The 58,276-nt window shown below is 40.8% G+C and overlaps 6 protein-coding genes across 6 annotated transcripts; 3 read left to right on the forward strand and 3 right to left on the reverse strand.

Moving 5' to 3' along the window:
* Positions 1-249: 249 nt before the first annotated feature.
* mospd1 (motile sperm domain containing 1) lies at positions 250-4,670 on the reverse strand. Its single transcript, XM_050043227.1, has 6 exons — positions 4,511-4,670; positions 3,074-3,373; positions 2,879-2,954; positions 2,413-2,645; positions 1,082-1,243; positions 250-969 (listed from the first exon to the last, which is right to left on the reverse strand). The coding sequence occupies exons 2-6, from the start codon at positions 3,225-3,227 to the stop codon at positions 938-940; spliced, it is 657 nt and encodes a 218-aa protein (XP_049899184.1). The 5' UTR covers positions 3,228-3,373; positions 4,511-4,670; the 3' UTR covers positions 250-937.
* A 2,088-nt stretch (positions 4,671-6,758) lies between these two features.
* Positions 6,759-22,508, forward strand: ints6l (integrator complex subunit 6 like). The gene is made up of 18 exons (XM_050042800.1): positions 6,759-7,043; positions 7,166-7,243; positions 10,425-10,574; positions 12,097-12,186; positions 12,334-12,517; positions 13,097-13,225; positions 13,852-14,015; positions 14,314-14,466; positions 14,739-14,871; positions 15,266-15,360; positions 15,463-15,573; positions 16,528-16,743; positions 16,862-16,988; positions 18,446-18,588; positions 18,722-18,953; positions 19,078-19,458; positions 19,580-19,673; positions 20,736-22,508. The coding sequence occupies exons 1-18, from the start codon at positions 6,933-6,935 to the stop codon at positions 20,836-20,838; spliced, it is 2,694 nt and encodes an 897-aa protein (XP_049898757.1). The 5' UTR covers positions 6,759-6,932; the 3' UTR covers positions 20,839-22,508.
* Positions 22,509-23,676: 1,168 nt separating this feature from the next.
* Positions 23,677-26,841, reverse strand: mmgt1 (membrane magnesium transporter 1). Its single transcript, XM_050043040.1, has 4 exons — positions 26,688-26,841; positions 26,299-26,351; positions 26,080-26,183; positions 23,677-24,555 (listed from the first exon to the last, which is right to left on the reverse strand). The coding sequence occupies exons 1-4, from the start codon at positions 26,764-26,766 to the stop codon at positions 24,399-24,401; spliced, it is 393 nt and encodes a 130-aa protein (XP_049898997.1). The 5' UTR covers positions 26,767-26,841; the 3' UTR covers positions 23,677-24,398.
* Positions 26,842-27,894: 1,053 nt separating this feature from the next.
* Positions 27,895-30,932, forward strand: pfdn6 (prefoldin subunit 6). The gene is made up of 4 exons (XM_050042110.1): positions 27,895-28,099; positions 28,306-28,376; positions 28,505-28,629; positions 30,632-30,932. The coding sequence occupies exons 1-4, from the start codon at positions 28,036-28,038 to the stop codon at positions 30,750-30,752; spliced, it is 381 nt and encodes a 126-aa protein (XP_049898067.1). The 5' UTR covers positions 27,895-28,035; the 3' UTR covers positions 30,753-30,932.
* Positions 30,933-36,809: 5,877 nt separating this feature from the next.
* her5 (hairy-related 5) lies at positions 36,810-38,120 on the reverse strand. Its single transcript, XM_050042404.1, has 3 exons — positions 37,992-38,120; positions 37,790-37,885; positions 36,810-37,704 (listed from the first exon to the last, which is right to left on the reverse strand). Exons 1-3 carry the CDS (start codon positions 38,040-38,042, stop codon positions 37,225-37,227), a joined length of 627 nt encoding a protein of 208 aa, XP_049898361.1. The 5' UTR covers positions 38,043-38,120; the 3' UTR covers positions 36,810-37,224.
* Positions 38,121-41,094: 2,974 nt separating this feature from the next.
* On the forward strand, positions 41,095-43,516 carry her11 (hairy-related 11). The gene is made up of 4 exons (XM_050042396.1): positions 41,095-41,203; positions 42,253-42,348; positions 42,458-42,551; positions 42,685-43,516. The coding sequence occupies exons 1-4, from the start codon at positions 41,150-41,152 to the stop codon at positions 43,347-43,349; spliced, it is 909 nt and encodes a 302-aa protein (XP_049898353.1). The 5' UTR covers positions 41,095-41,149; the 3' UTR covers positions 43,350-43,516.
* The last annotated feature ends 14,760 nt before the right edge of the window (positions 43,517-58,276 follow it).

Below are 58,276 nucleotides of genomic sequence, written 5' to 3' on the forward strand. Positions count from 1 at the left end.
CTGGTTGATAACCAGCTTTGTAGTACAGGTTATCCAGACGGCCAGTGTCAAGGTTAGTCAAACCAGATAACAGAAAGATAGCCTGGGTAAGATGAACTTGCTTCATGGTACAGGCCTCTGTTAATGAACAGTTATCGTCATCAATACAAAGCTAACAGAGGCCTTATGACCAAGTAATGTGCGCTAAACCTCACTGACCCAGCGTGTTACGTACATTAAATAACCTAATCTATAAACATCATACCAGACATCTGTATTGAGTCTTTTATTAAACGTTTGATGGAGCATTGATATAGTACTGCGAACAAACCATTGTCTTCAAAAGAAGATCTTTCCTTTGGTGACATGTAAAAGTACCTTACTGCTGGAAAAAACAAATACTCCTCCAGATAAGGTATCCACACATGCAAAAAACTGCATTTAGTCCTCAGAGCCTACACTAAAAATGCTTTGAAACATCAATATAATGATGGTTACAGGTGAATACCATAACAAAACTTTAATGGCTTTATATACATGTGTAATGTTTGCATGTCGATTCCTTCACACTCAAGTTAACCATATTCTGTTACATAATGGCAATAAAAATACAGACACAGGAAATATGAGGTCAAACACTTTATAAATGGCCTCATGTTTCTTCACAGGCCCTGCTCAGGGACAGCTCTTCTCACACTACCATTCCTTTGACCTATGCGCCCGAGGTCTCCGCTGTTTGCATCAGTTCAGTATTGTGTCAGTTTACGTATTAACACAAACGTGTGGATTTGAAAACAAGTATCCTAAAATGTATTTTTCAGGGGACGAGGTGAACTGAGTAAGTACCACGTTCCTCTGCTGTCAGCTGTACTCATTTAAGTGTCGCAGTGCCTCTGGTGTGAGGATGTTCTCGTCGTCCTTTAGGTCATTTCCCCTCCTCCTCTCAGCTCACGGCACTTCATGTGCGCAGTATGACCATCGTAAGAAGACCTAAAATACAACAAGACACAGAACAGGATATTGAACAACAGCGGTGTAGTTCACATTTAGTTTTTCAACATACATTCTGTCTTTGCCTATTAGACAGGTTTGTGTTACTTACCGAGAACATAAGCAGCTACAAGTTTCTTGTTAACACTTAAGTGGAGGTAGACAGGCACAGTAGATTCTTGCTCCCCCAGGGTCGGGAGCATCAGGGCGGCCATACACACCAGCCCAAGCAGCACCGTCAGCAGACTGGGGCCTCCAGCAACAGGACGGCTCTCTGTCAGGTGCACACAGATGCACACACTGCCATCAGATGCATCACTCAGAATGGTTGACAAGTAATATATTTTAAAGGATGTGAACAAAGCCCATGAAAAAAGCAAAACCAACAATGCATTAGATTGTCTTTCAATACTCGCCAGTGTGTCTCTGGCTTATTAATAAATACATTAATCTGTAATAATGGGTGAACAGCCTGATTTACCAGTTACTAAGTTGTTATTTATGCATTACTAAAATCAAAGCAGTTGCACCATGGAGACAAGTGGCTCCTGTCAGCCAGAGAGCTAATGTGCATGGTAACCATGACGAGGGAACTTATGCCCCAGGTAGTCATGGTGCAACCAGCTTTAGTAGCTGATTTGGTTACAAACAAACTAATACTTATTGAGTCTTTTTTTAAAAACAGCAGGGCACTGTAGTTTTTAGCAAGCATTACTCAACCTGGAATAAACAGTGTATCTGTTGGAGACTATTTTATAGCGCAGATTTGGTGCTCTACTTAGTATTTACAGCAGCAGGATGGTGTATGTGGGAATGACTCAAAATAAACTTTAGTGTGTGTTCATGGTAATGCAGGAAGATGTTACCCAGTGCGAAGGTGTGGTTCACTGATGAGGAGGCTGAGGGGAATAATATCTATCAGGCTTTGGATACACAGACAGTACTTGTTGGTAGGATCAATTCATTGTAGGTGTATGTAGGTTTTTATCCTTTAACACATTTTCTGCAGGTGCTGGTACAAGTGACCACTCTGCCACCTCAGCATTTGTGTGTTTGTTAAAGCAGTTACACATAACACATAGACAGAACACATTAAGGCTTTGATTTGTACTACTGGTTTGAATGCAGAAAAATTAAGCTATGATTGTGTGAAAGGATGTAACTATGTGTGCGATAGTCTGAACAGGAAGCAGGTTAACATGGTATCAGCAATACAGGACAGACACCTACCTTGCTGCAAGATCAAATGCCAAAATTACAACCTGTATGTTATTCTTGTCATACTATGTCTGTGAGACCAATATCTTTTTTAAACTAGATAAGACAGATAGGCAGATAGCTACTAAACATATCCCCAGTAAATGGTACTAAGGTCCTGAATTTGAGTTTATGAGCATTTGGCTCCATCTAGTGGTGAGACCACAGAGCAGTCCTTCATCCTACCTGTCTGAAATGCAGTCTGTTCAAAAAACTCGCTGTCTGCAAACTGCTCTTTGATTCTGCGTTCCTCATCTTGGGGCCGGGGGCTGGGCGGCTCCTGTGAGGCAGAGGGACGGAGCGTGGCCGTCACCTCTTTGCGACCCAGAGCTTTCCGCTGACTCTGCTCCGACACCTGCAGTCGGAACTTGTCGTACACCCCATAATGGCATGCACGCACATCCCGGTGTCTGATTACTCTGTGTGGGCACAGAAATTAAGACAGGCTACTTACTTCACCAGATGGGCAGGTCAGCTGTATAAACAACCATCTGGCTCAAAACATACAGTCAACACTGCCCAACAAACATAAAAGTTAATGTTTAGTAAACAATGATAATACAGATGGAAAACCACAGGGAACAACAAGCTTGTAGATAAGAAATGTAGTCCCTTTATTGTTTTATCACTACATGAAAAAAGACAGACTCACATGTCAACACAACACTGTGGCTTAACAGCTCCGGTGGCATCCACCACAGTGTACTTGTTTGGCGCTGTGCACAGCACTGATAACAAGAAAAAAGAAAAGTTTATCTAAATAACCTGAAGTGTGTGACACAAATAATACATCATACACAGAATCCCAAATGGATTGTTTTGGTTTGGACCGACTCTGCCAACTGACCTTTAAACTTGAGGGCGAACTCATAGGGGTTGTAGAGGGTGAGCACCTGCTTGTGAGACGTCTGCTCATCTGCGTAGAAGACGAGCTCAGTGGGGAACACGAACACGGGAAGGCTTCCTTCCACCAGCTCAGGCTGTCGATGCTGCTGCTGCATTGGCTCCAGCTGAGCTCTTCCCCTTCCCCGTCCACGGTCTGCCTGGGCCCCCCACCCTTCTCTCCACAAACTCTCGAGCTGTGTAGAATCCCTTCAGGTGGAAACGGCACTTCCCACTCTCATCGCCTCAGGGCCATGACTTGGGACTGTGAAGAGACACAATAAGAGGCAGTGGTATAATACTTAAATACATTTTAAGACACTCATTTTTTATTACGCTACATGTCATGAGAAAATGTTGCATTTATGAGTCCAAAAGCTGTTGTTTTTCATTACTTTGTACTTAAACATTGTGCATGTGACAAATACAATAAAGCTCATATGGTGCACTACCAAAAATTCAACCACAGCACAACTGATACTGGACTTTTGAGGCCAAGGCCAACGTCAATAATTGAGAGTTAATAAAAATCAAATAACAGTATATTGATTATGCTAATGACCATAAACAAAATACGTCATCATTTCACTCATGCAATTTCTTGAGACTTACAGGCATATATACTGCATATATACATATATACTTTGATCTGAGAGGGACCACTTACAAAGCTGTACGCTAAAAACTAACTTTAAATGCAGGATTTCATGGGGAGATAAAGGGATGAAGGCAGAGCAGGGCAATAACAGAGGGTCGGGGCAATTTAGTTCAAGTTTAAATAACTTAAGTTCAACAAAGCAAACAGTGTTAGGTACACGCCATGTGGCTGGTCACGTGCCCTTGAGTGTTTACATGGTTACAAGGAGCCACTCGTTGTGTCGCAACACTTTGCTCTCCATGTACCCATAAACATCACGATTGGTTTAATATAACGGCAGCAGCGAAGCTTTTTAGTTGAGTTTTTATTACTGAAATATATATTTTATGATTAAATATCGTGCCATCTTTGTGTGTCGGTGTCGTGTAAGCTTAAAATGTAAGCTACCTTTAAAGTGCAATGTAATGGTCGGTGACAACGTAAACAGACACAAGAAATTAGATATTTGTGCCAATATGCTGATTGTATATTAAGCAACAGTGACATTTAAAGAAAATTCAACCCTATTTTTGGCTACTCTCTAACTGAACCCCACAGTATGACCGCATTAACACGCTGTGACACTGTAATAACACATCGTTATGGTGTAATGCTAACGCTGTACAATAGTGTTAGCGTTAGCCGGGTAGGAAACCCCCAGATGTTAGCTGATAGCCACTTATCGCTGTCTACGCGCAGTGTCATTACAGGAAATAAAACACAGAGCCGTTTTATTTGAAGACAACACACAGAGTGAGACTTTACCTTGTTGTCAGCACACGGGTTCGTGTAACGTCGGTGCTATCACCTCGGTTTGTGCCTCTGATCCCACCCCGTTGTTGTTTCTCTTCAGCCCTTTTTTCTTTGTCAATAATATACTGCAGACCTCGCGGTGCATGCCGGGACGGCGGAGGGCGACAGAGTGCGTGCAAGACGTCAACAAAGCCGACGTAAAAAGCTCCAAGCAAGGAGTGAGATGTGTGGTAATAACTTCAAAACGTTGCTTGTGTAAAGCATGTAGGCGTGTTATAAAGGCCCTAAAGCACAACAAATCACTTATATCTGCGGAATACTGTGAGATATTAACTGAACTAGAATAATAAGCCTGTTAAAGTATAAAGAAGCTAAACATTGTGACAGACAGCTACTTCCACTATGGACTGAAGCGAATTGATTTTCGAAGTGTTTCACCACGAGTATCCTTAAAGAACATAATTGTCTACCAAGCTAGGCATAAAATAAAAGCCTCAACTCTACATTCAGAGTCAGGTTGATGTTGAATCCGAAAAAAATAGATTTCCCCTCCATGCAACCTACTTTTCATTCGCAGCAAACACAGAAAAACAAATGCAAGTGTTACACAAAACATGCAGCATACTGTGGACAAACCTGTCCAGGACAGATAAGGCCTTCATCTGCAGGTAGGCATTGTGTCTGTGGTTGGCCACTGTGACCTTCCACTAACCTTTAAATCCAAGAGATAATTTATTCTAATCTCTTTTGATATAAAGTCTGAGTCTATAATAAACACAAGCTTGTGGCCATTTGTAATTTAATGATAGGGCGTTTGATTAAGTGTTAAAAAGACGGATCAAGAATGCCCTTATTGTAAGTGATGCTGCCCTCAAGTGCTGTCGGATTTATTGCTATCATTTTATGGTGTAAGAGGCTTGATTGTGAAAGCTGACCTTTTCGCTGTTATATTTCCATCATAACATGTTTTTGGGGTCTGTTTGAATATTTCCATTTGCGTTCGTTCTGTCTCTGCACAGTTTTAAACCTTAATGTGAATTATTCCTCAATTTTGCTGTTACAGTACCCTATTAATATATATCGTAAGTATGGCACTAAACAGTCCAAATAAGAGACTGTTCGTTAGTTGTGAGGGGGGAGGGGTGGTGCAAAAAAAAGGGAGGCATGTCAATTTTTTATTTATTTTTTTTAGCATTGGGGAGGGACTTATCTTTTTATATTTTGGCTTAGGGGAGGGGCTTACAAAGGTAAATGGTTGCATTTGGTATTTATATTACCACAGATTTTTTTTTTAAGGGATGGTCCCTGGACACATCACGTGTCATGAATGCTTCTGTCAAACAAACAAAAAAATCAGCTTAAAATAGTGATAATCAAAATTCCTTTATTCTACATCTCATTTAATATTTGGCCCAAAATAACCCATTTGCAACTAATCAGCATGCCTGATGAGTTTAATTCCAGGATTTCATCATCGATAACATTTTAACTTTCAAACATCAAACGATACTTAAAAACCTAATAACTAATTTATGGTGGAGGGAGGGTCAGACATTTTCCGCCAGTTACTCAGGGAGACTCAAGGAAAAATATTTGCAGCTTTAGGGAAGATAAAAAAAACAAACAAAAAAAAAAAACAGGAAGTCACCCTCAACTTCCCACCCCCTTTCCTCTGACAAGTACAGAACAGAAAGAACAGTCCCAAAATATTTTGTTGTCTTGGTTAGGCCATGGAACTGCACGTGGTCTTGTTATGTTGTGTTGGAGAGGCGGAAGGACGAACCTTATGAGGTGCCTTGAACGCAGCATGAGAGTGACAGGAGGGAGAAAGAGAGAGAGAGATTGGATCTGAGAAAGAGAGAGGCTGTGTGTGTGTGTGTGTGTGTGTGTGTGTGTGTGTGTGTGTGTGTGAGGGGGGCGGGATGCGAGGGAATTGGCAAGACAATTCATGTCTATTAATATGATCTATACAGCTAGCGTATTATCAGTTGTCTGATGCAGTCCGGACACATATGCTGCTCTGTGGTGAGGATCACAGCGCCATGGACAACACTTTTGAATACCCACCCCTTTAGCATACATACAACAGAAACGGCAGGCGGATGTACTGTATACACACACGCCATCGCGACCTCGTTATATATTTATATATTATTGGGGGCGTGGTCAGTGGAATCGGGCTCGGCCAATGGCGTCGCAGTGGAGGGAGCGGGGCGTTCCATTCGGTTAGGAGCAGAAGTTGAACAGCGCGAGCCGAGACAGAGCTCTAGAAAGGCAGATAGAGAGAGAGCAGAGGCAACGGCCCTCTTCTGGAGGGGGGGCTTATTATAACAAATATATATACACACATGTGTGAACTGTTTGGCCGCACGATAGGTCACATGTGTATAACAGTAATTTTAGAAAAGCATACAGCCGCGGCTTTACATTTAAAATGCCTATTTTACTTTTCCTGTTAGACACGTCCGCCTCTATGAATCAGCGCACTTATTTGGGTACGACGTATCTGGACGTTGCTAAAGGCGCGGTTGAGGTCTTTATGAAGGTAACGAATGATTTTACCCCGACTTTTTTCCAGCAAGTATGCACCTTTGTTGAGCTTAGGGTTCCTTGGGCAAGGTCGGTCGAAATTAATATATGTTGTTTTTGGTTTTCTTTTTTTGACAGCTGCGTGCCCGAGACCCGGCTAGTAGAGGCGACAGGTACATGCTAGTTACATTCGATGATCCACCATACGGAGTGAAGGTAATTAGCAACTGATACACTGTTTACATTTGACAAGTCCAACGTATTTTTCTGTCAGTCAGACTTTATTGTCCTTCTGGTTTGTAGTCAGTGTTGGGCGGCTTCCCGGTGGCGAAAAAACGGCCTTTTTTTGCTCCAAATAACCGCAGACCCGGAGCTGCACTGCCTCCGACCATCCAGCGGACATTTTGCTTTTGTGTTGAGAAAAGTCTCGGGCGTTGAGATGGAGGCGGAGAGATTTATTATCGCCTACGACGTCGCTCTTTTTTTAAAAGTACAGTGTCCTGATTGGTCAAAGAGCCCGCCAATCATCATATACTCCTCCCCCTGCACCATCCACGCATTACCATTGGCCAGTCTAGGCTGAAAGTTGATAAGCCCTCTTCATCATGAGATTTTTTTTATGTGAGTTCGCTGGAAGAAAATAATCATTATTCATATGATAATTATTTGACATAGCGATACTATGAGCATAATGGCCCCGCATACAAACACTCTCTAGTTTTCATATATGCACACACAGGCAAGAAAACACCAAACACACAACCTGTGAATCACTGCAATAATTTCAGGGGTTTCATGTCAGCAAAGCTATCCTCCCAGTAATCAATTGATTTGTTTTATGACCTGGGACACATCTCCCTCTCTGAGCTTTTTATGCCCAATAAAATACAATCCTAGGTACCCACATGAACCCCTGAGGTCCCTGATCCGCTTTAGTGGCTGGTCTGTATTAGGGATCTCCTGGCTTGTCTAACTCTGTCCATAAACAACACTGTTACTACTCCCTGCACAATATGCATTGCAGTACTCACTCTATCCCATATCATTAATGCTTCACAACACGTAGAATAGTTTTCTTTCCTTGTAAAGTCTTATTCTGTGTTTGCATGCCTCATGACCAAATTACAAAATGCCAGAGCTGGAAGGTAACTGATTACTTCATCTTTAATAGCAGTAGCTGGTATGAGGTTTAAAAGACAGATGGAGTACAGTGCAAGTGATAAGATACCTGTAATGACCAGCTAATTCAACAATTCCTGTTTTTTGATAATACTCCTGAAAATTTCAGTGTATTTAGCATTCCAACAGCTTTTTAAATAGCACAAGACCAGAGGCCACAATATTACACTCTGTCTCATGATAATTAGATACAAACTATATAATCATATAGTATGATATTTTACACTCTTCATTTATATGCGCGGGCATTATGGATGCACTTGTAATTATGATGCTAGCAAGAAAGAGAATGGGAAATGTTTGAATAATTAAACATGTGCCAGTGGTGAGAATATAGGAGAAATGAGTGGAAAAATGAAGCTTCAGGGCGTAAAATGAATTCTTTTTTTTCATAAGCTGATCAGAGATATAAAAAAACATTTTGTCTCGTATAATCAATTAAATATTTAGCTCACTATCATTTATTTATTCAGTCTTACTTTTGACTAGTCTTCTAGGGCTTGTTACATTTTTATTTTGACTATATTTTTCTTAACCCACGCTGGATAAAAAATGAAATTCATTATTATTTTTTTTACATAATGATTTTAGTATATATCCAAACTTTTGACAGATGAGCAGTGCTATTTTTAAGAGTAGCCACTTCCCTTTTCTCAAGTAACATTTTTAAACACAACATTAATAGTAGTACTTCTGTTGCAAAATATTTGGTGTACTTTCAACACAGCTTTTGAGGTTGTTTTTTTTTAATTAACTAATGTGCAGCCTTGCTTAGTGTAAATATTTAAAGCAGTGCAAGACGCAAAGTAACTGTGGGTTTATGTGTGGCTCTTTTATTGACCTCCAAAAGAACCAATTTGAGCTCAGTGCCCCAGTACTTAAAACATTATTGCATACTTTTTAAAGCTGGGTCATGATGAAATGCTTTGAGTGGATGTTGTCATTGGTGCCTACTTCTTTCAGCTATTGACCTTGCAGTATTTGCCCAGTCCAGATCATTGCTTCTCTCGTCCCACTGAAATAAGTCTTGTGTTTAGCCAAATAATCCAAGAAGTGCTATTCCCCCGTTGTAAAGTGTGTTCTCAACTCCTCTCCCTCCTGCTCTTCCTCTCTTTGTCTTCATTGCCTTCTCCTTTGTTGTCTCTGCCTGCTTTGTGCACCGAGGATTATGATGAAAGGACAAGGTTATACTGAATGGGGCTACTCTGATTGCACAGTTACAGAGGCAATAAATTGTTGATGTAGAGGGAGAGAGAGGAGGTTGGGTGAGAGGAAAATAGAAATATTCTGTAGTCTGAATTATTGAGTGCAAGCTAAGCCTTACATTTCTATGGGCCTACGCAAGGGTTTATGTCTGGGTCTATTACCAGCCCTGTGAATGTGTTTCCCCCTTCAGTTCTGCCTCAGCTGCTCAGTGATGTTGCTCGTATGACTCTACAATATTTATCTAACGTCATGTAACCCTCTGAGCTTTCCTAGAAATTCCACCCAAATCATGGCTTTGGAATGATATCCCATGATAATCCAAAAATCTAGATCCACTGGCCTGATTCAGAGAGCAGACATTGGCGCTTCAAGTTTTTTCATCTCTCTCTCTGTGCGTCTTCAGCCTCTTCCCCCCTCCCTCTCCCGATAAAGGAAGTGGTAAGCTTGCAGGTCATCCTTAGATTAAGCATGAAGCTGCAGCAGTAAGGTACTTGACCCTGCTGGAGAAAAGTCCAAGAGCAGCTACACACCCACACCCTCTCCTGTGGGAGTGTATCTCTGTCACAGAGGACAGGCGGCAGTAGGAAGTGTATTTCTGGATGCTTGTCATGTATGAAATTAGACTCTTTCTTAAACAGCATTTCCCAGCTCAAATGTGGGCCTGAATTTCAACAATATTATCTTCCGTTCCCAGAGCTTGACACAAGCTGATCTCATTTTATGGTTGCTGTTATGTCATGTTGCACAGAATCAATGTGTTGCTAAGATATCAACTCCTTTTACCAAAGGTGGCAGTCACATGCTCGACATGAATCAGTTTGTGGTTGCCAGTGAACAAAACTCGTTCTGTTTTTCTTTGTAATTACATAGTATGGGTATCTGTGGGTGTGGATCTATTTTGGTTTGTGGCTGTTCACCATGCACTATGACCTCAGGCCTCCTCTGCTGCTCAGTTGTACAGCTGTTTGCCGTGCAGTTCATTCAACACGCTGTCAACGTGTGTGTATTTCAGGCAGGCTGGAAGGAGAACCATGCCACCTTCATGTGCGAGCTGAAGAACCTGCAGGCATCTGGGCTGACTACATTAGGCAACGCTCTCCGCACGGCCTTCGACCTGCTTAACCTCAACCGCCTCGTCTCGGGCATCGACAACTACGGACAGGTATTTTGGCACCAACGTCCTATCATGCATTTATTGGCAGCAGTTTCATCTGTTTCATTTTAACTAGAGCAAAACTGCGTTTGTTTTTTTGTTGCTTTTTCGAGCAAAGATACCAAATGTTTCGCATTTTTCACAGTTCCCTGGCATTTTATAGACCAAGAATTAATAGACTAATTAATTTAATGTTTATTTTTGCAGGGACAGCACACAATTAAAAGTAATTGCCCTAGAGTTAGATAGCTGCACAGTTGCATCTGTTGTCCCTGGGCAGGTGGACAATTAAGAAAATACTTGGCAGATTTATCAATAATGAAAAAATGTTAGTTGCAGCCCTAATTGAAATTATTATGAGAAAGTGGCATGCCATATTTAGTTGTGGATTGGTAATCTATATTATAATATCGGTAATTACAGCGCAGTAATCATCAAGAGTTTTTATTGTGATATGTATTGGCATTTCTTTTGCCTTGTGTGATTTTTCAGACTGGGGCTTATAAGCATAAACAAGCCAATGAGAGTCAGGTGAACTGCAGACTTAGACCCTGTGACAGCCTTTTTATCTGAGGAAAACGTGGGTGAAGATATGTTGAAAATTCAGACTAACATTTCAAATAATCAGCATAACATAGCAGTAAAAATTAGAGAACAGATAATGGGATGTAGAAACAGAGAGATGCTGATTTTAGTCCAAGAAAGAAAAGCTGAAAATAATATAAGTGGAGGAAGATAACTGTCCGTGAGCGAAACATCTTAAAACTGATTTCACAAGATAAAATTAATTCTGACATGCAAGCTAGTAACCGAGTGTAACAAGCGTTTCTGATAGAGCCAGCCCCTACAATATATGTGTGTGTTTTCCCTGGATAAATGAAGGTTTGATAATGATTGTCGCAAAGCTTTCAGCTGGCACTTCTTCCCTACTTTACCCAGGAACAAAGAGTTGAATATTGACTTTCAATTGCAGCTTAATCCACTCAGTCTTCCTCAGTTAGCATCAGTTCCTCACACACATTGTTTCTGCAAACCTCAGCTGGACGGCACAGAGAGAGATTACCACGCTCAAGTAGTGACACAAGTTCTGTGCATTGGCATGTGTGTGTGAATCTACTTAGGCATTCTGTGTGTGTGTTTGAATTAGACAAGGCTGACCCCTACAGCACAGTGGTGGAGGCCTCTGTCCTTAATGAGTAACACAAGGACACTGTGCAGCTTACAGATGCATTCTGACACAAGGCAAAGATTACAAGCTGCAACACACAGTTCATATTAGTATTCAGGAGGTTAATAACAGAGGTCTGAAGCTAATACCTTATTAAATACTGTGTTTAAGTGGACCTCTGTTTTAATAGTGTTCCTGCATTTTGCCATTACCGTAAGCATGGGAAACCAGCTCCATTTGATGTTTATAGAGATGGGAATCTTTTTGATACATAGAGCTGTGAACAGTGTAGCAGAGAATAAATGGGGTCAGTGTTTGCTTGAACTTGGATTTAATTGCTGAATGTTACACTTTCCATCTCAGGGCCGTAACCCCTTCTTCTTGGAGCCATCTGTGATCATCACTATCACTGATGGGAACAAGCTTACACACAGCTCTGGGGTGCCAGATGAGGTGAGAGCACAAACAAACGCAGTAGTGCTGCTATGTACTGATTTGTTTGGATTGTATAACACGAATGCTAATGTTTGTAAAACTGTGCAAATGGTGGCCTGCGGCAGTTTTCACGTTATCCTTTTCTTTCTTTGTCTTGTTGTGTAGCTCCACCTGCCTTTGAACTCTCCATTGGCAGGCAGCGAGCTGACCAAGGAGCCCTTCCGCTGGGACCAGCGTCTATTCGCGCTGGTGCTGAGGCTGCCAGGAGCAGCCACACCAGACACCGAGCAACTTGGTAGCGTCCCCACAGATGAGTCTGCCATCACCCAGATGTGTGAAGTCACTGGAGGTTTGGCATTTTCCTTGCTTGATATCAGACAGAATTGTCAACTTGTCACACTCTGTTTCCATCTTTACTCTGACATTGAGTCCACTCTGAATGATTTCCCATGTGATTTTTTTCTAACTAATCACTGGAAACCAACGTAACTGCCTGAATCTAACGTCATATAAAGTCCACAGTGATGCGAAGTCACTCCAACAAAGAATGGAGCATAGTGAAGTAAAACAAAATACAATGTTGGACGATATTGAGAAGACACGCCAATGTAGAACACCCTTGATAGCAGCTTCTACCTTGTCTGTAACACTCGCCATAAATGTTATAACCCCTCACTGGTTCAGGTGCACCACTTGACAACATCTCGATAACAGTGTTAGTCCTGCCTGTAGTACTGATTTGCTAATCAAGTCCCCCTGTGGCACTCAGTGGTCATTTTTTATTTTAATGAAGAAAACATTGTTTCATGTCACAATGCCAGATAAATCAGTCAACTTGAACTTGGTGGAGTGGACACATTCAAAGGTCTAATGTTGTATCAATATTTTCTTCCATCCCTAATAACTGTGCTTCCTGTTTTTCTCTCAGGGCGATCGTACTGTGTGCGGACACAGAGGATGTTGAACCAGTGTCTGGAGTCTCTGGTCCAAAAGGTTCAAAGCGGTGTCGTCATTAATTTCGAGAAGACGGGGCCAGATCCGCCTCTCATCGGGGAAGGTGAGCGGCACACTGAGTGGACACAAGGCTACAACTTAACCTTCCTTCTGCCTTCAAACTTTTGTAATGGATCATGTATGAACATCAGTAATAACACTGGAGTCATTACATTTTGGTATGCACAAAATGTTTAACTACTCAAGAGCCCCGTACGGTCCAGTTCATAAAACATGAATCAAATGGCCGACGCCCTCTGAAAGAAGTATATTTTATTGAGTTTCTGAGCACATAATCTCATCACATTTCATAAAGCAAGTTAGAGCAAAGATACTGTGGGCAGTGAAAGAGGTGAAATCAGAAGAGAATCTTCTTATCTTGGATCACCACAGTGCACTAAAAGGAGAAGTGAGTGCATTGACTAGATCAGCCAAACATAGAGGAATATAAAAATTGTTGCTGTGAAAAGATAATTTGACTCACACTTTATTTTACTGATAAAAAGAGATTCAAAGTTATATGTATGTGTTTAGAAACATCAAAGGTTTTAAACAGACAATTTCAGGCACTTGAGAGAGTGTAACACTATTTCAGAAGATGATGAAAGCTTAGTCATATCCATGACTCAGGCTTTGACAGTGGTCGAGAAATGTGTTCTCCCTTACATCTTATCTTTGTTTGTTTTGCAGACAACTCAGTGGAGTCAGTTCGTCCTGTGTCATCCTTCGGCCCACAGCCGTGGCACAGTTGCCACAAACTCATCTACGTGCGACCGAACCCAAAGACGGGGGTCCCAGTTGGGCATTGGCCCATACCAGAGTCCTTCTGGCCGGACCAGAATTCTCCCACCCTGGTGAGCAGAGAGGCTTGAAATATCACAGCAGCACCTTTAGTGTGTCATTCTGCAGGTTGTGGAGCTATGTTTTACACAAACTTTCTCTTATGTTTCTCTCTTTTATTGGCAGTCCTCTTTTTCTCGGTCTAACATGAGTCTAACTTTGACTTACAGCCAATATAAACAAGTGTCCAACTCTGCAAACTCATCCTGTGATCTCCATTATCAGTTTCATTTGCAAACACACCGCATGGGTCTGTACCACAGATAAAATTGTCTAACGGCTTCCTCAATTATCTCCCTGTCCTGCACCCAGCCACCTCGCTCTGCACACCCCATGGTGCGTTTCTCTTGCGTGGACTGTGAGCCCATGGTGATTGACAAGCTTCCCTTTGACAAGTACGAACTGGAGCCATCTCCACTCACCCAGTTCGTTTTGGAAAGGAAGTCTCCACACATGTGCTGGCAGGTATGGTCGATATTCACACACCCATCAGCTCTGTTGGCTTGTTTCCACCGTGTCTGGTGTTGCCTCTGGGACTTTTCTGAAAACCAGAAATAATGAGGTTGCTAGCTGAAGTCAAAAAATCTTTTCACCTTTTCATAGTTGAGAATTAGCAATGAGCCTCGCTTGAGAAGCTTGGTTGCTAGGCACAGATCTGCAGATGTTTTCAGTTATGTTTTTTTTAACTTAATAACCAGAATGATATTTAACTCTATAATTTTCCTTGTTGTCCTCAGGCGTTTGTTAACAGCAGCGGGAAACAAAGTGACCTGGGACAGCCGTTTGGCTACCTTAAAGCCAGCACCACTCTCACCTGTGTCAACCTGTTTGTCATGCCTTACAACTACCCTGTCCTTCTCCCACTCCTCGGTAAGACATATGGCACCAAATATTTCCTTTGAAGTGGCCTCAAAACTTCTGGGTCAGTAGGTCTCAGCTGATATTAAATTTAAAAAGCTGTCCTTTTCTGGGTCACTTCATCATCTGCAATCTTTTTACCCACAAACATCTTCAGCTATAATCATAATCACAAATAACATGCTCATGACAGAGCAACTTCTTAACAGTTAATATATAATAACACTATTCAAAAAAAATATTTTGGGTTGTGTGGGGTATTTAAAAGGATAATTAGTATGTAGTCCTGAGTACTGGTGTGTATAACAGTCGGCCCTCAGCAGCAGGAGGTGAAGGTTGATGGCTGAGTGGTCACTGATCCAGAATGCTAAAATGTTATTCTCCTCCTTTCTTTGTCTCCTTACAGATGATTTGTTTAAAGTGCACAAACTAAAACCAAACCTCAAGTGGCGACAGGCTTTCGAGATGTACCTGAAGACAATGCCTCCATACTACCTCTTGGTAAACTAACGCTGTGTCACTTATGCTGCCTGTCGTAAAAGTTTAAGACATGGCTGTGTATTTGTTCTGCATGTAACTAACATCCACAATTTCTTCTGGCAGCCCTTAAAAAAGGCATTGAGGATGATGGGTGCACCTAATCTTATTGCGGACACAATGGACTGTGGCCTCAGTTACAGTGTTATCTCTTACCTGAAGAAGCTCAGCCAGCAGGTAAAGACTCACTGCACACAGGTTCCCTTAACATCATTTCCAAGCGATGTGATAGGTGTAGTAGGCATGATGGCCTGGTGCTGAGACACTGCATCGGTAGTTGAAGGTCCAGTGTGTAAGGAGGATATATTGGCAGAAATTGAATATAATATAAGAAGAAGGTGAGGTTTCCTTAGTTTAGAATCATCTGAAAATAAGATCTGTTGTGTAATTATTGCCTTATAATGATCTGAATTTGTCTATATACGGTGCGGGTCCTCTTCCACGGAGTTCACCATGTTGCACTGCCATGTTTCTACAGTAGCCCAGAGCAGACAAACCAAACACTGGCTCTAGATCAGGCCATTCATGTATTTATGTTGGCTGCCGTATTTCCCCTACACGCTTAGCACACGGGAGAAGTTTCAGTTGGTTGCAATCTAAAACCTTGGCTGCTAGATGCCACTTAATCTTGTTAATACACTATACCTTTAAAGTGTCTTTGAGCATGAGACAGAGTGCCAGTTAGTTTCAGAGCAAAAAAATAGATGTGTGTCTTCTTCCAGCAATCAAAACATGAGATGGAAACTCCGAATTGATTAAGGTGATAACTAAATGAAAATTATTGAATATTTCTAATGCTGTCAAAGGTACGCCTGACACTGGTAATTTGGAATATAGTTGTTAAACTACTGTATTTGTGTATTATATTGTATTCTCATCTTAAACTCAACAGGTCAAATTATAAGTTGAACCTTAAATTTAGACTGAAACAAAAATCATGTCTGCTCTGTGTTTGCTCAATAGATAATCAGCACTGGTACTGTGAGGAATGTTCATGAAATGAAAGTAGGCAATTTATCTTAGATATTGTTACTCAAACATGAGGAAACCAAAATCTAATTTCCGACTGAACGTCTGACCATGAAGTTGTTAAATAAAGTGTTCCTTGTTTCCTGTTCTGTTGGTATAAAGGCAAAGATGGAATCAGATCGTCTAATCGTGTCGGTGGGGAAGAAGGCTCCCCAAGAAACTGGCATAAAGGTGAAGAACCACTCCAGCTCCCTCTCCCTGGCCCACCGGCGGGACTTCAAGCAGTTGCTACAGGGAATCACCGGGGAGGGGCCCCTTCGCCTGGGGGAAGTCAACTTCAAAGAGTTTGCTGGCTTCCAGATCGCCCTGCTCAACAAGGTAGATTTCTGAGAAGCATAAAAAACTTTGTGTGGGCGAGAAGTTACAGGGAAAAAAACAGGACAAGTGCAACGTTTGGTGGGTTTTTCTCTGACTGGAGATGCTGATGTGTTTGCAGGATGTGAAACCTCAAGCTTATCGAAACGCATACGACATCCCAAGACGCAACCTCCTGGATCAGCTCACCCGGATGCGCTCCAATTTGCTGCGGACGTCACAAAAACACATTCGAGGGCAAGATGAAGGTATAAAATCCCACTGTTAGAGGGAAATCTAAAAAAAATGAAATGTTGAAATTAGTTTTAATTGAATCATTTTTTAAAAAATTGTTAAATCTTTATTTAACCAGGTGAAGACACGCTGAGATTCAACATAATATAATACTGCATTTGTACTGTATAAACACGTTAATAGAACCATAGTCAGTGTATTACCCACAGTAGATGGCGGTTGGCACATTTCCTGTTTGGAGAGGCAGACAGGAGTATTTGGGCATAGATGCTAAGCAGTGTGCTGCTGTGGAGGCCACCTTAGTGTGGATCTGAGAGTCACACAATAACACAAATTAACCAATGGAGGCCGCAGTAGACCGGCAACTCCCTTGTTCAGCGAGGTAATATTACTGTTTCTGTCAAAGGAGTCTGGTGACTGTCGACAGGGGCGGCAGCAAAAGGAGTCCAGCCACCTGCAAAAAAGACTCACCTAAAAAAATCCTCAATCAAAATCAGCATCAGTGTACACGAGATTTAGAATATGTTTGCTGCTCTATCTTACCATCAGAGAGCCCTTACCAATGGGGAACTAAATCAGTTATCTATACTCTCTTCAAAGCCACCAAACTCCATTGACAGAAACATTAACCTTATCTTGCAGCACACAGGAGTTGCTGGTCTACTGCTGCCTCGATTGGTTGGTTTGTTTGTGTTATTCTGTGGCTTCCGGAGCCAACTCGTGTGGCATCCACAGAAGTACATGGCTTTATATGTAGCAACAACATGATGCAGAAACTTATGTCAGGTCACGTGGGAAAACGTTTTTGGAAGGGCTTGGGAAAATGGCATTTTGATGCAAGACATACATACGCTGACCAAAATTTAAACGTTTGGATTTGAGGACATAAGGAACACTGATGGGAAGCTACAGAATGATAGAAAAAAAAACAAAAATAAAAATAATGGAGCTGCCTTTAATGTTTTTTTCCAAAGGTTGCACTGCCCATTGAAAGGTCCAGTGTGTAGGATTTAGGTTGATATATTGGCAGAAATGGAATACAATACTCATAACTGTGTTTTCGTTCGCGTACAATCACCTGAAACTAAGAATTGTTGTGTTTTTATTAGCTTAGAATGAGGAGTGGGTCCTCGTCCATGGAGCCCACCATGTTTCTACAGGAGCCCAGAACGGACAAAAAAACCCCACTGGCTCTAGATAAGGCCCTTTGTGTTTTTACGTTACCCAAAGGCCATCATAGATTCTCTACACACTTGGAAAGAGAGTGGTGAGCAAAGGGGTATTCTCATCTGCAACCACACTAACAGATACTTAATCCTACACATTGGCAAGGACCAGTGTGCAGGAACTTCAATGATATGAACCTAAATCACCAAATATCCCCCCAAAACCAGTATGAAACATCTATGGAATTCCTTTGTTATTATTAAAGTATTTATTTAATACTAATAATCTTTCCTGTGGTTGTTAGACTATCTGCACAGCATCCCGGTGGCCCAGATGGGAAACTATCAGGAGTACCTCAAAATGATGCCGTCTCCTTTGAGAGAAATTGACCCTGACCAACCCAAACGCCTGCACACGTTTGGAAATCCTTTCAAGCAGGATAAGAAGGTAAATATACATTAACACATAATACTGGTCAATGCACTTTATCTATTCACAATGTGGCTTTTAAGAGATGTCTTCATTCAATATTTAGTCCCTCCATTCTTTAATGATTTGTTTTGCTGTATGTTCATCTCAGGGGATGATGATCGATGAGGCAGATGAGTTTGTAGCAGGGCCTCAAAATAAGAAACGAGGAAACTCTGGCGATTCCAATTCGAGTACTACTATGAAGAGAAGGCGGAGCATGTCCCCGTTACTGCGGCGGCCACAGACTCCACCAGCGAGCACCAACCATGTGGTGGCGGGAAAGAGTCTTGGAGGGGTTCAGGGGCAGCAGAACCTCCTCAAACCCATCCCACAGCACAAAGGTAAGATTAAGATGCCTATAGAACATGAAACATATATTGTGTGTATCTATGAGGAATTGATTGTAAAACGTTGCACAATTGGCACTGTTTAGTAGTTTTAAATTGTTATTTGTTGCACCCACAGGAGTGGATGGCAACAACGCGGTGGTCACTGAGAGTAACGGAGACGGGGTTCTTGAGCCTGAGTCAGGGGAGATCTGGACAGCTGAGATGGACACTGTAGCAGAGAACCCGTCTACACTGAGCCTAGAGGAGAAGGCCGGACTGGGAGCAACAGATCGGGGAGAGGACATCGACGTGACGGAGGAGAGACTTGTGGAAGATCATCTAGATGAGCAGCAGCTGGAGGACAAACACAACTGTGACCGACTGAGTCCACAGAGCCAGCTAGAGGACACTGAGTCTGACCCTGCAGTGCTTGAGACCATATTCATAGCCCCACTAGATGGCAGCCAAGCAGAGTTGAGGAGTCAGGTCATCAAGGAGGTCCGCAAGCCTGGGCGAAGTGAGTATGAGCCAGTGCAGCATATCACATTACGCTCATTGTTATTCTAATCAGATAAAGGTGGTGTCATATTGTAAACATTTGAATGTCTCTTCACTGCTGTGTGTGTGTTCTTTGTCAGACTATGAGGCAATACTTGGTCTACTGCAGCAGGTGAAGGGATCAGTTAATGTGCAAAGGTACTTCATCCAACATGCCATCAGAGAGGCCGTCAGGTAAGAAACAGTGACTCATTTTAATGTTTTTACATACAGTGTTGAAGGAGTACTTCACCCTCAAAATGTTTTTCTCGCATGCCTCCACAGTAGGGCTGGGTAACATTTAAAAAATTATGATACCAGCACCAATAACGGCACCCATATAGTGATACCAATACTAAAAAAGTACTTTATTCAATACCCATAACATGAATGAAGTGGTGTAGTGTAGCCATACTTTCAAACATTTTGGTGACATCTTGTTATACCGAACTGCCAACTCTATTTATACACCACACTCAACCTCACCACACCACACAGACTGTATGGGCTGTAGTTGTTGCTGCTACAGGAGTGTGAGCTCCGCATCAAATATCATCATATAAGCTGCTGCTGTGTTAGCTCATGCTCACCGGGCAGACGAAAAGGGAAAAAGTTCTTGATGAATCGGAGTAAAATGTGGCTGTGTTGTGTTAACAACAGCAAAACTATATCAGAACATTAGTGTAGAAACTCTCACACAACTCTTGCAGTATAATCCAGGTCTCACTGATCCGGTTGTATGTTCAGTTCTTCCCAAACAAATGCGAGAACCTTTCTATTTAAAACACTTCAGCATTAACAGTCTCACACATGGACGAGTAGTGTTTAAACTTTGCACTTGCCAAGGCGTGCTGCTCGTATGCGTGTTAATGTGTTTGTTTGATATAGTTTTGCTGACGTTAAACACAGCCTCCTCTTACTTGAATTCATCATGAATTTTCTCTGGATTCTTCGCTCACCGTGAAGGCATGCGAGATAAACAAGATTTTCTTCATGAATTAAATGTAACAGGGTGAGTAACTGATACACAAGTGATCATATTGTGGGTGACATATTCCTTTAAGTGAAGGGATTAAAGCCTCACAATAACCCTGTCTCTGACACAGAACATGCCTGTTCAGTCTTAAGACCTGTGTCACTGCACTGACATTATATTAAAGCAGGTTTACCTACATGAATCCCCTCTGCTTGTTTTCTGTAAGCTTGCTTCCTTTATGTCCCCTCATCCTTCTAACTTTCCTTTACCTCTCCTGGCAGGTTCAAGAAGCGGGTACTGATCCAGCAGCTGGAGGCGTCCCTCGCTGAGTTGGAGGCGAGGGAAGCGACAACCTCACAGCTCTCCAATGATCACGGCAGTTAGTGATGAAGCCACATCTGTTACTAGAAAAGGGAATAAAGCTCCTGTTTTGTCAACAGTTTCACCACTATCAAAGAGACGTGCTTGTTGGTTAGCCTCAAAGAGACAAATTGACGAACTGTTGGGGGGGGTGGGGGTGAAGGAGAAATGCACTGATAGCTGATGCTCCCATTGTTGTTCCTGTGCTGTTACATCACATCCTGTTAGAGGCAGAGGGTAAGGGGTTTAACTGAAGGACAGATCCACTGAGGATGAGGAACGAGGTTTAAAGTATAATCCTCTTCATAGTGACAGATGCCTTAAACATCCATATGGCTTTTGTCTGTGTTCGCACATTGTTCAGCAGACACACATACGCACTCCGTCAGACAGACACACTCAAAACGCCATCAGAGCCTCAGTGGCAAAGCAAGGGATGGACAGGTACATTCCTGTTGTTGTTATTCTTTGACAGACCTTTCTTCAGCTGGTCTGAAAAGTGTTTGTAAGACTGAACCATGTTTTTTCTACGAGTAATAATATGTTGTGCATCCACGTAGATTTATGTCTAACACCCAGGCCCACCTCATGTTCTGCAGAAAGGATGCACTGATGTTTTTATTTGTTTTATAACCAAACTGATTCTGTTGTTTTCTAATATTTTACTCACCATATCAGCTAATACTGATATGCATTTGCATTAGGTGTGGGCGATATGGACAAAATCTATGAGCACAGATGTAGTTTAATGTTGCAGCTGCACCGCACTGTATATTCTGACATATCATCACTTTTCTGGAGGTTTAATTGAGAAAAATAAAAAACCCAGATGGATTTTTTTGCAAATATAGTCACTAAAATACCTGATGCTATATTTTGTCATATCGTCCAACCCTAATTGGCATTTTTCAGCCAAAAGCAGTCCAAATAAGGTTAGCCTGCACACGTCTTAACCTAATTGACTTTTAAAATTGGGTCCATTTTGTTACTATTTTGACAGTTTGAATTAATGTGCTCTTGAAAACAAATCACACACCAGTGCTTTTTAAAGCTGAAGGAAAAGGACAGTATATAGACGTATCAGTGTTTTGAGATGGATGTGGACTCATCATGTCCATGATAAACGAGACAGTTGTGTTCTCTGGTTTGTCAATCGAGCGTTATTATCCTCCTACCTGCCACGACAGCAATACAACATAAGTTCAGTGAATGCAGCTGCTGGGATCCATTTAGAGTTTACTCCTCTGATGCTGCAACACACACACACACACACACACACACACATTGCAAACACACACAGTCCAATAAATCTCCCCCCACAAACGCTCCATTGATTCCCAGAATCACAACTTTATTGGGAGGACTTTCTGCATCTGTCTGGGCTCGGTCGACAGTCACCTGTTGTGGATTTTAACAGCTGGTTATCTGCCCTCTGCTGCTTTTTTCCATAAACCCATGTTAGCGCTCCTCCTTTTGTTTCCCTTGTTTCTATGATGATGTACACTACTTTTTAATGTTCATAAGGAATATAGATTATTTTTGTGAATTTGTTTATTTCAGAGTATAAGAAATATTTTGAACAAAATGTTTAAAGCCAATTTTGTAAAACAGGTTAAATACATATATAAAACGGAAAGTTTTATGAACCTACTCCTTTTTTATACAAAACAAAAAATAAACCACAGTTAGAATGGTATCTCCTGCTGTGTGTCAGTGTGTGTCTTTCTACCTTTCAGTGATGTTTATTATCCCGCAGTGCCAAAACAATTTTATATTTTTGCATTATGAAAAGTGTCTGTTTCAGAGATGCAAATGTCTGGTGCAGCTTGTACCATATTGCATTTCTTAATTTGGGTGGTGTTCCCCTTTAACTCCAGCTGTCTCCAACCTTTTCTGAGCAAAGCAGTGTCTCCATGGGACCCGTCCTCACTGGTGGTGACCAGTCCAACTAAAGAATGGCTGTTGTCCTTTTATCTGAATATTTTCTGAATAGATCATTCAGTAACTGAGAGGGGGAAAAAGGTAAAGATTTAAGTGTAATAAACGTTTTGTGTAGTAGAAATGTTTTTTTTTTAAATCATCTTGAGACCCTGAGAGGGGAGCTGACGCCCTGGTTGGGGCATATTTTAAGCAACAAAGAGAAAAAAAGAGGTTTTCCACAGGGATGGAAATGAAATTTTTGTCCAACTGTCACTGTGGCTGGTGGTTTCCAAAATCTACCAGCCACTCAATACATTACCATTGTTTTTGGTTTTTTTTTGGCAGGTGAGCAAAGCAAAACTAGCAGCCACTTGCATAGTTCACCAGTATTTGGCTGGTGAGTGGTGCTAATTTCCAACCCTGGTTTTCTGCATCAAACACAGAACACACTAAAAAAATTCCCTTAAATGAAAGCAAAACTTCAGCTGTGATCTTGCATGTATTACATCAGATGAGTCAATAAATCCCAACAGAAACAGCCTAAATAATTTTATTTGGAGCTAATCTCATCTCAAACATGAGAAGTAGACATAAGACACTTGGTGCTGCAACAGTAGTAATTTCTTGATTTGGTGCAGCCTCCTTGACAACTTAAGACTAAAAGCTCTTCTACTGCCACCCAGAGGCGACATGAACAACTGATTAGGTGGAAATTTTCTGTGATGCAGCAGCCAACAAGGTCACAGGCACATTTCTGCATTGTCATTATTACTTTAAGAACTTCCCCTCCTATCGACAGAGGAGGTTAATCTGTGACACCATCAGCACTTGTTACCAATTTTTTCGTCTTTTAACAGCCCCTACAGATTGAAGTAGAGAGATTTGAGCCTTCTTGTCTAGCCTGAATATGGGATAAAAGACAAAAGAATGGATTCTGACACCTTGTAAAATCAGTATGCCTTTTATTAAATTAAAAACATCTGTTGAATCTTAACAAAATGTAAAATGAAGGAAAAACAAACTCCACCCAAATGAATGTACCATTGCTTTCTAGTTCGCCTTAGTGTTCACAGTATCAGTGGAACGGCTGCCTAATGTTTTCTGCTTTCACATCTCACCTCGACTTGATTTCCTGTGGCATAAAGCAAACCTCTTTAATACATACAGGAAGTACAGATGAGGCTTTATGCTTCCAGGAAATCATCAAGTAAATAAAAGGTCCTCAGTTCATACAAACAAAACTCATCTCAGTTCACAAAATTCTGCCCAGACAATTTCTGAAGACTGATGTGTGGTCAAAATGGAACAGAAATGAAACAGGCGTTTAAATGCCCCTCGTATGAAGGATATACAAAGGACAGCATTATCCCAGTTCAGTTCAGAAGGGACACAAAGGGCAGATGTCTCTGTATCTTAAGACTCCAAAGCAATCACATACTGTATATACAAACAAGTCTGCTTGAAAAATCGAAGGGTTGGCACAGTCAGTGTTGAATATGGTGGTGACCACTGTTATGGACAGAGATGCAAGTTTGAACAGCATATTAGTTTATGTACAAATACAAATTAAAGTAGAGGAAGGTGTATGCTCACTCTGCCTCCTCTGTCTAACAAAAACAAATCTTATCTCATGTTGATAATGTTACAGGCAGGAAAGGCCAGTCTCAGTGCAAATGCTCCAGCTTGCGTAGCCGTATGGGGTTGGGAAGAGCTTGCTGGTTGCGTACGGAGGAGGGCTCCTCCTCTGGCGTGCGGAATAGCACCCGACCCCGGTGATTGAAAAGGTAAAAGGATGGGTGGTTCCTCAGTGTATCAAATGTTCTGGGGAAAAAAAGGATAACATTATGAAAAGACTGGTACCGTATAAATATTGTTCTGCTTTCAAAGAGACAAACAGGAAGTTATGCACATATTGGACTCCTACTGCAGCAGCTGCCTGCACTGTGGTGCATATGTCATGTGGGACACCTCTTACAATGGCAGATCACATCTCTGCACACTGTAATACATTTTATCTCCTCTCTATAAAAGTCTAATTCAGAGCAGTTTTTTCATTGTCGATTCATCTGTGGATCTCAGTTAACTGGTTGTTTGCAGTGTAGTGGAGTGTATTAACAGATATACAGGGTATACCCACCTCTTTTTCTGGCCATTTACAGTATACCCACCTATCAGCCAAGAAGCCACTGGAATATATAGGAGTGTACACCCACTTCCCCCTCGATAACCTACCCATCTACCTTGTAGTACACCCACTTCATTGACTACCACTTCACCACTGGTTGTTTAGACCCATAAAACAGAAAATGGTGAAAAATGACAATGAGTGATTACTAAAGGCCAAGATAACGTCCTCATATGTCTTGTTTTGTCAACAACCCAAAGATATTCAGTTACCGTCAGAGATGAGTACAGACACGAGAAAACATTCACATTTAAGAAGCTGGAATCAGAGAATTTTTGACTTTTCTTAATGATTCACTCAAACTGATTAACTGATTAATTGTTGCAGCTCCGCTGTGCTGTGCAGTGCTGAAATGCTTAGCTAATTTATCGGATAACAATTTTAACAATGAAAAAAATATGTCTGCTTTCCTTTCTTTGTTACTTTGCTACCTAAAACTCTGGAAAACTGTGTTTGACATTTATCGCTATTTCCTGATATTTTGCAGGATAAACACTTCTTGAAAAGAAAGACAGAAATTTTCTTTTATTTCCATTCAATTTTTTTTTTTTTTTTTTTTACACCTGGACTCATGATAGGCAGACCGAAGTGCCTAAACTACCATCACGTAATGTATTGATGCAGTTATTACACAGATAAATAGTTAGCTCAGCAATCCTTTCCCTTACATCTACCGTAGGCCTTCCTCTGAACAATTTGGCACGGGACACATTTAAAAAACAAACTGGAAATGTGCATGATTTTGACAGACAGAAAAGGGTGATGAAATCTGAAAATCTGTTGTTGGTCTTTACCTAGAGAAAAGATTATGCACATACTTTCTAAATATCTAAATGTTTTACTGTCATGTGTTGGACTGTTTTTTCAGTGTCCCCATTATATTATATTATTACATATTAGTGTCTGCTATTGAGATTGTGGTTGAAGATCTTCACAAACAATCTTAATGGTGTTCAATATAAAGATACCTCTGGCCTTTACAACATATAGGCCACAAACAACAACACATGAACTCAGGGAGGTTCAGTGTGTGTCTGTGGGAAATGTGCAGTTAGTGCAGTTACTATAAATGCAGGTGAGGTGGTGAGCATGTCTCCCCTGTGGCAGAGGAGACTAACAACCACATTACCAAGGGACAAAGGTGCTGCAACTCAACGTACTTGTTTTTGAGCTCTGAGGAGGCGTCCATGTCTTTGAACTCCCCGGCGATGTGGACAATACCATAACAGGTCATCACGAACGATAACAAGGTCTGTAATACAATCTGCGGACATAAAAATAAACATACTGATAAAGATGGCTTTGACACATAGTTGGGGGTTAGATGTGAAAGGCAGGCGGAGTTTAAAATGGACTGCAGTAGGATGAAAGGCACTCACATCAATTGGTAGTGTCTCGTTTTCCTTCTCTGTGAGTCTCAGGTATGATCGATCTGTGGGGAGAAATATATGTTAGGCTGCAATTCACACGAACACCACGACACTGTGGCGACAAGCAGCTAAGACCGACTGATAAACAAGAGCTTATATTTAATATACAAGTCACGATAAAATATATGATTACAAATTAACTACAGATGCAGATTTCAGTCTTTCACCCCTGTCAGTGACTGTGAGCGGAGCTGAGCTGCGCTAGCTTCTAGTTAGCCCGCTGCTGGACCGAAAGGCCCAACCCGCTGTTTTACCTCTCTGCCCGGTGACACCGGAGCCCTCCGGTAATATATAAATATACCGAGACACATGTTTTATTCCTCTGTACTGAAACTTACGCTGTGCTGCTGAGAAAGCTGCATGAGCTAAGGCAAACAGTCCGACGCCAACAACACCTTTCCAAAACGACGAAGCCATCTTAATCCAGAGCGATGAGGAACTGTGAGCAGTATCGTAAAGCAGTGTCGTAAAACGGTGTCGTAAACAGCCGCAACCATGGCGGGGTCAAAATAAATCCCCAACCAAGCTGTATGATTTCTACTGTTTCAACAAAAGGGTATGACCAAACCTGCAAAGCAAATCCCATACTGTCTCTGCTTACACATTGCTTGCCCTCTCTAAAAGTTAGTGATGATAACTCGATGGATAAAAACGTGATAAAGAATTATTGGTATGTTGTTGTTTTTTTTAAACAAAACGATTTAACTAGTGCTCTGTACAGGATAATAAAGAGGTCCCTTGAAGGAAACAATCGTTTAATTTTTTTTTCCCAGCATGTCCAGTTGCTCCTAAAGCAAAAGAAAACCACTTTAAAATACTGTTAGCAATATACCCTTTAAAAAATGCAATTTGAAGTAGACCCTTGCACCTTTTGTTCCTCAGAAGATGAAACAATTGACCATCTATTTTTTAAAAGTGCATATACAGATTTGTTTTGGTCTGATATTCCCAATTGGCTGTCATTAAAAATGGATTATATCCATCATAACCATCATTTAGTTCCACTGATATCATTTATTTTATAGACAAACCACAAACATTTCAGATACTGATCATCTTGTGATTATTCTGGATAAATATTACATTCATAATTGTGGGTGGAAAAGATGTACTCCATCTTTCATTGTGTTTATATATAGCCTTGCCAACTAATTTAAGACTAAAATAAATGGAAAACATATAGGTCCTTGCTCTGTCAATGTCTCCTACTTTGCTTATTTGTGCTCCTTTCATTTGTTTGTTTTCATTATAATGTCACACGTATTGTTTTTCTGTTTTTTGTTTTTTTTTGTATTTATGTTGTAGCATCATTTCCACCATTTCTGCTAAATTCCATCTTTTGTTGTTTTTTTTTACATCTATTCCTCGACTTTTTCTGTATATTTCATTGTGTTAAAAAATACATTAAAAAGCTATATGAAACATATAGAAATTGTATTACATATGAATATACACACTACGGGGTGGTTTTAATGTTTATTTATGAGTGATGTATATGTGCTAATTCATTTATCATGATTTCAACTCTGACGTGCTCTTACTTTGAAGGGGTCATCTAACATCCGCTCGAGCCGCAGCCCTTTCCTGTTAGCTAACACAGAGCTCTCATCTCACACCACGTTCAGCTACCTAACGTTATCTCTTTGATATATTTTCTCGGTCTACAGCACTTTGTCGACTGCTAACATGGCAGAGGCCATTCAAAAGAAATTGAAAGCGGAATTAGAAAAATATTCACAGATGCAGAAAGGTGAGTGTCAGCTAGCATAGCATGCTTTCTCATATGGTGCCATGTTGTGGCGAGCTAACTGACCATATTAGGACAGCTAGCTGTGTGTTAAATTAACTCGTTAGATATTTCCTGTATGTTTAGACTGTGGTTGCAACAATACTGCTGTCAAATTATTTAATACACAGATTAATGCCTCCACTCACTAATACCTGTCTTGTGTTTAGATGTTAGCAAGAGCATGTCAGCCAGACAGAAGCTGGAGACGCAGCTGACAGAGAACAACATTGTCAAGGAGGTAACGTGAACTAACATCACATTCTCCTTTATAAAACCTATTTTCTCTGCTAGTGTTAACACTTTAATTTTCTATATAGGAGTTTGCAGTATTAAATATATGATTTCTCTCTCTCCCTGTCTCTCCAGGAGCTTGATCTGCTGGACAGCACAAACACAGTTTATAAGCTTATTGGTCCAGTATTAGTGAAGCAAGACCTTGATGAGGCCAAAGCCACAGTCACAAAAAGGCTGGAGTACATCAACGGAGAGATGTGAGTCACTAACGCTGAGGAATACCTTATAGTGGCAATGCCAGTAGTGCTACCTCCTACATAGGTTTGACTAGACCAGTGTAATTAATCCATAAGTCAGTGTGGTTTCAGTCGATGCGGGTCACTTATGATCAGACACCCTCAGTTTGCGTGTTGACAGAGTGCACATGCTTTGATAATGATGGAGGAGAAGAGGAAAGATTTTTCTCTGTAATTCAGTGTAGTCAGGGCTCATCACAGCTGATAGTAGTCACTGATTGAATGTTGATGTGTGAGAAGAAGCAAAAAAGACCAAATTACAGTGCACAAGTTAAAGGAGCTGATGGGATCACATTTCACTGGAGTTGTACTTTGTATAATTCCATGTGACAAGTAAATGGTTAAATTAAATTGCATTGAGCTGTAGTAGCAGCATATTAATCCCTGACTGTGACATTTAATCTGGCACTGCAGCAGTTGTCCTAACTGACCCATGACAATTGGACTATTAAATAAGTTACTTTTTCATTCCCGAACGAGATGCTTTGGCTAGTGTTGTAGCATAATGTGCTCCCCTGTCAAATACTGTTTCCCCGCCTGTTAATGCATAGCACCCCCCCTCAGTGGTTAGGGTTAGGTTTAGGTGTAGGTAGGGGAAAACTCATTAGACAGGGAAACAGCCTTCAACACAACCTATCATGCAAATATTCAGCTGCTATGAGTCATCATTAGGCTTCTTCCCATGCCACCAGGTAAACAGAAAAGAGTCTCCCAGTCGTGAAAAATGCCCACATGCAGTATGCACTTATCCTCCGATTAATGCAAACCTGCTTCATACAGCTTCAGGTATTATGTCCTAAATCCAGGGCTCTGTCTTCCAGAGTTCACGTTTCTGTATTATAGCTCAGTCAGGCCTGTCCCATTTCAGACGCTCCTCCAGATGTGGCTGACGAATGCAGCTAACTTTTGCCTAAATGTTGAGGACAGTCACCCAGTTTCCCTGTTACTGGGCATTTAATGGAAATTTAATTTATGTTTATGTTTACCAATAACGTGATAGACTTTTTGCAAGTCATCCATCATGTTTTTAAGCAAAAACTCACAAATTGGACACCAAACTTGACTATCATGGTGTGATGCACCCAGTGGTATTCACACTTTATTGGCTGTGACTTTAAAACTGTGAGAGTAATTATTATCATGGTTAAATATCACTGCTGTTACTGAAAAACATCTGTCTATATGTATCATTTTGTCATGGATCAGTGCACATTTATGACGTTGATCTGTTATGTACTCATGACATCTATTGCACATCTGTCCGTCCTGGAAGAGTGATCCCTCCTTTGGGCTTTATAAATAAAACTCAGTTGAATTTATTGCATAATATCAATGATTTTAAGAATGATGTTACTTCCCCAAAAAGTGTTACCACACAGACACTTTCAATGTTATGTCTTTTTCTCTTTAATTTATATGCACTAACCCCTTCTGTTAAATAACATGACGTGTTTTTTTTAATTATATCACACCCTCTTATTCTCCACATACTTGCAGCCTCATAGGCACCTGGGCAGTGTTGGCACTTTTTTTAAAATTCATCACACAAGTCGGCACCTAACTATTCACAGCTAGCTCAGTGTGGATATTGGTGCATACCTTAGCTGTCTCATCATGCTCACTCACATGTAGAGGGCAGTAAGGAGTTTGGTGGATAAACAGTAATCCACAACATCCTTGTCGCAGTCTTCACACAATTTTGTGAGGTGGAGACAATGGTGGTAAATCAGAACGCAACCTCAAAGTGATGTTTAATAAAGTTTATGATCACCCTGTAGGCTGTAGTTCTTCATTTAAATGTATAATTTATAAAAGTGTTTTTGTAATATTATTGCCTAGTCCTCAATGATTGTATGTAAAAATGTGTACACACAATTTGGTTATTTGTATTAATTATGGTATTTCTTTAATTTTGTAAAATTAATCTCCATTTTTCCCTTCGTTTGTTTTGTCCTGTTCACAGTCAAAGGTATGAGACACTCCTGAAAGACATGGAAAAGAAATCTGAACAGCATCGAGAAGTCTTGTCCAGTCTACAGCAGGAGTTTCAGAGAGCTCAGGGCCTGGCTGTTGGGAAAGTCTGACCAAGTGACCCAGCTGCATGCTGACACACACAGACACACATAGACATAAGTAGAATGGGTTAGTCATGATATAATGTAAACCGTCAACATAGGCTGAGTAAATTCTGCTTGTATCTTGTCATTAATTTGTTATTACACTGACGTTTCCCTTGTTAATAATAAACATGTTTTTCCATGAAAGGCCTCATCTTGTCTTTGAGTTTTAATTGTGTGAGCAGAGCCTCAATGTGACTGATAGATCCCACCGAGCAGGCTCACTGTGTGCTTGTGTCTGTTGAACACTTGCTGTAATTACTGGGGCAGGCTGGTGGCCACCGGAGCAGATGTTGTGCAGTCACTGACCCGCCCACAGCTGCACCGGTGGAGAAAGCACAGCGGTGCAGCATTGTTCACATTAATGAATGTGCTTTGTCCCTCCCACCACCACCAGCAGAGGATTTAAGCAACATGAATAATAAAATACAAAGTCGTCTTTGGTCTCAGGAGACTAAACTTTAAAGTAAAAGTAAATTCCAGCTGAGATACCTAGTCTGGCTTTACATTTATGGTCGGAGGTAGCCTGTTTTTTAATAAACCTTTGCTGACTGACAAAGCCATTACGGGTTTTAATACACCAGTAGGTAAATATATTAATATATTTAAAAAAGAAAATGACAGTGTGACATTTGGGCGACATTTTGGCCTAATTATGGAGATTAGCCTACACAGCAGCGTGCAAGCCTACAAGACAACACTGGATCAGAACAACAGCTTCATTTAGCCTGCTTAAAACTAATATATGGCTATTCAAAATTTAAAACTATTTTTTGTATAACGGTAATATATCTCTAGGCATCTTTGCTTACCTTTACATCATACAAGATTATATCATATTTTATAGCCTGGGTTGAATTTGGGCTTTAAATTCCGGACACATGGGCAGTAATAACACTGCGTCACAAATGGTTGTTTTCGTGCACGAGCCTGTAACATTTGGCACGTGGGTGGCAGCAGACCCATTAACACCTTTAGGTGTGGCGCTTTTATAATACCCAGACCTCGGCTGTAACACCTGGTAGATGTAGGGGGGAACACAGGGGACACGTCCCCTTCAGAATATAGCGCACATGCATTGTCCCCTCCCAATAAAAACACGAGGGTAGCAGAGGACTTTATTTTGAAAAATAATACGTTTGATATAATGGATGCAGAGATTGGTGCATTGTAATTCACCAAAATGTTTTGGAGGGGACCCCCAAGCTACCATGTCATATGTGTCCCTCCCTTATGTTGACACAATAAAACGAAACCTATGTCATTAACTTGAACTTTAACTGCGCATTTTCAAAAATATAGGCTATTACAATCTATAAAGTCAAAGTCAAATTGTTTGGTTTATCATTAACTCACCTTTAAATGACTCCAGAGGGTTTATGAGTGTAGCCTACAACAATAATTTCAAATAGAATCTGTTAGGTGCTCATGGTGTTATTTCAGGTCATAAGGTCAGTAGGGGAAAAAGTGAAATTATCCCACTAACACGTTTTGACCAAGCATCAACAAACATTTAAGTGGCTTACAAATGGTATAAAATATCTTGGAGTATCTGTTGACAATGACGTTAAAAAATTGTACAAACTTGATTATCTCCCATTGCTTCCCAGAACTGAAGAAGATCTACATAGGTGGGTGAGTTTTCCCATCACTGTAATTGGCAGAATTAACTGCAAAAACAATAATTTACTATCAAGGTGACAATACCTTCCTTACCCATTCCATTACCTCGAAGGTTTTTCAGAACTCTCAGCAAACATGTTAGACAATTCATATGGAATTTTAAAAGGGTTTCTATGGAAAAATTAACAGGGGATTATAGCTTAGGGGGTCTTCAATTTCCTAGTTTTAAAAACTATTATTTAGGAAGCTCAAACTCGATTTGTTTCATCCTTTTTTGGGGGGGGGTGATAGCGCCCCCTCCTGGACACAAATTGGATTGCACTCCCTGACAGAAAAAGTATTAAGTGATTTTATTTATAATGCAACTCCAAAATTATTTGCAGCATTTGATTAAAATATGGTGTGACACTCATAGAAGTCTGACTGAAAATGAGACTACTAAAAACACCTCTGAGACAAAATGAACTCATACATGACCCTAAATGATAAGATCTGGCATCATACATGGATCCAGCACTTGGGAGACTGTTGTGACGAAGTACTTGCCCTGCCTTTTGAGCAATTGAAGAGGAAATATGTGTTGCCCAGCAGGACCTTCTTCTGCTATCTTCAGTTAAGATCTTCTCTTAGAACCAGCCTGGATATATTTACTGATGTGGAAAATACTGTTTCTTGAGGGAAATGCATACAAATGTATTTCTTCAATGTACTCTTTGCTGCTACTTGAGGGCCCAAAGCCAAGTTTGCACAAATCTAGAGTGAGATGGGGATCAGATCTGAACATAAGAACTGATGAACAGCTCTGGTCAGATACAAAACAGTTTGTTAGCTACTATTAATGCCTGGTACACACTGGTTCACAATAATCTCCTTCATCAGCTGAACCTCACCCCACAGAAATTCCATTAATTTAAACTTAATCTGTCAGAACTGTGCTTCAGGTGTGGTATAGAGGCACTGCGCCTGGCTTTGAATAAAGCTGAGGCCCTTTTGGAACAACTTTTGTGAGAAGTTGCCTTCCCATGAGCACTGCTTTCTGGGGACCTTCACAGGTGTCAGCAGATCTTTAACCAAGACCCAAATTAAATTTATGGAAATAGCTTTATGTGTGGTCAGGAAATGCAAAGCAGTGACATGGAAATCTGATTCACCTCTCCTCCTCTTTGGAAATGAACAATTGTACTCCCACTGGAAAAGATCACATGTAGTCTAACACCTTTCTCAGACTTTGGCAGCCTTATCTAAAATACATAGCTGCATCACTGACACTGCCATAGGGATGTCATCATTCAGCAAGAGACCTCTTTGAAGGATATCACACTGTGTTGGTGTCGTGTACTCTCTCTCTCTGTGTTTAACTCTTTGTTTCCTTTTCCTTTTTCAGTTGGGTTTATATTGTAGTGGTGGGGGCTCTGCCTTTTGTGTTTTATGTTCTGTCATTTGTTAAAAAATGTGGAAATAAAGTTTTAAAAAAATGTCAGAGTGAACTTAACTGAGGTGTCGTTACGTTAACCGCAGTCATCATTGGTATGTTGTCGAGGCCAAAAGGTGATTCATCACTTTGCCTTTATTGTGTTTGTGCTGATGTGGTAAAAACCAACAGTTACAGAGCAGCTGCTGATTGAAATGTTCAGCAGTGTGGTGGTTTCTGAGGCCACACTTCCTCACTTCCTTGCCAGTGAAAGTCATACATTAAGTAAACAAGGTGGTGACCTTTACGTATAGGGTGGATTAGGGCAAGTCCTACTCATGTACTGTATTTCCACATGAAGCCAATACATTAGATCATCACCTTATATCATTATGAAATCCCTAAGGTATTTTCTTAGATTATAAAGGACATGTTTGGGATATTGTACTCAGAGGGAAAATGACATATACAAGAACCAGAAGGGCGTAAGTAACATTTGACGAACTTTACAGGACAAATAGAAAATAAATAAATAAATGAAGGCCATACCTTTACTTAACTTTGAGCTTTGTTTATTGCATGCTATATTTAAAACTACATTTTTTCCCAGTGTTTTTACCGATTTCAATCACCTGGTCTGTTTATACAGTAAAAACCACCTAACCTGGAAAAGTGAAAAGTTAAGTTTCACCTGGTTGAAATCTACCATCCTAAACTGGTAGACACCACTAAATCCTGCACACTGCTCCTTTAATTTCCTGAATGCGTATTTTCTCAAATTAAATTATGTATTTTTATGACTGTCCCACATTCGTCAAAACCTGCTGTCCCACTTAAAACCTTTCCTAAAGTGGGGCGACTAATGATTGCTTGAAATAATAATAACAAATACAATTTCAGAACATCAATGCAAAATTTGATACACAAAACATCACAAACATTATTTGATCACATTTAGGAACGTTGTTTTACTTATGACAGATGTATATCCTTAACACTGATGTTGCCCAAATTCTGTCATTGACCTTTGAGTGGACTTGACGCCCCCATTTGTGACATTACATCCGCAAAATCATGTGATTTAATGACATGACACCCTTGCTTGGATGCAACAGCAATCATGTTCACTTTAATGTTGCAGAGGGAGACATATATGCAGTGGAGCTTATAGGTGTCCCACATTAATCAGTGTGCCATGACACTAATCCAGCGCAGATACATCCGCACTGGACTAATCCTTATCTGTTTGACTCTCACAATAAATTCTGCCACCGGGCCCATTTAATCTTCATTTAGACAGATGCTTGCAGATGAAACTAATCTTATTCCAACTTTAATTGATTTACTTAGTCCCGTGGTCTTTTCTCTTCAGGGGGCTTTAAGCTTAAAGGCGCACAAAAGAGCATCCTGTCCAGAGATCAGCCCTGCGGGACTAACACCTGCTTTGATAGGCTAAAGGATGTTTTCTCGCAGGCTCTGAGTGAATGTGTGTATCCACCACTAAAGAGTTAAAGGATGATAAGCTAATGGGATAAAAATTAATTTAATTAATTAAATAAATAAATATAGTCCCACATAGTCAAGAAAATATTCCAATGAAATATTTACAGATGTGCAATAATTAAAGGTACTTTGTTTCCAAATTTCAGACCCATATCCTTCGCAATAATGTTAAATCATCCGCAATGATACACACCATGTGTGTAATATTATCCTGTGCAATTAGCTATCTGTAAATGTATTTCTATTTATCACTCAGTCCCATTTTTCCTTTGCTCTGGGCTCTTGAGCTGCTGCAACACATGAATATTCCACATATTTTCTTATCTCATCTCATCTGTTTATATGCACTGTGGAGCAAAAAAATGTGTGGGTGTAAGTGCACTATAATTCCTAAGACTATAGACCTTATCAACAATCCATAACCGCCAATAATAATAAACTTAAAATAAGTAGGCATGTAACATGAACTGCCTGCTTGCACTCTGGTCCGTGGGATCTATGGCACACAGGCTACTTAACAGACGATGGTGAACAATTATGAGTCCTCCAAGTGTCCATTCATGTGTTTATGTGCGGGAGCCTGTAGCTTTTACTGTGGTCTTTCATATGTAGAAAAACACACGACAGTGGCTATTAACACTGTCCACACTCTGCAGCCGTCAGACACTTTGATCCAATCCACAAAATCACTTCAGAGCCTCGAATTATGTTGTTATCAGACCCGACCCAGCTCAGTGAAATAACCTGTTTAAACCTCCCACTGAAATCTAGATTCGGGTCTTTTCACATATTTATTTATCAGACTAATCAGATCAGTTACAACATATTCTCTCGAGGATCGGTGTGTGTGTTTTGTTATGATCCTGTGTTTATCACGCATTGGTCCAGCCTCCTCCATCACCAGAGAAACTGCTGCATGTAGTCTTTGCACTTTTAGCGGCTCTTCCAGCAATGTGATCTGGATATGGAGATTATGTGTACGTGGCGAAAAACAAGTTAACACCGGTCAGTCTAAAGGGAACCTAAAATATACAACTATGCGTTCTGAATATGCCGACTGTGTATTACATTTAAATCCTTTATAAATAACCAAACACTTAAGCCTAACGGTCAAAATTGTTTCGATTGCAAACCTTATTGATTAATTAATTCATATTAATTTAATAGTAATATAAACTCTGGACTGAGTTGGGTCTGGACACATTTCCAGCAGGGTTTGACCGTGTGTAAATTGCATGCTCCCACACTTGAAGCAGTCTGCTGCTGGACAGTGTGTGAATGGCCACTCTACTGTACTTCTCTACATTTAAAAAACTGTACTTAAGATCATAGCAGCAACATGCTCTCCACCATCAACATGTCAATAGACCGCTGGTTCATAACTGTTGTCCAACCCGGATAAAGTATGTGCTAACTGTCCTGTGGATGTCCCTCTTCTCTAGCCAAGTACAAGCTATTCACACAGTGAATGGGCCACTCCAATGATCTGGAATGATCAGGAAGTTGTGCTTTATTGGAAATGGAAACAAGAGAATTCATCAAGCACAATCAGGAAAACAATTCATCATATCTCTATTATGTACAATATGTACTCAGAGCAAAGCAAAAATGAAAATCACATCTGCTCATCTGCTCATCAGCACATCAGCCAAAACAGATGACGCGCATTTTACGCACGCGTAAAATGCATTTTATTTTCTTAAGTTACAGCTAAAAAAAAAATCTTTCATAAGTATAACTAAGATCAAAAAATAAAAAAGCGTGCAAAACAGCAAATCTTAAAGGAAAAACGCCTCATGGGGCATGAAAATATCTTCACTGTACACACGAATCCAAGCTGTACAACAAAATACATATTTACACAGCTAAAATCTAAAATAAACATCTGTGTCCAAGAGTCAGTCACTGCGGCCAGGGCCTCCACACTGGATCAGTGATGTGCGTGCAGGCTGCCGTAGAGGAGAGCAGCTCCCTGGTGTCACAGTGAAGGCCAGCCCTCTGGGTGAGGTATGGGTGAGAGATCCCGTGCTGGCGGAGACGGTGGGACGGATGCTGGGGAGACAGAGCAACCTGTGCCTTGTGGATGTGTCCGGGAGATGAAGGGTGTGTCTGGGGCCCAGGAAGCGCAAGAGAAGCCTGAACTGTGTCCCCACCGGCCTCCTCTGACCCCTGGCTCTTGCTGGCTATGAAGTGGCTGACCCTCAGCAGACAGGACCTCATGCCGTCATGGTAGTTGTGCTGGCGGGCGGAGGCTGGTCTCTGCTCCCTGGACAGGACTCTCCTCACGGCCCGGTGACCCTTCTCCACCTCCTTCTCTGTCTTAAGGAAATGGACCACACTCTCCAGGATCTCTGCCTTCTCCACTTTTGGATTCTTCAGATTCTAAATAGAGAAATGGAGAGTCACTCACTAAACCAGTCTGATGTATTACGACAGTCAAACTCAAAAGCATGGCGCATGATCATACCTCATAGTGAGTGTTATCCAACATCAGGAGTCGTATTGTCTCCAGACTGTGGTTGATCCGCTCCCGTCTGCGTTTCTCCATCACAGGCTTGGAGACCTTGGGGTTGAAAAGTACAATATTCTCACAGTTAATACCATGAACCGCATTTAAGACAACTTTTACTTTAGAGATTGGTTACAGGAGTCATAAAACAGCAGCTTACTCTTCTCATGGTCCTCTGTCTGGGAGACTCGGGGGAAGAAAAAGACTTCATGCTGAAAGTGTCAGTCTGTCCTTGCCGTGAATCCAAAACTGAAAATGGCACGCTCGTGGCCTCCTTCCAACTTTGTTGATATCCCTGCAGATAGCCACGCCCCTGCTGCGTCACACGCCTCTCATTCACCGAGCAGCACGCGGCCTTGACAATGGAGAACATTTGGACGTATTTAAACTGATCCTCCTCTTTTCACTTCTTTTCACATTCACACAAAATTAAAGTGTAGTATAAAATAAAGGGGGTGTGCCATGTGGTCTGTCAGCGGATATAATCTGGTTTCTAAGTCTGTTAAAGGGCAAATTCACCCAAATCATAAAGCACAGCCTGCCTGACTTAAAGTTAGTGGTTTGAAGAAGCATAGCTTCAGTCTGACAGTTGAAGATCTCAGTCTCACTGGAACTACTTTATACTGCATAACACTGAAACTGCATATACAGCTTTATTACTTATTTGAGCTCTGAAAAAATGTATGAAGAGACTGTTCTTTGCTTTTCAGACAAGGGGGTTGCTTGAGTGTGACTTCTTCTTCTTTGTATTTTGAACCCTGAATAACTAGCAGGAAATGCACAACCCTCCCTACAGCATAAATTATTTATTAGATTTTAAGAACATACCATGATGTTTAAAAGTTGAAAAAAAAAAGCCTCAGTATTTCACTCTTTTCATACATGCTGATTAGTTAGTGCAAAAGTATTTTTGCCCAAAATTTAGATGAGACATATAAAGTGAATCTGATGAAATAGGCCTATTTCTATTTTAAGCTCTGATTTTTCTTTTCCTGACTGAGGCATTCTTCACAGAAAATTGAAAATACAACCATAATTTCTGGCTATTTCTAAAGAAAACAGGCCTTCCAAATACAAAATGCAACCATTTAAATATGTATGCCCTCCACAGCCAAAATAAAAAACAGAAGTCCCTCCCCAGTGTTATTTGACATGCTTCCCCCATTTTTGCACCACCCCTCCCCCCCCATGAATAGTGAACACTCCCTTATGGTTTTATCACGGCAGTATGTAGAGTGAAATTCCACTGCACATTTTTTTTTATATATATATAATGAAATATAGATGCAACTGGGACGGAAGTCATTTCTGTTTATTCAGATTCAGATCCACTTTATTATCCCACACAATATTTGTTTGGTCCAGGCATGAAGGTACCATAAAATCCACAGTAGAATATTACATACACAGTAAGATCACTACATAAGACACACTGGATCACATCAAGGGGAAATGAACAATGAAGTCACATTTAAGCCAAATCAGAAGGTGAAAGTGACCAGGTAAAAGATCTTCTCATTAAGCTGCATGTTACAGCTACAGGCTGATGGTGGCTTGAGGAGTAAAACAGTTCTTGAGCATTGATTTGAAACCATCCTTACCCTCCACATATCTCAAAGTAGGACCTGGCCTTGTGTTGTAGAGCCAAACTGCCTGAATCACACCTAAACAAACGCGTGTGCTGTTTGAAGGAGTGTGTTTGTCTTTACTGGGTGTGGCTATACACACTTCGCTTTAAGGAGCCTGGACAAAATCTGTGCAGGAACAGCTGCATGTTTAAAGTGTAGCCTATGATTTCACAGTAAAGTCTGAGTTGGGCTCTGAGTTTAGGGTGCAGCTTTCTCCGCACTGCATTTCTGTGCACCCTGATCCCTATAATGGGCTAAAGTGTGAAGATAACAGCGGGATGATCGGATCACAGGGATCCCGTAGATTAAGTGGCTTTTCAGAGGCAATGATACTTCCGTTTCAAATCAAAGAGAGGGCGATTAGTGGAGGCTCAGGGATCACTGCTGGTTACCATGGGAGCGAGGACCTCGAGGAAACTCACTCTATAACATAGATTTCAACACAGACTACAATGTCCAATATAGTGATGATTACAGGAAAAGGAAACATTTTGAATTTGTTTTGATAAATATAACTGATGCACTCTGAGCTTAAGCCACGTGGACCCGCCCTGTAAATAAGCCCTATAACATGCTCGGCTGAGCCTGTGATGGAAACTAATTAGTAAAAATGTGCCCTATGGAGGCAGAGAGATGGACCGCTGACTTCTAATATCGCGACCCTTCAGGTGTGTCGGCCACACTGACAAAAGAGTTGAAATCAAACGGAGCTGATGGGATGGGAACATGTAGTCAAGTCAAGTCAACAACTGCTTTGATTATAAAGGGCTCTTGTGTGAAGTCCAAACATGAGGTATGAGGCTGGCCCGAGGCGGCGCACACTTAACACTCAGGTGTAATCATCATCCTCACACTTCACATCCACTGACAAATGTGGCGTGCTCCCTTTTGTCACTCAGTCTGTTCATCAGTCAGGATTTATTTCTGTATTAAATGTTTAACTGTAAATGCATAGATCTGAGAATATGGCCTTTGCAGTCAAAATATGTGGTCTGTGTTACTGGGCTGTGTAAATAAAACTGTCTGGATTCTTTATTTGGACCAACACTGCTCTCATTTGGTCTTTTGTATCACTTACTCAGAGTGTGGATGTCTCACACATCATAAAAAGTGCTCATAGCTGCCCACTTTCTCACTTCATCTCTGTTCCCACGTTTCCACGACCAGTTTCCCATGGTCTCACTTTTGGGAGGGAGGTGCTCAGACTACATTTGGCCTAATGAAATAATACATGGTGTATTCAAAATGGCCATCCTCACTAGTTCCAACATATATTTCTTATGCATTATGAAATGTTTTTACTATGAATAAGGCAGCCGAAATATTGATCTTTACTCGGATAAACTACAAAACTACATCAGCAGGCTGCCTCTGTCTGATGATGGCATCATTTGTAAAGAAAAGCTGAAATTTATTGGCATCATTGTTTCCTTTAATATTAACTGTTATATTAGATTTATTCATCTTTAGAAACACCGCATTACCTGATCACTGTTTGAAAGGTAGTTTCGATTCTCTCCGTGGCCCATAATGAAGTTTTTTGGAGACCATTTTGGGTTAAGTGTCGTCACTCACACTTTTCAGCCAATCAGAGGCAGCACGAGCGCTACTTATACTCTCCCACAGGCTACAGGAGGCTGTTTGAACTGCTGCAGCCTCCAGTCAGGACATTTGGACCAAACTCTGCAACATGACCAGGAAACTACAAAACCCAGCTGTGGAAGATGGAAAGAGTAGAAAAAGGGCAAGAACTTTTATTTCATTTATTTAGTATCCTACCTCTTTCTTCCTTCATAAAAGTTTTTATGTTAAAGTCGTATCTAATGATTTCTTAATGTTAATAAATAGTTTAATAATCAATTGCAGAGCATTTCTAAGACATTAATGGGAATTATTTTATTTTTTATTTTTTAATGAAAACTAACATTTTTCACTTTACTCATGAAAACAAACAAGGGTTTTCCATAACCTTGCAACCCAAGTTGTTCTTGGCAATTAAGGTATCACTTATAAACCAAATGGTTTCTCAATAGAGAATGGCACATTTTTTCAGTGGTAAATTGTACCTAAGTACATTTACTCAAGTACTGTAGCCTACTTAAGTACAAACTTGAGGTACTTTACTTGAGTATTTTCTTATTCATGACACTTTTTTTTAACTTGCACTCCACTTCTTTTCAGAAGGATATATTGTACTTTTAACTTCACTACATTCATGTAACGACCTGAGTTATTGGCTACTTTAAAAATTAAGATTTTTGTATAAAAAACATAAGAAGAGTATAAAAATATTATGTTTTGTTTTGTAAATTAATATACACAACAGTTAATACAAGTATAACTGCATAGATTAGTCGATTAAAAAAATTGGTTGGCTGACAGAAAATTAATGGCAACTATTTTGCTGAACATATAAATCATTTTCTATTTTATTTTATTTTATTTGTAGGAATGATTTTTAGAGTTTTTTGCATGATTGTTTTTCTGCATGGGTGCTTTTATTTTTCATCTATAAGTACATTTTCCTGATTATACTTACCTACTTTTACTGAAGTAACGTTTTCAGTGCAGGACTTTTACTTTTAACAGAGTGCTTTCACAATGTGGTATTAGTACTTTTACTTAAGTAAAGTAACTGAATACTTCCTCCACCACTGCTTTTTTCACTGCATATACACACTGTATGTGGATGTTAACTGGTGATACATATGTACATATTGGTCAAACAGCTGGGGCTCCTTGATCACTGACCACAGCTTCACCATACTCACATAATGCTGTTCATCTCTTTAGGTTCTGAAACCCGTTGTGGAAAAGAAGAGAAGAGATCGAATAAATCAGAGTCTGGCTGAACTAAGGAATTTGCTGTTGAATCATACGTCTGATCCAGTGAGTCATGTCAACAACATCACATCCAGTCTCTACATGTATTAAAGGGAATGACAACCTTAATATGATGAAATGTATTTCTCCTCTGTTTGACTGCGATCACTCACAGCGGCTGCAGAACCCTAAAATAGAGAAAGCAGAGATTCTTGACTTGGCTGTGGAATATCTTAAGACGTGGACAGATGGGAAGAACATAAGAAAGGGTTAGTCAAAGAAACAGTTCATTAACTTGTGCAAACGTATGAAATATGTCATAAAAACAGCTTTTTTTCTGCTGCAACAAATTAGTGTTTTAATCATACTCCTGTTTTATCCCTCGCCCTGATGTTTTTCCAGTTACTGCAGACTCTGACAGTCACATGAAGACTCATGGTCCTGTGGTAAACCTTCATCACTCAGACTCCAATGGTCCTACTCTCTTCAGCATAGAGAGTGCAGGGTTTCAGCAGTGTGTGGCCCAGCTGACCAGCTACATGCACAAAATAACACCGACACAGAGAACGAGCCTGATCGAGGGCCTGAAACACCACACAGAGAGCCGGCAGCCAAACAGCATTAAACCAGACTTCCCCCAGAGAGTGCCTGAGACTGAGGCGGCCAGAGGACCTGATGGAATATCTCTGGATGCCATTTGCACATCTGAGAGAAAAGAAGAGCCTCCAAAGTTTCCATCTCACTCCCCATTTCAGCCACAGTCTTGCTCCACACCTTGCCATGACTATCTGTCCCCTCCTCCCTCTCCTTGGCTGTCTCCTTCCTTCTCCACATACACCACCTCTCCTCCTTTCCCGTCATTTGCCTCTCACTTCTCTTTCCCCCCCAGCCTGTCACCTCTGTCCTCCAACACCTCCTTCTTTAGTTTCTCGCCCGCAGCCCCTCACTCGGGCCCTGTTGTCCTACACTGCCCCCCTCTCATCTCACTGAGATCTCCTCCGCACCCTGCACCGAGGGAGGGGTCACCACCAAACTCTTCTTCAGCCATGTGGAGACCTTGGTTTTGATGAAGAGCATCAGAGACTGACAAACTGGAAACAGCAGAGCCACCTAGTGGGAACTAACTGCAATCATTGGCTGTGGAGAGGATGAGAAACTCTCCATGCTGGGAATGTATAGTGTACATATTATTCAAATTTCCTATATTTTGTATTTCTTTTCTAAATAAAACTTGTACTTGAATCATATAAGTCTCAGTTTGTGCAGTTATCTGCTGTATTAATTTGATAATACACTGACTGTGAACAAATTACAGGTTTTATTTTCCCTCACAGGCCTTGTGTTCACTGATGTGCATCAATATTGTTTTAAAAGTTCAACAACCCTACAGCAGCATGCTAATGGTACCATTGAAAATATCTGGAAAAACATGAAAAAAATCTATTTTGAGACACTTTTTAAGACACTTAACAGTTGTTCTCATTTGCATGAACAGATTTATCAATTCAGACATTACAATTGCAAATCAGTTCACACACAGGCCTAAACTTGAAGCCGATGACCAAACTGACACATTTTTGTTTGCAAAATGCTCTGACACTCACAAAACAAAAAAAATACATGCAACAAATGCAAATATTTCCATCAAACAACACAACTTGTGGTCAAATTTAAGTGTTGTTTTAATCAATCATGACACAATGGACAACAAAATACAGCTATCAATATGAACCAGTTCAACAATCATTTGTGCTGTATGTCTGTGTCATTTGTTGATACTCGACATAGTTATAGTATGTGTTAAAAAGGCAAGTAAGCATATCACAGCATGAGTTGTATTTTGCTCTCCAAAACTGATTTTACTGGAGATAACAAACCGTGCTGCACTCTGCACCTGCACTTTATACACTTTTTAGATGCCCAGTTGAAATACTGTTAATAAAAGGACATGCTTTTCTTCATCCATTTTATTACATTAATTCTTTTGTAAGTGACTTCAGCCTCTTTGATCCATGCTGCAAATAGCAACACAGAGGTAGCATCTTTTATGGATAAAGGCTGAAAATTGTGCAAAAGAGTTTCACACAGGTGACTTAGAGATTCATTATTATGCAAGTCATTTCTCTCAGCTGTGAATGTTTTCCTTTTAATTAACACAGCTCATCCAATAGCGGTTTAGGTCTTTCTATAAGATCTGCGTTAATTGTTTTGAAAAGGTGTGAAAATGTGTGAAACCAAAGAAAACATGTAACACATTTGTAAGAGAAGACTTCTTCCATGCTGAGAAGGTGATGATGAAGATCAAGTGTATCCCAGTTTGATCAAGCTTGTTTCAGCAACTGAGAAAACTGTAACCTGTGCAAGATGCTCTCTTTTTGTGTCAATACAGTAGATAAACAATGAACAGAAAGAAAATAAGACAGTTATAGAGACAACCCTTTTTAATGTCTAGATTATGGAGACCAAATATGTAATCATGGAAAAAAACAGCAACATTGATGCTCAGTCAATGTTGTCAATGTTTCTCATCAAACACCATGTTGTTGGGGAGTACTGCATACATGATAAAGTTTTATAAGCCTTTTTTGTGTGCGTGAAGTCTGATAAATGTCCTGAAATGATTTCACTTGGGTCAGTTCTGCTGAGATCTACAAATTTAAAAACAAACAAATCTGTAAGTAGAGAGTCAAAACAAAGTGAGCTTACCTCTGCGGCCTGATCCTCATCTCTGACTGAGAACTGCAACCCAAGGCTACAGGAACCACTACGACCGTAACACACAAATCTCCAATTGAACTACCAGTGCTTGAGTGTGAGTTGTGGGTAATGGAGGCTCCAAATTGTGACAAGGAAGAAAAATGCATTGAAAAAGAAGACGATATCTCTGGTTCTGCTGCATGGATTTTATTCTTTTCTTTTGTCTGACGATGTTATAGGGGTGAGACACAGTGTTCCGAAATGGGCTGTCACCTATTGTACCTGCCCTCAGTGCTAAGGTTACACGCATTAAGTGTGAACATGTGAATGTTGAGACTGAGGTCTATATCAAGTGTGTCTCAGGGCAAAATCTGTTCTCAGCGCATGCTGCACAGTGGAGTGCTGAGTGAAACATGACAACTGATCAGAGAACACTGGCAACATTTATAACTGCACAGTGTTGAAATGCAAAGACAATCATCTCACCCTGTCCATTTCCACTGTTCAGATGTTTATGACAACCTGTTTGCCAGATCCCTCTGCTGTGATGCGTAAGACCCCAGCAGACCCCAGAAACTCAGGGCACAGTATTCAGGTTGTTTTAGGATGGTATTAGAGTCAACCTGCAACTTACCAACTAACTATATGTAGAAATACCTTGCTCGTTTGAATTTGGTGTTAGGAATGAATGATGATGTGGTAAATATGAGGTAAATGAAAGAGGAGTGTCACTAATCCACCTATCATAACACAAGAACAGACGCCCAACTGCCATAGGAATCACAACAGCTTCCTGTTCATCAAGGAGAAACTTTCAAGCAATATGACAAACATTTCTTTCCTCAGCTGTGTAACTTAGAACATAGTGGAAGTTCTTTGAATTCTTCACTGGTAGCTGTGGGTTGCAATGGGACATCTAGAGGTGGCAGCAATACTTTAACACGCATTGATATTCTATTAATAATAGGCTAAAACATAAATTAATGGGCTACATGCACACTCATAACTGTTGATGATCAGTCTCATATTTTGCAGAACCTTTAACATTTACATTCACAATGACAAATAAACAGAACCATTTCTGAGCTCATTTATAAAAGTTACAGCTCTCAAGTCGTAAAATGCTTTAAGCAAACCACTGAACAAAAATGCATTATGCAAAACCTGGGTTCCTCTAAATGACCTCAAGCTGACTAATCTGAATTTAATAGTATGGCGTACCATGCATTATAACACACGCTGATAATATGAAACAATGGGTTCTGATGATACTTAAAGCTGGTAGAGTCATGGACTTTGTTCTGCAGAACAAACCGCAACATATTCATCTGTCACACCATGGAGCTGCTGAAGATTAATCAGGCTGAGAAAACAAATATTCCCTAACAAGCCATTAGCACCCCAACTGTGGAGAACATGCTTTTGACAGCTAGTGTGTTTTGTACTCCATGTTGTCATCCTCTGCATGTTAACACATTATTCTTTACTATGATTTATTTTGCACTAACAAGTTAGTCTCATGTGTTCATTGTATATTTTTTCAAGATAATTCAGCTACACAGTGCATTCTGTCACAACACACATCATGTATTATGTTATAGTTATTCTATAGTGAGGCCATATGGTCTGTGTTTTGAAGCTTTGTATTTTAACTGCACTCATAATCAGTCCGTGTGTAACTTGTCGTAAAATGTTAACTGTGAGTGTCAGCTGTAAAATCATTAGTAAGGTCAAAGTTAAACTTAAAGGGATAGTTTGGATTTGCTGACGTGGGGTTATATGAGGTACTTACCCATAGTCAGTGTATTACAAACAGTAGATGTCAGTCAACACACCTCTAGTTTGGAGAAGCAGACGGAGTGCTGACATGGAAGCTAAGCTATCTACTGTTGTGAAGGGGTCAGCAACAAAACACATTTAGCCACCTAAAAAAGTCAAACCTAAACAAAAATCAAATGACAGTCAATGACAGTTTAAGTCTGCATTGTATTGAGAACATTTCCACCACTTTACCTTTCTGTCAGACAGCCCTTTCCAACAGTGAAGCTATTAGCAGCTACAGTTCCCCATCTATGCTCTCGTCAAAAAGCCACCAGACTTGATGAACAAAAAACAGTAATTTAAGCTTGCTGAAAATGGGAGTTGCTGGTCTACCGCTGCCTTGATTAGTCAGTTAGTTTGTATTATTGTGCGACTTTGGTAAATCTGAACAAACACTTTTCAACACCAAAGTCACACAATAACACAAACAAAATAAATGAAGCTCAGGGTCAGTTCAATCCGGAAGACCTTCTTTATGCTATATCCATTCACAATTCTCTCTCTATCCCACTTCCACCGTTTCCACTCATCAGCTGACTCGTCTCTCCAATCAAACTTCGCCATGATCTCATCCAGCCTTCCATGTTGCTGCTGCCAAACTTAAAATCCATTCTCCTCCCTGCTCCTGTCAGCTGTCTATTACGCGGAATTCACCTCCAGTCACCTTATCCAGAGCCCAGGACGAGCTCATCAAAAGTCCACTCCTCTTCACATCCAGATCCTCAGCTCCCTCTTCATCTTATCTCATCACCACCATTACAACCACCACATCTACTATGTCTTTACCATCCTCCTCGAATAGATGACATCACGATGGGGTCTAATCGCCAAAGACTTTTCACATTTCTCATTCTTATGTGCACATGTAAATAAATATTCTTTTCTCTCAGAACAAGTCTCTCCTGTCTGATGGAGAGGTAAAGAAGTGATAGTATTCTAAACATAGCATACACTTAAACTGATACTGATTTTTTTCAGGTGGCTAAAATATGTTTTGTTGCTGACCCCTCCACAGCAGTACATTACTTAGCTTCAGCACTGAACTCCAGCATGCTTCTCCAAACTGGGGGCGGGCCAACTGACATCTACTGTATGTAATAAACAGATTATGGATAAGTACCTAATACAATCACACTTCAAAAGACCCAAACTATCCCTTTAACCTAAACCTCATTGGACCCATTTATTGTGCAGACAGTGAGGTGAGAAGCCCCCACAGTGGCAGGTACTGAGTGTGACAACAGTTAAAAGGTTTAGAGGATGTTTCACTTCTGACCAACAGAGGGCAGCATTGACACAGCGTAGCCATGCAGCCAAGTATCTCCATCCCTCCCTGACCTCTCTCAATGAGGATAACAGAAGGGGCCTGTCATTTGGGCTAAATAGAGGATGTCATTGAGCTATTCCATCAGCGATAAGCCCAAGATGCACGCTCATCACTCCTCTCTCCTCTTCTGTCTCTCAATGCTCAACCCACTCTTTATCTGATGATCAAATCTTTATTACAAGCTCTGAATATTTTCAGCAGGGAGGCACTGACGGATTTGGCTTGAGAAAACAGAATGTATCACATGATAGAACATGTTCTCGGATAATGGTTATTTTCCCCCCCTCTTTACTCCTCTTTACGCTGGAGAAGCACTCTCTGTGCGAGTGTCATTAGTTATGAGGTGTCCATTGTTCTTTGTCAGAAAATGAGAGGGCAGGTACATCACTGGGAGCTCGATTCTCCACGCTGTCTCTCTGCGTGTTTTGATCATTCTGCACAGACATATGAAAGCAGAGAAGGTCGCTCACGCCACAGAGGACGTTTGCTTCGGCACGGCACATAATTAATAGGGAAAGAGATCATCTCTTTGAGTGACCTGACAATGGTTGAAAACTCCTTGGCACTTTCTTAGGACACACTGATTAGAGCTGATCCTGTTACACTCTTTAATCACTGTTTTTGTTTGCCATGAATGAACCCATGCATTCCTGATTTGGAGAAAACTCGAGACATGCTGTGGAGGTGTCACGGGTTTGTCGTGGCCTGCTGAGGATCTCTGAATACCTTTGTGTTGGTGCGTTTCAAACATTTAAAAAACCTGTACACTTTGAAAGCATAAACACAAACAGCACAAAGCACAGGACAGGTGCATGAGTGTCCCAGAAAGATCCAGACAGTGAAAACAATAGATCTACTGCTTAACTCTTCATATCTCTGTCTTCATGTGTGATTCACATGAACTAAATACTTCTGGTTTCGGAGCACTTTTTATTTCAACCACAACAACATTAATAAATCTAAATTTCCAAGCTAAATTTAACCAACATTTCCGGTTTCTCTTCCTCATTCCACAGGTCTTAACCTGTTTGTATTTAAGTCCAGTAGCAGAGGATTATCTTACACAGAGGGCAGAACTAACATCTCTTGCCAACATTTACGTAAGTGCACCAATCCAACACCATTTATAACAGATCCAGACACTTTAACCCACTGCCAGATTAAGGAGAGCAGTCTCGGGCTGGATACAATTGAAGAAAACATCTTAAATTACCTAATGTACATTGCCTTTAATAACTTATAATGTGTCAGATATGAACAACCAGGTGATAAACAGTTCCACAGAGTGATTTTCTAAACCTTAAAACAAATAATAAGAACATTTAACTGTGCAGTGTGCTGTCTATTTGTATAGGAGTGACTGAATTCTTTTGGAGTTAAGTCAGTTTGTTTAACTAAGCTCGATTTTGGGCGACAGTCCATGGACACAGTGCTTTTTATCAGTCAGATTTGAGGACTGCTGCAGACTCAGTCAGCATCTCTCTCGAGGGGGAGGACTCCTCACTCAGATCGCATGTCAATACTCAAGAATGTAGATCTGTCACTACTCACAACTAAATATCATTTTTCCTCCCTTTCATTTCTCTCTCTTTCCCTCTCTTTGCGAGGCTCTTTGAAGTAATAGTGAAAGGATCCCAGACTGTAGCAAATTACCTGAGGACTGAAACATTTTTGACATAAGTCCTGAGAGACGGGGCGAGCCACTTTTCCTGGCGGCCCCTTTGGCGTTTTTAATCTGGGGCTGAGGGAGACAGCGGCGCTGACAGAATGATGGGACAGCTGGACATGCTTCCAGGCCAGCAGCAACAGGGCAAAAGAAAAGCCAGGAGAAGGGCCACTGCAGACATCTCACCACGGAGCCAACAATTCAGGATGGAGCATGACATGTGTCCACGAAAGACATCCACCTCCTCCGTCTTGACTTAGCAGCTGGACTCTCCAGTCATGGGGACAGAATTATAAAAAATTACTTGTTTTGGTCTTATTTTAAGATTTTACTAATAATAACTCACTGCAGATCATTTTCATAAATGTATGTATTACATCACACTAGTTCATATCTATGCTGGCACCATGGCTCTATGGATAGAGTCGGTCAGTCTACTGCTTTGGTCCAGACTGAAATATCTCAAAAACTATTGATAAATGAATGAATGGTCCCCAGTGGATGAACCCTACAGACTGGTGATCCCATTAACTTTTCTGTAGTGCCTGTGAAACATCTCGACAACAACTGGATGGATTGCTGTGAAATCTGTGTGATGTTGTCTCCCTCAGGATGAAATGTAGAAGCTTTGGTTATCCTCTGACTTTTTAACCTGCGCCACCATCAGGTCCAAATTTCTGTTTCTCCTGTACTTTGACCTGTAAAGAAACACCTACAAAACAAATTACATTCCTACTCACCTCAGGTGTACTGCTGTACCAATTTTAGCATGCTAACATGCTAAGCTAAGATGGAGACCATGAACATGTTGTTAGGTTACTGTGAGCATAATATCAAGTCAGTGTTAGCATTTAGATCAAAGCACCACTGTGCTTACAGGGAATGTGAAGGTATATCACCATGTGGGACTGGGGCACCATCCTGTAAGGTATGTGCTTTGCTACCTGTATGTGCTACAGTGGTTACCTGCTGCTTACCTTTTGTATTTTCTTTGGTTTACAGTAATAACCTAATTTAGCCAAAAAGGGGCGTGCCACCTTACCCTCGTGAGTATGAATGTGTTCCCGCAGTTTGTGAGCCTCTGAATTGACCTTTTGCTAAGCCCCGTCTCTTTCTGATGGTCCACAACAAGCTGTCAGAGTAAGCATGGAGCCCACACTGTAACTAACTGCACTCCCTGAAGAAATATGATCAAATTTTGGATAAATGAAACAGTGATTCCAGAGAGAAGGAGACAGAGGGGTCTACAGTCTGCGTTTGAAGGATATATCCAGGATGTCAAACTGACTCAGCAGTAACAACAGGTTAAAAAGACAAAGGTAGTTAGAAGCTAAAGCCGAGCTATAGGCTACAGATCACAGTGTAAAAGGGAACCACCACATTATAATTTGTGTCTGGGGGCGGGACTTTGCGAAGGGTCAGTTGATATTGCACCCAGCCACTGCAAAACTGTTAATGAGAAGAAATCTGCATACCAGCACCTGGAGCTCACTTATACTGTGTATACTGTGTTACTTACAATAACACATATTGCGTTTGTTAAATCTATAGAACAACAACTTTTCAGGAGGTCACTACTCACAGCTAATATCCCAACAGATAACATCAGCTAAACTAACGGACTGGAGAGTGGTATCAATTTGTTTGTCGTAACTCTCAGCAAGAAAGTGAAAAAGCACATTTCCTAAAATTTATAAAGGCTACTTAAAGATTAAAAACAAGTTGCAGGGACTTTAAAGAAGACATTTGACTTCAAAGAGAAAAAAGAGGAAATGGGAGGTCATTAAATTCAGCTCTTTGGTGGACAAAGACATCAGAACATCCCAAAATCTCTCCAGAAGCTTGACTGTCTCGGCAAACATGCTTAAAGCGGACAGGAAGTAACTTGAGCCAAACAGGAGGGAATCAAATCAGACATCGGTAGCTTGTTTTTCAGGGGCAGGACAATTATATTTGACATAAGGCGCTTTTCACTCATGCATCAATGCTCTCCACTTTCATGGGCTGCTATCACACTGGTCCAGTGGCTTGCCTTTCTTCCTCTCAATTTTACAAAGTCATTTTGCTGGAGATGATGAACAATGGCCGCCTTTTCAGAGATCCTATAACCTTTTCTTCCTGAGGGACCCCGCTGCAATCAAGTATGCAAGAGTGTATTGTCATTCGCTTTGCTTGCACTGTCCAAATTGTAATCTTTCCTGCACTGCTTAGAGATATCTTTAGATTCAAAGTGCAATTAATTGTCAGCATGATCTCACTTGAAATCGGGTCTGTATTGGCTTCATCACATTGCCACATTTTTTGCCAATTTTTTTTTTAAACTTGGGGTTTTACAGAGAAGTATCAAGAATCAAGCCTTTCCTGCCTGTCTGCCTGTGCTTTCCTGTGTTTTGTGCTTGGGCTCTGGAGCTGTCTACTCTGTGTCTGGGAACATGCATCCTCCTCAGCCTTCGTGACCCTGTCTTCCCTCCCCCTTGGGTGGGCTGTGACCCTGCTAGCCTGCAGCTACCGCAGGTTACAAACTCTCACCCTGAAACGCTTGTAATCCCAGGGATGTACTTCAGTACACTTTATGCTCTTTGCCCCTTTCTAAAATTCAGCAAGAACCTCGCAGGCCACAGGTCATCGGACCAAACAGAAGCCACAGATAAAAATAGCAACTGATACATAGGTCATCTAAAAATACTCGCTCCTGTCCATTCTCATTTAGAGGACTTTGGCAACCTTTTGGGAACTTTTGACATTTTGTCCTTATGTCACCAGAAACAGGAGTGAGAGACCGTTTTGTTCATGGAAAAAGAGGCTTGATGATGTAGATGTCTTTTTCCTCGTATGTAACCTCATACTGCTGAGAAAATGTCAGAGTGCAGGAGAGAGAGTGTGTGTGGACATCAGATTCTCTGGGTCCTTAAGGGGCCCCCTGCACTGACAAATAGAGCAGTCTGTCCTTATCTCTACACTAAGAATTCCTCTGAGGACCGCGGCGTCTGAAGCCAAGATTTTCAACAATGTAGAGCACACTTAAGAAAGGTCTAAAATTAGTCTCATTTGCAGTTTTGTTTGATTTTGTGCTATGGCTTAATTTACAGTCACTGTGCCATTTAACAGTGAAGTGGTGATAAGAGATGACAGGTACCTTGATGCAAATGTTCCAATTTTATGACCACATGACGAATCTATAATCAGAAACTGACGTTCTTTTAGAATAAAATCTAAACTGAGAATGAACAAACAAATCAAGCCAGCATTCAAGATATTTATAGACTTCTCACTCATACATTACGAGCATGGAAAAAAAACGCCTTTTTATTAAGGCGTCTCAAGATGACACCTGGCAGTGCTGGTGCAGATGAGCAGAGTGTGCTGCATCTTGGGAAGTTGGGGTTTCCCGCTGCAGCTCCATGTAGGAACAAGCACTGTACAAGAGTGACGGTAAAAGAGGAAATTACATACCTTCACCGCCAAATACCTGCACTCTTCACTGTGCTGGTAGTCATTATTAGCAGAGCTGTGAAGGGCTCAGCAGTGTCTCACTCATCACTGACTGACCAGATAGCACTGATGCTTGTTAGCAGCATGGCTCTCAGGATGGCAACATCAGTCAGTTGGTCCACCACTTTGGTCTATCTGCTGTATCTCAACAGGTATTCAATGGATTGCCCCGAAATCTTATAAACACATTCATGACCCTCAGAGGATGAATCTAAATAACTTTGGCAATATCCTGACTTTTTCTCTAGCACCACCATCAGGTCAAAATTTCAATTAGTTATTGAGGGTATGGTATTAAAGTGATACCATCACCAGTAGATTACTTCATTTGATAACTTCTTTTTTCTACTTCATTAGATACCCATCATGTGAAAGGAAGCATTCGTTTGTGTAAAATGCCACCAGATGACACAGGCGTGTAGTATCGCCATAGTTTTTTAACTATCCGTCTACACACTTTACCACACCACAGACTACCAGGGTTGTAGCTGCTGTGGTTGTGGTCCAGTCAAATCCAAACATCACATTAAACTGAAGAATGTTTGCAGTGATTGGCTGCAGCGAAACCACTAAAATAGTAATTTTTTTCCTGGATCTGTGTACAAAAATTAATGCATGCAGGTATCCTTTGACTGGAGAAGTTTCGATACTTCTTGGTACTGAGCTATTTCAGTCAATACTAAAAAGGTATTTGGTACCAATACCCGCACCTAATTGTGGTCCAAACTTCGAATCCATCAGCTATTGCTCTGACAACGATTAAGCTTTTGGGGGCAACAGCCAATATTTCATGGGTTCCAGATATCTGGGCCAAGGCCTTGATCACACAGAAAGTGTTTTGCAGGTCCTGTGTGGGTACATGACACCCTAAAAAAGAGGGTGGATCAATGATGACCGTTTCCAGGCATATTTTAGGATGACTCAGGGGCAGTCTGACAACCTGCTGTCTATCATCGGGTTGTATAGCTCTGGGTATCCAGCAACCACTACCACCAGTTTCTCCTAAATTGTTTACCAACTGTAAACATGTATTCGTGACCACCACAGAAGACCCACCACCTCTCAAATCATCTGACTGGACAATGGGAAAAAAGATGACAAAAACAGATAACATGAGGCGCTTTCCCACTTTGAGTTGAAGTTTTTTCAGCTCGAGGAGTTCAGAGCGCTCTGGCAAAAATGCCAGGAGCTTAGAATGCAGAAACATGAGGCGCGTCACAAAGCAAAAAACGCAAGCAAAAAGCTTCATTCTCATCAAAAACAATTACAAAAAGTTGCCTCCAGCTGCTAAAATACTTTCTGTGTAACCAGGGCCCAAGACTTCCATTTCTGTGTCATAGTGTGCAGATGAATTAAAAAAAAAAAAAAAAGCTCATAAAAAGCTAAATCATCGTCAGACAATAGCGGATGGGTTCCAACATTTCAGCCAACACATTCCGTCTCTTTCACTCTCCACACAGACTGTTTAGCTTCATGCAACCAAAGCCCACTCAAATGTGATTGGTTATACTACTGAGACTAATAGACTACAAACTCAATCTCCCGTTATCTATAGATATATGTATTCATATGCAGATATCTGTTTATAGAGATTATTGGGATCAAATACTTGAAAAGCTAATGACATTTCTCTCAACCTCATTAGCCTAATTCTCACAGAGCTGGTAGCATGGGTGTAGATGCTTGGTTTTGTTTTCTTGAACTACTTCATCACAGCAAATTAACACAGCAAATGTGGATTTCAGATTTATCTTCAACAGATTTTCAGAATTTTTTTTGATCACTCATACCAGCTCCTTGTACTTTACACCACACTCTTAACTCTAGCAAAGTCTGGAAAGTCTCTCATGTTAATATCTCCCGGACTGTGGGAGATATATCAAGTGACGTCTGGAAACATCATCACAGCACATGCTGACAGGCTCTGCAGGCCAAGAGGGCGACACGCTGTCAGTTTAGTTTGTCCTACGTCACAGTCAGAGATACGCTGATACATCAACCATTGAAGTTTTAGTGCATCTCATAACTTTTTTATTTATTTATGTATTTTTGGTAGTGAAGTGTGTAGAAATGCGCATAATAAAATCTACTCTACTGTCTGTGGATATTTCTTGTTAAATCTTGTTGCCTCCTCAGATGGAGGCAACCTCTTACAGTTTCAGGGACATTTAAGAGATGAGCATGCTATCTCCTCCTGAGAAGTGTTGCGTGAGACGATGTGTGTGTAGTTTATCAGAGCTTTTCTTCTCTCTCTTTTCATCCAGCTCTATATTTGTAAGTCCTTTATAAAACACAGATGCCTCCTCTTGAATAAGACCAGACTTATCTGTCATTCAGACTCCCCCTCTATTTTCACTGTGGTCTAAATGCGTGGACCACCAACCTCCCATCTCGCCCGAGGACTGAGGGCGGAGAGATGTGATGAAACAGATGAGATTCTGCTCAAAGCTACGGGACCTGGTGGTACTTTGTCTGGCCCATCTAGATCGCTCTGATAGGGTGTCACGATAAGTAACATGAAAGTACCCTGTCATCAGCTTTTTTCTTCTGCTCTTCTCTGCCCTACAACATCACAGCAGAGAGAAGCCTTCATGATGCAGAGAAGAGACAATATGTTTGCACGTTATTGCTTTCAGAGGCAAAATATAGAGATGCTGGCTTTACATGAGCAGGAGAGAGATTTCAAAAACATCTGCTGCCGTAATTATCTACGTCATTGGCTCTTCTGGTGTCGTATGCGTATTCTCCATTACAAGGTCTCTGGACAGCCCAAAGCTCGAGGCTTTCAGTGATGTTTTATTATCGATCTGATGCTCTGTCAGATTACGGCTGAGTCCAAGAGGCCCTGGGTTCCAGCCTGGCACAGGAACTCAGGGCCTCCCAGGCTGTGATTTGTGAGTTGCACTGAGGTCCTGAGCTGCAGTGCCAGCTGATTTACACTCTCCATCTCCACCCTTAAAACAGCATTTCTTCAAAGTTGGCTAATGTTACTTTATCTGTTGAGAACAGTGATGGCCTCACTGTCAGACTGAGAGGCTCATTTTGTGTGTGTGTGTTTTTTTAACACGACTGCTGCAGTTACTTTCAATAAATCAATCTTCTGTCTAAGCAAAGAAATCATAAAAATATATTTTCCAAATTACCTCTGTCTGTCTTGAGAATACCTGTCTTTCAGAATTTGGCAGATATTTGAAGTGAGTGGATTTTTTGTGGCATTAGCAACATAAAGAACAAATCACACAGTCAACAGTTTTTACTGAAACTGCTTTGTACTATTGTTTCTGAAAAGATACACAGCTGCTGTGAGCACCATGAACTAAACTCTGCCCACCTGCACTGTGGAGGCAGAAATCTCAGAGATGATAACCTCACACACAATATTTTTATATTAACAGTGGATCAAATAAATATGTTTAATGTAAAAGTGACCGATTTACAGCCAATATTGACCTCACTCTGCACTACCCCTCAGCTCAACCAGGGCGTTTTGGCGCCTTTTGGCTTATTGTTTTGATTTTACAGTCTGCAAGTTTACAATTTTGGTTTACTATCACTGCTCTCATCAATTTCTTTTCCAGCCAAAGTGGGCTGTTGTTTCAAAGTGAAAACTATCTATTAAGCCCGCTGTACACTACCTGCCCAACACCACACCACAGGCAGACAAAGTTTGTGACTAACTGGAGAACTTTAGAGCATTTAGCAGCTAAAGAGCCAGATATTTCCCATAAGAATTGTTGGAGACTAAAAACAGAGCTTACAGGAGAGTAAAAATTGGACTAACATTAGCCTGGTGGCCAAAAACATGACTCTAATATTGCTTGTGTTGGCTGGAAGTGTAAATACATGTTAGCCATAACAGCTACATAAGGTGCTAATATGCCAAGAAAGTGTTTATAACATATTGCTCTTCCTACAAGTGGCCAGATGATAAGACAATGTATATTTAAGTAATTTTAAGGTGCTGAGACTTTACTAAAGTATTTATATCTTAAGTATCTTACTTGATACTTCTACTCTATCACACGATTCTATGAAACTGCATTTTTCACTCGATGTTATACATCTTAAAGGTTGTGTGTGTAGGATTTAGTGGCTTCTAGTGGCAAGTTTGTAGAACTGAAACTTTTCCTGAGTGCCAAGCGTGTAGTTAAACTCAGTGGCTGATGTGAAAACACGAAGTTACAGCCAGTGTTTGGTTTGTCCGTTCTAGGCTACTGTAGAACAACCTGGCGGACTCCATGAAAGAGGACCTGCACTGTATGTATATAAACAGCTCATTCTAAGGTAACAAAAATACAATCCTTATTTTCAGGTTATAAAAACTAATGAAAACATAATTCTGAATATTATGTAACATTTCTTACAATCCATTTCTTCTTCCATCTGGTCCCTGTATGACCAAAGTGAGAGCTGTGTCCGCATACTCAGCGTAAAGTAGGCTGACCAAATGTCCTCTTTTGTCTGGACATGTCCACTTTTCATGTCCCATCCGGGGCATCTGGGTTTTTTTTTTTTATAAACTGATGATAATGTCTGGTTTTCCGTGTGTTTGTGTGTGTGTGTTAGAGTGCGGCACGGGCAGCATATTTGTGTCCGAACCCGAACCGAGCCAGACATTATTTAATGACCAAAGCACTGAGTTTGTGTCACACAGTTGTTATGGTTACAGGCTATTTAACAGGCCAGGCGTGCGCCGTGGGTGTATAGCTGCGGAGAGGGAGACCTCCGTGTTTGAGACAGGAGCGGGAGGCGGGAGGTCCGATGCTTCCAGCGAGAGGAGAGGGAGAAATATAACAAAATAAGATAAAATAGGAAAAACCTGTTTCCCTCTTTTATTTTATTTTCAGCGTTTAATCAAGGCGGAGGTGGGCGGCTGGAGGTCCGAGACTTCCAGAGAGGGGAGAGGTAGAAACAAACAGCCAATGTGTGTCTGTGTGTGTTATGTTCAGGTGTTGTCACGTAAATAACAGTGCCCAAGCAATAAACAGGAC

Source organism: Epinephelus moara, chromosome 4 (assembly GCF_006386435.1).
Source record: "Epinephelus moara isolate mb chromosome 4, YSFRI_EMoa_1.0, whole genome shotgun sequence".
NCBI classification, from domain to species: domain Eukaryota; kingdom Metazoa; phylum Chordata; class Actinopteri; order Perciformes; family Serranidae; genus Epinephelus; species Epinephelus moara.

Bases quoted from the DNA above. Each gene is read 5' to 3' on its own strand.
- mospd1 (XM_050043227.1), bottom strand. From the start codon at position 3,227: ATGCAGCAGCAGCATCGACAGCCTGAGCTGGTGGAAGGAAGCCTTCCC. The intron at 1,244-2,412 runs GTAGGATGAAGG...TGCACCTGACAG, and splicing joins ACAGACTGCATTTCAGACAG to AGAGCCGTCCTGTTGCTGGA. The intron at 970-1,081 runs GTAAGTAACACA...GTTGTATTTTAG, and splicing joins TGTAGCTGCTTATGTTCTCG to GTCTTCTTACGATGGTCATA.
- ints6l (XM_050042800.1), top strand. From the start codon at position 6,933: ATGCCTATTTTACTTTTCCTGTTAGACACGTCCGCCTCTATGAATCAG. The intron at 15,574-16,527 runs GTAAAGACTCAC...GTTGGTATAAAG, and splicing joins TGAAGAAGCTCAGCCAGCAG to GCAAAGATGGAATCAGATCG. The intron at 19,674-20,735 runs GTAAGAAACAGT...CTCTCCTGGCAG, and splicing joins GCCATCAGAGAGGCCGTCAG to GTTCAAGAAGCGGGTACTGA.
- mmgt1 (XM_050043040.1), bottom strand. From the start codon at position 26,766: ATGGCTTCGTCGTTTTGGAAAGGTGTTGTTGGCGTCGGACTGTTTGCC. The intron at 26,184-26,298 runs GTGAGTGCCTTT...TTATGTCCGCAG, and splicing joins ACGAGACACTACCAATTGAT to ATTGTATTACAGACCTTGTT. The intron at 24,556-26,079 runs GTACGTTGAGTT...TTTTTTCCCCAG, and splicing joins TCCTCAGAGCTCAAAAACAA to AACATTTGATACACTGAGGA.
- pfdn6 (XM_050042110.1), top strand. From the start codon at position 28,036: ATGGCAGAGGCCATTCAAAAGAAATTGAAAGCGGAATTAGAAAAATAT. The intron at 28,377-28,504 runs GTAACGTGAACT...CTGTCTCTCCAG, and splicing joins AGAACAACATTGTCAAGGAG to GAGCTTGATCTGCTGGACAG. The intron at 28,630-30,631 runs GTGAGTCACTAA...TCCTGTTCACAG, and splicing joins GAGTACATCAACGGAGAGAT to TCAAAGGTATGAGACACTCC.
- her5 (XM_050042404.1), bottom strand. From the start codon at position 38,042: ATGAAGTCTTTTTCTTCCCCCGAGTCTCCCAGACAGAGGACCATGAGA. The intron at 37,886-37,991 runs GTAAGCTGCTGT...TTCAACCCCAAG, and splicing joins GACAGAGGACCATGAGAAGA to GTCTCCAAGCCTGTGATGGA. The intron at 37,705-37,789 runs GTATGATCATGC...TTCTCTATTTAG, and splicing joins TGGATAACACTCACTATGAG to AATCTGAAGAATCCAAAAGT.
- her11 (XM_050042396.1), top strand. From the start codon at position 41,150: ATGACCAGGAAACTACAAAACCCAGCTGTGGAAGATGGAAAGAGTAGA. The intron at 41,204-42,252 runs GCAAGAACTTTT...TCATCTCTTTAG, and splicing joins ATGGAAAGAGTAGAAAAAGG to GTTCTGAAACCCGTTGTGGA. The intron at 42,552-42,684 runs GTTAGTCAAAGA...ATGTTTTTCCAG, and splicing joins TGGGAAGAACATAAGAAAGG to TTACTGCAGACTCTGACAGT.